The sequence below is a fragment of the Ovis aries genome, chromosome 6 (assembly GCF_016772045.2).
Source record: "Ovis aries strain OAR_USU_Benz2616 breed Rambouillet chromosome 6, ARS-UI_Ramb_v3.0, whole genome shotgun sequence".
In the NCBI taxonomy this organism is placed as follows: Eukaryota; Metazoa; Chordata; class Mammalia; order Artiodactyla; family Bovidae; genus Ovis; species Ovis aries.
In genome coordinates this window covers 55,728,523-55,800,611 of record NC_056059.1, presented here as the reverse complement: position 1 = coordinate 55,800,611, position 72,089 = coordinate 55,728,523, and the positions used below count along the sequence as shown (strand labels likewise).

Here is a 72,089-nt window from a genome sequence, read left to right as displayed (position 1 = left end):
GGACAGATCATTCAAGTGATATAAACGTGAAGGCAAAACTGCTTGTTAAAAAAAAAAATTAATAAATAGTTAGAAGGCCTACGAAGCATGAGAATAAAGAACCACTGGAAGAAGAATAGATTAGGGCAAAGAGTTCAGTAGGCAGCAAGTCATGGAGAAGTTTTTACCATGATGAAACATTTAGATTTTAATCCATTTGCAAAGGGAGAATTTAGGAAGATTCTAAGCAGAGATGTGGGGCTTCCCAGGTGGTGCAGTGGTAAAGAATCTGCCTGCCAATGTAGGAGATGCAAGAGACTCAGGTTTAACTTCTGGATCAGTAAGATCCCCTGGAGAAGGAAAATGAACCCACTCCAGTATTCTTGTCTGGAAAATTCCGTGGACAGAGTAGCCAGGTGGGCTATAGTCTATGGGGTTGCAAAGAGCTGGACGTGTCTGAATAACTGAACATGGAGGCATGCGACCAGAGATGTAACACTATCCAATTTATATTTTTCAAATGTCACTCTGGGCTTCTTTGGAATTCTATATAGAGGGTGCAGCAGTGTAAAGAGAGCAAGTAAAGAGATCTTTTATGAAGCTATTTCTGAAATCTACATAAAAAATGGTGATGTAAAGTAGAGACAAAAAAATATCCAACTAATGCCTTTTGGAGGTAAGGCCTATAGGACTTACGAATGGATCAGTTGCACTATATGAAGAAAAATAAGAAAATAAGAATGATTTTACATTTGGGTTTTGAATAAGCAAAACATCCCTCTATTTGTAGATAGTAGTAAGATTAAGAAAATAACAATTTGGACAGGGGTGGGAGAGAAGAGGAAGATTGTTCTATTCTTTATGTTAAATTTGAGATTTCCTTCTTGCATGTCTATCCACTGTAGATGTAAAGAAGCAAGCACAGTATATTAATTTAATCCTATAAGATGTACAATGTTGGAGTTATAAACTACATGGTACCAGTACTTTTAGTACTTAAAGCTCTCATAAAATAAGGTTATATGGAAAAAGAAGACCTAAGAATTACCTTGGAATAGTACAACACTTGAAATTAGAGTAGAAGAAGAGCGGTTACCTAAGTGGAAACCGAGGAGGATGTGTTGGCATGGAGGACAAGTGACAAAAGCATTTTAGGAATTAGGGAGTGATCAACTGTAGAATGCTCCTGAGAGGTAGGAGAGTAAGATATGGTGGTGGATGTAAGGATCTTTTATCCTTAATCTTCCAGATTCACTCTCTATCCTTCACTTGCCTGTGTTCTATCCCCAAAGGCTGAGATGTACAGAATAATCAAGTTTTCTTGATCTCTGAATTTTGTCAGTTCAGTTAATTGTGATATCTATCTAGCATGAGATCTGCTGGAGAGAGGAAAGTCAGGATGTCTATTCCTTACCTCATCTCTTGGAGGCTTGCTTTGGGCTTTGGGCTTTGGGCTGGCTATGTTCCTCTACTGGAAGACATAGCTCCTCTGCAGGGGACTCCCTCTTCATGGCTCTTTTTCTTCCTGATTAGCAAATGTATTCTTTTGTCATCGTTCCAAGACTGGGGTCAATAACAGCTCTGCTGTTGACCTTGGATGATATCTTATCTTCATGTAATTCTAGAATCTTCCTACACTATGTAAATAAACCCTGTCTTCAACCTTCCTTGAATTACACCAATTATATTATATAATTACACTAGTTATATTATATAATCTGTTTCCTGTTGCAATCCTAAGTGAAACGGTACATAAAAATAACATTGAATTGTCGTATGGATATTGTAGTGGTCCTTAACAAGAACAGTTTCAGCTTCCAAGGGGAGGTGGAGCCTAACTAGAGTAGTAGATAAGGGAAATGAGGTGAGGAATAAGCAATAGCAGCAGTAGAACAAATTTTCCAGATGTTTTTCTGTAAAGGGAACAGGGGATTGAGGTAGTTCTTAAAAAGGGGCCATTGGCAAAGAAAACATACTGAGAATTGAAGAAACTGAAATGAATTTCAAAACTATCCTTATAGTGAAATTTTTTTTCATATATAGTATCCAATCATGTTGCTTTCACATGGAAAACTAACTTTGACTCTGAAGGTCTAAGAAGGATCACGAGTATGTCCTACTTGGACACTGAGGAGAGGAAGCATAAACTCCATCCATTAGATCAACTCTGTTGCTTCAAAAGAAGAGGAAGGGACCTTTGAGACTGTAATTTTCCTAGATTGCTATGGTAAGAAAGAAAGCAGGGATTAAGAGGAGACGATCTGCTCACTGATTTCTTGTTTAGAAAGTAGTGTTTTGCTAAGCTGTTTAAATTTTATACATCTTTGGAACATGAACAAAAGGATAACATGCCTTTGAATAGTTCTGCACACATTTTATCAAGTATTTTCTAATGTCTTTTAGCTTTTAACAAAATTAATTATACTTGAAAATAACAGCTTATTTCAGACTTTAAAAGATCTCCATTTCTTAAATTCTATGCTTAACAACAATTTGGAGTTTGTCTCATAAGGAAAGGCATTGGTGTAAGATACATCTGTGGGGAAAATTACAAAAATGGCATGCTGTGACATCAACACTGCCCAGGAAAATAAGATCATGTAGGTATAATTGCTGAGACTCACTCCTAGGTCACATTTATTTCCCAAGGAAATATATAAGAACCTTTAGAGAAGAGAGAAAACACAGCTGAGAGCTGAGAAACTAAGCAGATCTAAAGTATACTTGATAAAAAAGAACAAACCCCTTAAACTTTTTCCTTGACCAACAGTGATCACAAATCTCCTGACCTTCACAGGTCCTTTGAGATTAGATCAGTTATGTGAGATGCCTCATTAGCTCATGAGAGCTGGAAATGGCAAGCTACTACATCTGTATTGCATTCATAGGTACCATGAATTTTCATTATGCACTTGATGGATTCATTTGAGTAATTAATTTGGTTTACTATAACGTAAAAATAAAGTTTAAACAGTATATTTACTTCACTAACCTATTAAATGATTTTTTCCTGTAAAAAATATATATAATAAAATAAAGTAACAAATGCAACCTATCTAGGTCAAATACTGGAGTTATAATGCTATCAAATTCTGAAGAGTGGCAGACAAAGTTTTTAATTATATATTAAGGAGGCTAGAATTTGAAAAAGTATTGGAAAACTTCTGAAATTATGTTCTGTTCTGCAACTATTAAGGTAATATTATTTATAAATATATGTTTAAGTTAACTTTAATTATTTGCCCAATGATTGTGCCCTCTTTTTGAACCTACAGTAACAAAAAATCAGAACAAAGAGTTCATAAGTTTAAGTTTTAAAAATGTGTCCATGGTCAATAATGTTGTGAACTCTGATGAGCTTGCTGATGATAATGAATATTCAACATCCATAATGTTTGTTTAAACGTAGAGTAGTGTTTAAGCTTTTCAGTTCAGTTCAGTTGCTCAGTCGTGTCTGACTCTTTGCTACCATGTGAACCGCACGCAGCACGCCAGGCCTCCCTGTCCATCACCAACTCCCGGAGTTCACCCAAACCCATGTTCATCGAGTCGGTGATGCCATCCAACCATCTCATCCACTGCCATCCCCTTCTCCTCCTGCCCTCAATCTTTCCCAGCCTCAGGGTCTTTTCCAATGAGTCAGCTCTTCGCATCAAGTGGCCAAAGTATTGGAGTTTCAGTTTCAACATCAGTCCTTCCAATGAACACTCAGGACTGATCTCCTTTAGGATGGACAGGTTGGATCTCCTTGCAGTCCTAGGGACTCTCAAGAGTCCTCTCCAACACCACAGTTCAAAAGCATCAATTCTTCGGCACTCACTTTCTTTTATAGTCCAACTTTCACATCCATACATGACCACTGGAAAAACCATAGGCTTGACTAGATGGACCTTTGTTGGCAAGGTAATGTCTCTGCTTTTGAATATGCTGTCTAGGTTGGTCATAACTTTCCTTCCAAGGAGTAAGCGTCTTTTAATTTCATGGCTGCAGTCACCATCTGCAGTGATTTTGGAGCCCAGAAAAATAAAATCTGACACTGTTTCCCCATCTATTTCCCATGAAGTGATGTGAGCAGATGCCATGATCTTCATTTTCTGAATGTTGAGGTTTAAGCCAACTTTTTCACTCTCCTCTTTCACTTTCATCAAGAGGCTTTTTAGTTCCTCTTCACTTTCTGCCATAAGGGTGGTGTCATCTGCATATTTGAGGTTATTGATATTTCTTCTGGCAATCTTGATACCAGCCTGTGCTTCCTCCAGCCCAGTGTTTCTTATAATGTACTCTGCATATAAGTTAAATAAGCAGGGTGACAATATACAGCCTTTACATACTCCTTTTCCTATTTGAAACCAATCTGTTGTTCCATGTCCAGTTCTAACTCTTGCTTCATGACCTGCATACAGGTTTGTAGGCTTATTTATTTCCTTCCAAAGGGGAAGGCACAATAATGATAAGACAGCAATAATTACCACACACAGAAAATTGCATTTTTATAACAAGTAGAAGCACAGAGATAAGCATAAAAGGCAAAATGCAATATATCAAAGGTAACTGATTAATATTAATTAATGTTAAAAACATCACTCTAAGCTCATCACTCTGTTAGAGTTTGAGGAAACCCAGTGGTTGTTATCTCTGCTTACTTCACTTAAGCTCAAAATCTGTTAAGAAAACAGAGGATTTTGGCAGATAAAAATCAAGGTGGAATCTTTATTATCAATGACAATGACACTAAAGAATGTAAATTAAGTGTACTCATCAATGTCTTAACACTGAACTTCAGTGTTAGACATGCCCATCCACTCAGTTGGAGGAAGCTCTGTGCTACCACATTTGTGTTCCTCCAGGACAGTTGAACAAACTTCATAGTCACATTCAGAAGCTCTTCAATGTACCTATTATAATTTTGTTTTGTTTTCCTCTGCCTAAGTTACATTACAGTCAATATCTATTCTTTCTTTCTTTTTGATGAAACACCTCAACATTTCCTTATGCTATGGTGTGTACATGTGCTTATGCAACGTATTTGGGTATGTGTAGGTGTGTGTGTGTAGCAAATTCCATCTTATCAGCAACAAAATATTTTTTAAAATTGTGGTTAGATTTGATAGGCAGTAGAAAATATTGAGGGTTTTTTTTTTTTGACAAGTATCAGTTTAAGATTATAAAATTATATGCTGAAATTTTGAAATTGATCATGTTTTAAAACGTCCCCATTTTCCTACAGCTAATGTAGCTCATGACATGACATTAAGAGAAAGCATTCATAAAAGTTAAAGCAAGTAACTCAAACACAGCCAACTCTCAAGTAGATGACAGTTCCCTTTCTCCTTTTCATTTCCTTACTCTGGACCCTTGGAGGGAAAGGATGTGATTCTGAATTTCTAGTCTGATTTAACAATCAAGCAGAGTTGATGGCTTCTGAAATTATTGTCATTGATTTCTTTGGGCATCATTTGAAAATAGAATTGTAAGGTTTTATAAGAAGAAATAGGCCTGTTATAATTTGGGAACAGGACAAGGAAAACAGTTTTCCAAAATTTCCTTGTGCCCTTCAGAATTCTCCAGTCAATATATTTGTTCTTGATGTTGTCACTACACTTTCAGTTTCACTTTTCAATTTTATGGTGATTTTGAAAGAAAGTCTGTAGCTTAAGGTTTATAAATATTTAAGCTGTTGCTAGAGAGAGTTGAGATCTGAAGCCAAGTGGAAAGAAGGAAGCGTACTCGAGGGGAAAAACAAAACAAAAGAAAACAAAACACGAAACATTAGGAAAGCCTCAAACATTGCCTGGAGAAGTTTTTAGGAAAACAAGTGTGTTGACAGATAGAATCATCTACTTTGGAGCTAATCTTAAAGTACTCAAAGCTGAAAAAGTACAGGAAAATTCTTATATCTTCCATTGAAGTAATTTATTTATAGTTCTGCTGCTGCTGTTTAGTTGCTAAGTTGGGTTCAACTCTTTGCAACCCCATGGGCTGTACCCCGCCAGGCTCCTTTGTCCATGGGATTTCCCAGGCAAGAATATTGGAGTGGCTTGCCATTTTCTTCCCTAGGGGATCTTCCCGACTCAGGGATCAAACCCAGCTCTTCTGCATTGCAGGCAGATTCTTTACCAGTGAGCCACCTGGGAAGCCCATTTATAGGTCTAGTATAATAAAATTCCCTTTTATAGGTTTGGGCTCAGAAATAGAATCTTAGTAAGAATAGACAGCATCAAATAGATAGTATTTATATATATATCTGTTTATTCCATTTATTCTAAAAGTAAAGATTACTCAGAAAGCACACATTTAACATTTGTAGCAATAATAAAAAGTTCAAAACACTTCTAAGTGGTGTGTATGATAGTAAGTGCTGCAGAATTATCTTCTCATGTAGTCAATGTCATGAAGTAGGTCTCATTACCTATACTTTAAGTATGAAAGAATTGATATTTATAGAAGAGCAGACAACTTCATAAAGCTAACAATAGACAGCATTCTAACCCTAGTCTGCCCTACTCAATGTCCATGATTCTATCCACACAAAACACAATCATTATTATCACCTTAGAGTGGGCCCCCTGACTCCCGCCCTTGGTGTTCATGCCTGGTAAAATCTCTTCCCCCCGTTTGTGGTAGGACCTCTGACCTGTTTTTTAGACAATGGAATGCAGGAAAAGTGAAGAGCTTAAAACCCCAAATCAGACTTTCTGTAGGCTTAAAGAAATTATTGGTCATGTTGGAAAAGCCCATGTGGCAAGAAACTGTGGGCAAGCTCAAGAAATGAAAGGCATCCGAACTGGAAAAGTAAAGCTGTAACTATTTGTGAATGACATCATTTTATATAATGAAAACACTAAAGACTCCACCAAAAACTGATAGAAATAATATAATACATTAAAATTGCAAGATACTATACAGTAATCTGTTGCATTTCTATACACTAACAATGAGCTAGCAGAAAGAGAAATTAAGAAAACAATTCTATTTGTCCTCTGCTGCTGCTGCTAAGTCACTTCAGTTGTGCCCAACTCTGTGTGACCCCATAGATGGCAGCCCACCAGGCTCCCCCATCCCTGGGATTCTCCAGGCAAGAACACTGGAGTGGGTTGCCATTGCCTTCTCCACTGCATGAAAGTGAAAAGTGAAAGTGAAGTCCCTCAGTTGTGTCTGACCCTCAGCGACCCCATGGACTGCAGCCTACCAGGTTCCTCCGTCCATAGGATTTTCCAGGCAAGAGTATTGGAGTGGGGTGCCATTGCCTTCTCCCCATTTATACTCACAGCAAGAATAAAAATCTACCTCGGAATAAATTTAACCGAGGAAGAGAAAGACCTATATGCTGAAAACTATAATAGCACCTTGGAATACTGTGAATTGACAGTAGATTGGATAAGATTCTCTATACCTTCAAAGTATTGAAGATAAAATTCAAAAGTCATAGTCTATGGAAATAATTTGCAAGTCTTAAAAAAAGGCTAGTTGACCAAAACAAGATCAAATAAAGCACTATAAAGATGCAAATGTGATACAAAATACTTTATGTAAATGGAAAAAATTTACCTGTAGCAATTTTAAATCTATCTCCAAGGTCATGTAATTACGTGGAATGCATTTATTTTTATGTGTGTATATACACGTATATGAGTATATACATCACATTTTGTCCAAAGGTTTTGAAAGGGTTCACATGACAAGCTAAAATATAAAATTTGATTTTCTCAGTTCCTTGAGGACTGTCAAACACAAATCTGTGAAAAAACATTTTCTTTCCAGTGTATTTTACATGCAGTATATATTTGTTTTGAGTGTTTATCTTCAGGAAACTGTCAGAGATTTTTCATAATTTCAGGATATAATTTTATGAGGAAGAACCATCACTTTTATGATATTTTAAGAAACCTTTATGAAAGATAGATATCACTGATTTGATAGCACTTATTGAAGTTGTAAAGTATAAAGTGACTTCATAAGATTGATCTTTTACTCTTGGAAACACGCTCCAGATACTTCCTGAACTTAGGACAATGTTATTTATTATTTTTTATATATTTTGATATGATCTTTAATCTAAAAACTTAAGACTGAAGTTCTGTGAAACTTAAAGAGTAATGAAAATGCAAAAAAAAAAAAAAAACTGGCATCAGGAATTTTTATAAACTGAATTGTGTGCCCCTAAAATTCAAACAATGAAGCACTAAACCCAATGTGACTGCATTTTGAGATTGATAATTTAATGAGGTAAATAAGATTAAGTTAAATCCTAAGCTTTAAGGCTCTCATCAGATAGGACTAGTGCACTTATAAGAAGATTAAAAGACACCAAAGATCTCTCTGTTCCTTTTCACAGGGTCACAGAGAAAAGGTCATGTGAAGCCACAGTGAGAAGGTGGCTGTCTGCAAGTCAGGAAGAGAGGAAGAAAGCAAACCTCTTGGCACTTTCACCTTGGATTCCTATCCTCCATAACTGTAAGAAAATATATTTCTGCTGTTTAACTTACCCAATCTCTAGTATATTATGGCAGCCCAAGTTGACTAGTACAGGGATAAAAATGATGGAGGGAAGTGGAGAAGAAATGCTGTGGAAAAAAATCTATGAAGATAACATTACAGTCTTAAAGTGGTAAATAAGATGTTTCTAAAATGAAGAAAATAATATCTAGAAAAATTGGAAGATTAATTTGAGTTTAATAAATATAAAAATTATGTCATAATATAAAAATCTTTAATTGGTCCTTCTATAACATATATACAAAAACAGTTAGGGGTATAACAAAAGCATACATAATTGCCACAAATGAAGGCATTTCAACTCAGTGGACTATATTTCTGTAGAGTTTGTTTCACACACCCTAACGTGAAAATTCTAAATGAGTGACTCTACTTCAAGAAGTCTCTGTGCATGTGAGTGTGGTATGTTCTATAATTTTATATCCAGGACAATATTTTAAGTTTATAATTCATTTTTTTAATTTTTATTTTTACTTTATTTTACTTTACAATACTGTATTGGTTTTGCCATACATTGACATGAATAATATTTGACACATTCAAAAAAGACCTTTCCTCTTTGACCACATTTATTCAAACTTCTTTTCTTCCGCCTTCCTTTGCTACTCATCCCCATGGTCTCTTTCTCTTTGTCTACACCTTATTTCTTCATTTCCAGTCATTTTCTCACTGCATTTTCCTCTTAGAACTATGGTGCTGGAGACGACTCCTGAAAGTTCCCTGGACAGCAAGGAGATCAAATCAGTCAATCTTAAGGGAAATCAACCCTGAATACTCGTTGGAAAGACTGATGCTGAAGCTGAAGCTTCTGTATTTTTGTCATCTGATGCAAAGAGCCAACTCAGTGGAAAAGTCCCTGATGCTGGGAAAGATTGAAGGCAGAAGTGAAGAAGGCATCAGAGGATGAGATGGCTGGATGGCATTACTGATGTAATAGACATGAACGTGAGCAAACTTTGGGAGATGGTGAGGGACAGAAGCCTGGCGTGCTGTAGTCTGTGGGGTCATAAAGAGTTGGAAATGACTGGGCAACTGAACAACAACACCAACACCGCCTTGTCTCTTCATTTCCAGTCATTTTCTCACTATGTTTTTCTTTGTTCTTCTCTTCTACATATTATTTTCACTGTTAAAACTAAATTTATTCTTTTATTTAACTTTAATCTCTTTTTTAGTTACTTCATTCAATTATTTTAAGTGGAAGTAGATTTGAATTTGATACTAAAACAGAAGTACATATTTCCTAAACCCAAGCAGCAATAGTATCTTGTCTTTTTGCTATATACTGCAGGGAAAGACAAAATAATGTACACATCAACATTTAATGTCACTGAACTTTTAAAGAAGATTTAATGCTAATAAAATGTATTTTGTACTTTTTTCCTAAGGTGGAAAAATAAAAACTACTCATATTTCATTTTTAAAGTGCTCAAATAAAAATTTTATGTTTGTAGTATATAGCGATTCTGACCCTGATGACTCATATTTGGAAAATTCATTGTTTACCTTTAAAATGGTATATCATCTTATTTGCTCTAGTTTATAATACTTGCTAACTGTTAATTTTTTTGAACTGTCAGAGCTTTATGTCTCTTTTAATATGATGAAAGAAAAGAAAGAAAGTTAATTGCACAGTCGTGTTCGACTCTTTGCAATCCCATGGACTGTGGCCCGTCTAGCTCCTTTCTGCATGGAATTCTTCAGGCAAGAGTACTGGAGTAGGTGCCATTTCCTTCTCCAAGGGGTCTTCCCAACACAGGGATAGAACGTAGGTTTCCTGCATTACAGGCAGATTCTTTACCAACTGAGCCACTAGGGAAGCCCTTTAATATGATAATAATCCAATGCTATAGCTTGGCTAAATATCGAAAGTGAAGACATGTTGTCTCTTTGAATATTAATCATATCTAATAAAGTTCAAGTAACAAGAGAAATCAGTTTATATAATATTTTATATAATCCTACAGTTCAAAAGGATATTAGGCATGTAAATAATACATTTTAAAAGAATTGTGCTTCATTAAATAGTTATTTAACTTTCTCCTTTATTTTAGATATGTAGAAACTGATATCCAGGGAGATTAGGGACTCCTATGAATCACTCTGATAGGGATGCCAGTGATAGGACCAGAACTCAGCTGTGCTGAATCCTTTTTTAGTAGCCTTTGAAATTTCATTCTGCTGCAAACAAGCAACAAACAAATGCATAAAAATAAAGACAAAAATTCAAAATTTCTGTCAGTATGGTAATCCAAGTTAGTGTGCTAATCAGCAGTTCTCACTTTTATATCCTCCAATAATTGAATACTATAGGGGATTCAAACTGTAAGGTTTTTCTAGGTTTTGATAGCTGCATGATGCTCATGAACATGTTCTCAAGATAAACAATTATGGAATTATCCTAATGTACTGTAAGAATGTTTGATATATTTGTCTGTCTTTATGGGATTTGAATATGGCTTAGAGTCAGAAAAAAATATGTCAGCATTTTAAACTTAATTACAGCTGTGATAAATAAAATTCTTTAAGAAACTTCACTAAGTCTTCAAAATGCCCATTAGCCTCCAACCATTTTGACCTAGGTTCTATTCCTAGGTTGGGAAGATCCCCGAGAGAAGGGAACAGATACCCACTCCAGTATTCTGGCCTGGAGAATTTCATGGATTGCAAAGAGTTAGACAACAACTACTGAGCGACTTTCACTTTCACTTTGATTTAGCTGGAATATTTTAAGTTTTCCTTATAAACTGTCTTTAAGTGGAAAGCATCTTGAAACTATTCCAACTCATAAGTTCATAATTAGTTTTACTTACAATTTAGTACCTGCACCTCATTTGCATAACTAGCTGCTACATTTGCATTAACACAGCACAGGATCTATAACTTACTTACTGAAAGTACCTCACAGCGTTTATAAAGAGCTGCTCCACTCCGAAGCCGCTTATATTTGCATGTGGCTGTATTCGAATTATCACAGCTGTGATTTACTTCCAGCCTCCAACTCAGTAATTTCAGTATAGTAGATTTTTTAAAATTTATTAATTTTTCTTAGCATCTATTACACCTTTGCCACAAGTTCAATTTCCAGCTGGAGATATAGCCATTTATATTCTGAGTCTAGAGTCACTGTCGCCCGAGAGTGATTACCTATTACCAGCAATTTGATTTAGGACATGTGAAAAATGAGACACCTCTTTGACATCCTTGTGGAGGTGTCAAGTAAACATTTAATCATTTAACTGTGAAACTGTAGGGAGAGATGTGATAGAGATATATATTTGGTATATTTGGTAGATGGCGTTTAAGACGTGAAATTATCTGACGAATGTTAGAGAAACTGGAACTGTACATTTAGATGTTAATGTTTAGAGATCATAGGGAGAGTAGAGGAAAATGAGAAGATGCACTCAAAGTATGGGAAGAAAATAATATGACTTTGGATCCCTAAAGCCTCAGCGAAGAAATTATACCAAGGAAGAGAGAATGGTAACCTGGGTCAGATGCTGCTGCTCAGTCAAAGTGAGTAACATTGGTTGTATGTATAGGAGTAATTTTATTGGAATGGTGAGGCAAACCTCCCATTGGTATGAGCTTAAGAAGCAGTAGGAGAAGAAAATCAGGAGAAACAAAGTACAGAGACTCTACATGAAAGTTTGCTATAATAATAAAAAAAAAAGCAATGGGATGATCGCAGAGCCTGAGGTATACTTGAGAGTAGGTTTTTAATTAAGATGGGCAAAGAAAAGTGGAAGAATGGAGTAGGAAAATATGATTTTTCCAGGAAATATTAAAGATTACTTAAAGTTTTTGTTATTACTTTTTTGATTAATTAATTTCTTTATTGTATTTATTTATGGTTGTGCTGTGTCTTTGTGGCTACATATAGGCTTCCTCTAATTGCGGCGAGTGGGGCTACCCTCTTGTTATAGACCACAGGTTCTAAGTTGCTTGGGCTTCAATAGTTGTGACACATGGGCCTACTTGCCCCATGGCATGTAGGATCTTAGTTACTAGACCAGAGATTGAACCCATGTCCCCTGCAATGGCAGGTAGATTCTTAGCCACTGGACTACCAGGAAAGTCTAGAAGTTTTCTGACACTGATATTAAAGTAAGAATAGTTAGCATTGTTTTGTTTTCTTTTTTTTTTTCTCAGATATTTTCAGTTCTGAGACAATAGCCTACAATAAGTTTACTCTTGGCTTTAACTAGGGTGTTTTAATCAAGTGAGTATGTCAGTGAGAGGGGCAAATATATTGATGGTGTATACAAAAGGTTATAATTGATTAAGGAAATAAGTGAGGTCATATGGAACTTAAAGAATACTAAAAGTTGATAGAATCAGGTTGTCTAGGTTCCAGTGGAGTCAAAGATTTGTAACAATATGGAACTACAATGACTGATCTTAAAAAAAAAAAAAAAAAAGTGGTATTTGGATAGTTGAAGGTACAGAAATAGGTTATGAGGGGCTACAGTTATTATGTGCAAGAGTAGCTTAAAGAGAAGAGGATACAGCTCTGGAGAATAGGAGATTTAGCGAGGGAGACTGAAGAACTAAAATGTTAGGGTACTGGAAGAATTGTGATGATTTGAGTAATGTTAAAGAGCGTAACAATAATCCAGGAAATAAAATTTGGAAAATGAAGAGAAGAGCCTTGGGATGTAGATGAATGCAACAAGGAGGAGGAGAAAGTAGAAGAGTCTGAAGACAGGAGACTCAAATTTAAACGTACAGTTCTTACTTGTTCTATAGTTTGCCACTCTCTTCTACTAACAGGAAAAGTGCATGAGGATACAAACTTTAGATTTTTAACTGCTCTATCTCCAGTGTCTAGAAGAGTGTCTGACATACATTTGTTATTTTTCAGTCACTTAATCATATCTGACTCTGCAATCCCACAGACGGCAGCATGCCATACTCCTCTGTCCACTACTATCACCAGGAGTTTGCTCAAATTTATGTCCTTTGAGTAAGTAATGCCTCACAACCATTTCATCCTCTGCCACCCCATTTTTCCTTTTGCCTTCAATTTTTCCCAGCATCAGGGTTTTTTCCAATGCTTTGGCTCTTTGCATCAGGTGACCAACATTTTGGAGTTTCAACTTCAGCATCAGTTCTTCCAATGGATATTCAGAGTTGATCTCCTATGATCTCCTTGTTGTCCAAGGAACTCTCAAAAGTCTTTTCTAGCACCACAATTTGAAAGCATCAGTTCTTTGGTGCTCAGTCTTCCTTGTGGTCTAACTCTCACATCTGTACATGACTACTGGAGAAAACATAGCTTTGAGTATATGGAACTTCGTTGGCAAAGTAGTGTCTCTGCTTTTTAATACACTATCTAGCTTTGTCATATCAATTGTTTGACATATTCTAGCCATGCATTTGTTGAATAAATAAATCATCACACAAAGAAGAATATATAAGACAGAAATACCTTAAACACACACACACGTGTGTGTGTATGTATATATATATATATATAATTTTGTATATGATATGTTTTGTTCAGGGTTCAATGGTGACTCATACAGAGTAGTAAGCAATTCTACTTGAAAAGGATGAATCATAAAAAACTTCTGAGAAAAGGTAAGTCAAAAATCTGAATTCCTGGAATATGGTTATGTGTTGTGAAGTTGAAGAGAGAAGGAAGTGTGGTTGCTATACCAGTAACAGAAAATTGTCAAGGAAGAGCTTTGTAAGAACAGGTGTGAAATAATGTATACTTCTAAAATGTGTTTTTGTATTATTTTACATACAACAGAGTCATTGAAAATAACTCAAAATGAACTGATGAGACTAAAGGCAGTAAGAGTTACCTCTACTTATTCAGAGATAATCATTGTTATCAAGTTGATATTTATTATATGCCGTGTCGGGCCACCCAAGATAGATGGGTCATGGTGGAGAGTTCTGAGAAAATGTGGTCCACTGGAGAAGGGAATGGTAAACCACTTCAGTATTCTTGCCTTGAGAACCCTTTGAACAGTATGAAAAGGCAAAAAGATAGGACACTGAAAGGTGCCCAATATGCTACTGGAGAATAGTGGAGAAATAACTCCAGAAAAAATGAAGAGACAGAGCCAAAGAAAAAACAATGCCCAGTTGTGGATGTGACTGGTGACAGAAGTAAAGTCTGATGCTGCAAAAGCAATATTGAATAGGAGCCTGGAATGGTAGGTAGGTCCATGAATCAAGGTAAATTAGAAGTGGTTAAACATGAGATGGCATGAGTGAACATTGAAATTTTAGCAATCAGTGAACTAAAATAGGTTGGAATGGGAAAATTTAATTCAGATGATCATTAATCTACTATTACTGTGGGTAAGAATTCCTTAGAAGAAATAGAGTAGCCTCATAGTCAACAATAGAGTCTGAGATGCAGTACTGGGGTGCAGTCTCAAAAATGACAGAATGAACTCCATCTGTTTCCAAGACAAACCACTCAATATCAGGGTAATCCAATTCTATGCCCCAAACAGTAGTGCTGAAGAAGCTGAAGTTGAGTGGTTCAGTGAAGACCTACAAGACCTTCTAGAACTAACACCCAGAAAAGATGTCCTTTTCATTATGGGGGACTGGAATGCAAAAGTAGGAAGTCAAGAAATACCTGGAATAACAAACGATTTGGCCTTGGAGTACAAAATGAAAAGGGCAAAGACTAACAGTTTTGCCAAGAGAACATACTGGTCATAGCAAACACACTCTTCCAACAGCACAAGAGAAGACTTTACACATGAACATCACCTGATGGTCAAAACCAAAATCAGATTGATTATAATCTTTGCAGCCCAAATGGAAAAGCTCTATAGAGTCAGCAAAAACAAGACTGGGAGCTTACTTTTTACTTGGTTACTTACTATGGTTCAGATCATGAACTTCTTATTGTCAAATTCAGACCGAAATTGAAGAAAGTAGGTAAAACCACAAGATCATTCAGGTATGACCTAAATAAAATCCCTTACAATTATACAGTGGAAGTGAGAAATAGGTTCAAGGGGTTAGATCTGGTAGACAGAGTGCCTGATGAACTATGAACAGAGGTTTGTGACATTGTACAGGAGGCTCTGATTAAGACCATTCCCCAAAAAAATAAATGCAAAAAAGCAAAATGGTTGTCTAAGGAGGACTTACAAATAGCTGAGAAAAGAAGAGAAGCTAAAGGCAAAGGAGGAAAGGAAAGATATACCCATTTGAACGGAGAGTTCCAAAGAACAACAAGGAGAGATAAGAAAGCATTCCTCAGTGATCAATGCAAAGAAATAGAGGAAAACAATAGAATGGGAAAGACTAGAGATCTCTTCAAGGAAATTAGACATACCAAGGGAACATTTCATGCAAAGTCGAACACAACAAAGGACAGAAATGGTATGGACCTAACAGAAGCAAAGGATATTAAGAAGAGGTGGCAAGAATACACAGAAGAACTGTACAAAAGAGATGTTCATGATACAGATAACCATAATGGTGTGATCACTCACCTAGAGCCAGACATCCTGGAATGTGAAGTCAAGTAGGCCTTAGGAAGCATTACTACGAACAAAGCTCATAGAGGTGATGGAATTTCAGTTGAGCTATTTCAAATCTTAAAAGATGATGCTATGAAAGTTCTGCACTCAATATGCCAGCGAATTTGGAAAACTCAGCAGTGGCCACAGGGCTGGAAAAGGTCAGTTTTCATTCCAATCCCAAAGAAGGACAATGCCAAACAATGTTCAAACTACTGCACAACTGCACTCATCTCACAAGCTAACAAAGTAATGCTCAAAATTGTCTAAGCTGGGCTTGAACACTAAATGAACCGTGAACTTCCAAATGGTCATGTTGGATTTAGAAAAGACAATTTAGTTCAGTTCAGTTCAGTCACTCAGTCGTGTCTGACTCTTTGCGACCCCATGAATCACAGCACGCCAGGCCTCCCTGTCCATTACCATCTCCCGGAGTTCACTCAGACTCACATCAGTTGAGTCTGTGATGCCATCCAGCCATCTCATCCTCGGTCGTCCCCTTCTCCTCCTGCCCACAATCCCTCCCAGCATCAGAGTCTTTTCCAATGAGTCAACTCCTCGCATGAGGTGGCCAAAGTACTGGAGCTTTAGCTTTAGCATCATTCAAAAGACAGAGGAACTGGAAACCACATTGCTAACACCTGTTGGAACATAGAAAAAGCAAGAGAATTCCAGAAAACCATCTACTTTCGCTTTGCTGATTATACCAAAGCCTTTGACTGTGTAGATCACAACCATCTGTGGAAAATTCTTCAAGAGATGGAAGTACCAGACCACCTGACCTGCCTTCTGAGAAATCTATGTGCAGGTCAAGTTGCAACAGTTAGAACTGGACATGGAACAATAGACTGGTTCCAAATTGGGAAAAGAGTACATCAAGCCTGTGTACTGTTACTCTGCCTATTTAATTTATGCACAGTGTAGGTCATGCAAAATGCTAGGCTGAATGAATCACCAGCTGGGATCAAGACTGCTGGGAGTGATAACAATAATCTCAGATATACAGATTAAACCACATTTAACGCAGAAAGTTAAGAGTAAATAAAGAGCCTCTTGATGAAAGTGAAAGAGGATTGTGAAAAAGTTGACTTAATTCTCAACATTCAAAAAACAAAGCTCGTGGCATCTGGTCCCATCACTCCATGGCAAATATCTAGGGAAACAATAGAAACAGTGACAGATTTTATTTTCCTGGGGTCCAAAATCACTGCAGATGATAACTGCAGCCATGAAATTAAAAAACTCTTGCTCCTTGGAAGAAAAGCTATGACCAACCTAGACAGTGTATTAAAAAGCAGAGATATTACTTTGCTGACAAAAATCTGTCTAGTCAAAACTATGGGTTTTCAAGTAATCACGTATGGATGTGAGAGTTGGACCATAAAGAAAGCCCGAAGAATTGATGCTATTGAACTTTGGTGTTGGAGAAGACTTTTGAGAGTCTCTTGGACTGCAAGGAGATCCAACCAGTCAATCCTAAAGGAAATCAGTCCTGAAGAGTCTTTGGAAGGACTGATGCTGAAACTGAAACTTCAGTACTTTTCCGCCTGATGTGAAGAACTTATCTTTGGATAAGACCCTGATGCTGAGAAATATTGAAGGTGGGAGGAGAAGGGGAGGACAGAAGATGAATTGAGTGGATGGCACCCCCGACCTGATGGACATGAGTTTGAGCAAGCTCCAGGAGCTGGTGATGGGCATAGAAGCCTGGCGTGCTACTCTCCATGGGGTCACAAAAATGGACACAACTGAGGGACTGAACTGAACTGACTGATTTATTATATACCTACACATATACATGAATGGATTTTAAAAATATCAGTTGTACTAAGCAACAGAAAGTTCTTCATGACTTGTTTTCTGTCTTAATATGTAAAGAACTGCCTTATAAGTTGCAGGATATAAAATTAACACACAGAAATCCCTTGCATTCCTATACACTAACAATGAGAAAGTAGAAAAAGAAATTAAGGAAACAATTGCATTCACCATTGCAACGAAAAGACTAAAATGCTTAGGAATATATCTACCTAAAGAAACTAAAGACCTATATAGAGAAAACTATAAAACACTGATGAAAGAAATCAAAGAGGACACTAATAGATGGAGAAATATACCATGCTCATGGATTGGAAGAATCAATATAGTGAACATGAGTATACAACCCAAAGCAATCTACAGATTCAATGCAATCCTTATCAAGCTACCAGCGGTATTTTTCACAGAGCTAGAAGAAATAATTTCACAATTTGTATGGAAATACAAAAAACCTCGAATAGCCAAAGCAATCTTGAGAAAGAAGAATGGAACTGGAGGAATCAACCTGCCTGACTTCAGGGTCTACTACAAAGCCACAGTCATCAAGACAGTATGGTACTGGAAAAAAGACAGAAATATAGATCAATGGAACAAAATAGAAAGCCCAGAGATAAATCCACACACCTATGGACACCTTATCTTTGACAAAGGAAGCAAGAACATACAGTGGATTAAAGACAATCTCTTTAGCAAGTGGTGCTGGGAAAACTGGTCAACCACTTGTAAAAGAATGAAACTAGATCACTTTCTAACACCAGACACAAAAATAAACTCAAAATGGATTAAAGATCTAAATGTAAGACCAGAAACTATACAACTCCTAGAGGAGAACATAGGCAAAACACTCTCAGACATAAATCACAGCAGGATCCTCTATGATCCACCTCCCAGAATTCTGGAAATAAAAGCAAAAATAAACAAATGGGATCTAATTAAAATTAAAAGCTTCTGCACAACAAAGGAAAATATAAGCAAGGTGAAAAGACAGCCTTCGGAATGGGAGAAAATAATAGCAAATGAAGCAACTGACAAACAACTAATCTCAAAAATATACAAGCAACTCATGCAGCTCAATTCCAGAAAAATAAACGACCCAATCAAAAAATGGGCCAAAGAACTAAATAGACATTTCTCCAAAGAAGACATACGGATGGGTAACAAACACATGAAAAGATGCTCAACATCACTCATTATCAGAGAAATGCAAATCAAAACCACAATGAGGTACCACTTCACACTAGTCAGAATGGCTGTGATCCAAAAGTCTACAAGCAATAAATGCTGGAGAGGGTGTGGAGAAAGGAAACCCTCTTACACTGTTCGTGGGAATGCAAACTAGTACAGCCACTATGGAGAACAGTGTGGAGATTCCTTAAAAAAATGACCCAGCAATCCCACTGCTGGGCATACACACCAAGGAAACCAGAATTGAAAGAGACACGTGTGCCCTAATGTTCATCGCAGTGCTATTTATAATAGCCAGGACATGGAAACAACCTAGATGTCCATCAGCAGATGAATGGATAAGAAAGCTGTGGTACATATACACAATGGAGTATTACTCAACCATTAAAAAGAATACATTTGAATCAGTTCTAATGAGGTGGATGAAACTGGAGCCTATTATACAGAGTGAAGTAAGCCAGAAAGAAAAACACCAACACAGTATACTAACACATATATATGGAATTTAGAAAGATGGTAATGATAACCCTGTATGCGAGAGAGCAAAAGAGACACAGATATATAGAATGGACTTTTGGACTCTGAGGGAGAGGGAGAGGGTAGGATGATTTGGGAGAATGGCATTGTAACATGTATACTATCATGTAAGAAATGAATCGCCAGTCTATGTTTGATACAGGATACTGGAGGCTTGGTGCTGGTGCACGGGGATGATCCAGAGAGATGATATGGGTGGGAAGTGGAAGGGGGGTTCAGGATTGGGAACTCATGTACACCCGTGGCTGATTCATGTCAATGTATGGCAAAACCAATACAGTATTGTAAAGCAAAATAAAGTAAAAATAAAAATTAAAAAAAATCCTGTGATAAACCATAATGGAAAAGAATATAAGAAAGAATATATGTATATAAATACAAATAAAAATACATATGTATAAAAAAATAAAAAAATCCACAGTTAAAAAAAAAAAAAAGAACTGCCTTATTATTTTTTGATGAAAACATACAGATGTTAAGGGGTTTGGGTAGGAAATATATGATAAATTCCCCAAAGATTTCCTTGTTTATTTTCCTTTCGCATTAGTTAATGTTTCCCTGAAACAAAACCAATAGGGTTTGTGTATGTTTACATGTTTATGTGTCTATATCTATCCATATTTCCACATCTCTATCTATCTATCTAGAGAGACAGATGTGGAAATAGAGACAGAAGAAAGAAAGTAGAGGAAAGCATTTTATTCTAAGAAATTGCTTCATAGGATTTTAAGGACTGGTACATCTAAAAGCTCCAGGGTGTATCTGAAGGCTGGAGATCCAGTAAGAGGTGATATTTCAGTGCAATCTTGAGTGATGGTTATTTGAAAATTTCTTCTTTTTCTATGCATTTTCTCTTGAGAAAATGAGACCTACTCACGTTACAGAGGTAATACACTTAAAGACTACTGATATAAATGTTCATTTAAGTTCAGTTCAGTCACTCAGTCATGTCCGACTCTTTGTGACCCCATGCATCGCAGCATGCCAGGCCTCCCTGTCCATCACCATCTCCTGGAGTTCACTCAAACTCATGTCCATCGAGTCAGTGATGCCATCCAGCCATCTCATCCTGGGTCGTCCCCTTCTTCTCCTGCCCCCAATCCCTCCCAGCATCAAAGTCTTTTCCAATGAGTCAACTCTTCGCATGAGGTGGCCAAAGTATTGGAGTTTCAGCTTTAGCATCATTCCTTCCAAAGAAATCCCAGGGCTGATCTCCTTCAGAATGGACTGGCTGGATCTCCTTACAGTCCAAGGGACTATAAAGAGTCTTTTCCAACACCACAGTTCAAAAGCATCAATTCTTCGGTGCTCATCCTTCTTCAAAGTCCAACTCTCATATCCATACATGACCACAGGAGAAACCATAGCCTTGACTAGATGGACCTTAGTTGGCAGAGTAATGTCACTGCTTTTGAATATGCTATCTAGGTTGGTCATAACTTTTCTTCCAAGGAGTAAGCGTCTTTTAATTTCATGGCTGCAGTCACCATCTGCAGTGATTTTGGAGCCCCAAAAAATACAGTCTGACACTGTTTCTACTGTTTCCCCATCTATTTCCCATGAAGTGATGGGACCAGGTGCTATGATCTTTGTTTTCTGAATGTTGAGCTGTAAGCCAACTTTTTCACTCTCCTCTTTCACTTTCATCAAAAGGCTCTTTAGTTCCTGTTCACTTTCTGCCATAAGGGTGGTGTCATCTGCATATCTGAGGTTATTGATATTTCTCCTGGCAATCTTGATTCCAGCTTGTGTTTCTTCCAGTCCAGCGTTTCTCATGATGTACTCTGCATATAAGTTAAATAAGCAGGGTGACAATATACAGCCTTGATGTACTCCTTTTCCTATTTGGAACCAGTCTGTTGTTCCATGTCCAGTTCTACCTGTTGCTTCCTGACCTGCATACAGATTTCTCAAGAGGTAGGGTAGGTGGTCTGGTATTCCCATCTCTTTCAGAATTTTCCACAGTGTATTGTGATCCACACAGTCAAAGGCTTTGGCATAGTCAAGAAAGCAGAAATAGATGTTTCTCTGGAACTCTCTTGCTTTTTCCATGATCCAGCCGATGTTGGCAATTTGATCTCTGGTTCCTCTGCCTTTTCTAGAACCAGCTTGAACATCAGGAAGTTCATGGTTCATGTATTGCTGAAGCCTGGCTTGGAGAATTTTGAGCATTACTTTACTAGCATGTGAGGTGAGTGCAATTGTGCGGTAGTTTGAGCATTCTTTGACATTGCCTTTCTTTGGGATTGGAATGAAAACTGACCTTTTCCAGTCCTGTGGCCACTGCTGAGTTTTCCAAATTTGCTGGCATATTGAGTGCATCACTTTCACAGTATCATCTTTCAGGATTTGAAATAGCTCAACTGGAATTCCATCACCTCCACTAGCTTTGTTCATAGTGATGCTTTCTAAGGCCCACTTGACTTCACATTCCAGGATGTCTGGCTCTAGATGAGTGATCACACCATCGTGATTATCTGGGTATGAAGATCTTTTTTGTACAGTTCTTCTGTGTATTCTTGCCACCTCTTCTTAATATCTTCTGCTTCTGTTAGGCGCATACCATTTCTGCCCTTTATTGAGCCCATCTTTGCCTGAAATGTTCCCTTGGTATCTCTAATTTTCTTGAAGATATCTCTGGTGTTTCCCATTATGTTGTTTTCCTCTATTTCTTTGCATTGATTGCTGAAGAAGGCTTTCTTATCTCTTCTTGCTATTCTTTGGAACTCTGCATTCAGATGCTTGTATCTTTCCTTTTCTCCTTTGCTTTTTGCCTCTCTTCTTTTCGCAGCTATTTGTAAGGCCTCCTCAGACAGCCATTTTGCTTTTTTGCATTTCTTTCCCATGGGGATGGTCCTGATCCCTGTCTCCTGTAGAATGTCACGAACCTCATTCCATAGTTCATCAGAAACTCTATCAGATCTAGGGTCTTAAATCTATTTCTCACTTCTACTGTATAATCATAAGGGATTTGATTTAGTCATACCCGAATGGTCTATCAGTTTTCCCTTCTTTCTTCAATTTAAGTCTGAATTTGATAATAAGGAGTTCATGATCTGAGCCACAGTCAGCTCCCGGTCTTGTTTTTGCTGACTGAATAGAGCTTATTTTTAGGACTTTCTTTTCAAAATGGAATTGCTGGAAAAAAGCATTGTTATGTGTTAAATACGAAATGTATTGTCTTTCAAAAATGCTATATTTAATGTACATTCAGAGTATATGAAATTGCAAGGTATATTTAAGATTTTTCAGTAATCCTTCATGACTACCAACCATAAAAGATATGATTTAGTTTAGATACTGTCCAATCCATTATATAATCATTGAGTTCCTTCTATTCTTCAGGCATTAGGGAAATAATCATATGATTAAGTAACTTCCCTCAAGGAGCTTAAATCTAGTGAGGAAAATACAGACAACCAGATAATTATAAATAATATGAAAAGTACTATGATAGATGTCGGCACAGTATACTCAGCAGCAAGCAGTAAGTGTCTTCTCACTTCTCTTGGAATTTGGGAGGGAGCAACATCTGCCTATATACCTGCTAGATCTCTTCAGGTGTGTCCAACTCTTTATGACCCTATGGACCATGGCCCGCCAGGCTTCCTGTCCATGGGATTCTCCAGGCAAGAATACTGGAGTGAGTTGTCATGCCCTCCTCCTGGGGATCTTCCCGACCCAGCAATCAAACTGGCCTCTCTTGCATCTCTTGCATTGGCAAGTGGATGGTTCTTTACAACCAGTGTCACCTGGGAAGCCCAAGGAACACCTGGATTAAGACTTAAAAGTTAGGAGAGAGACATAAACAACAAAGGGATAACATTAAAAAAAAACAGAATCTGGTATGAGCAAAGACTCAGAGAGTAGGAATCATATTGTGTCTCTGGGGACTCTGTACAGTTTCATGTTGTTTGAGCATGAAGTGTGAAGTCAGGCATGATAGAAAATGGGGCTGCGGAGTGAGGCTATAAACAGATCGTGGATGACCTTGAAAGCTGTTTTAATGAGCTTGCATTTTATGTGCTAGATGATGAGGAGATTTTACATAGTGTTGAGCAGAACATAGAAATGGTCATATTCACATTGCAAATGCATTGTGTGGAGAAAGGCCTTAAGCAGTGCAAGGGTGATGACAGAGTAACCAGGGAAAATGAAATAAGATGTAGGCTGAAATGACTGGCAATGGCTAGACAAGTGAGAACCTTATTTTGATGAGGAATTTCAGCTTTATCTTACTTAAAAGGATTTCAATCAGAAGATTAATATAATTAAATTTAAATTTTAGAAAGATCATTTTCAAAATATAAAGGATGGAAGGGAGTAATGGGAATACTAGTTTGATAAAATGTTAGTTAATATTTGCCAGATAAAACATTACTCTTTGTAAAATTTTAAGATATTTTATTAATTAGTGAGGAAAAGCTAAGTATTTGATAATTCAAAATGAAAAGAACATTGTCTACTTTCCCATGTCTTACCAATTTTCTAGAATCATTGTATTTTCCTTTTTTTAATGTGATGGGTTTTGATTAAGTCCAAAAAATAGTACTCATCGTTCAGGTTATGAACCAATTGGGTATCACAAGAGTCAGTAGTGAAAGAATAATGTGTTAACTTCATTGTTTATGAAGATAAAAGTATTTAGGGAAGGTGATAGTTAACCCTGGTCTCTGCATTAGAAGAAGGCCCATTAGGAGGAGAGAGAAGTAGATAACTGACCTTATACCTTAATTCCTGGGCCATGTCAATTCTTCGGAAGGTTAAAGGAAAGAGAAGGGGAGGCACAAGTTATTTCCACCTTTCCCCCCAATAACAGGTCAATGAATGACCATCAGGATGATAAGCCTCTAACCTCATGAGGCAATTCTCCAAGTAACAATGCTATGATTGCTCATTTGGTTCTCTTCCTTAGACCATTCATCAGCAGAGTAGTTTAAACTTGCACTCTCAGAAGTCTCATAAATGGGTCAGATTTGTCTTTAGTAAGTTTCTTTCAGGATTATTTTATTCACAGGGCTGAAAATTCACTTTTCATTTTGTTTCCTGCTACAAATTTTGTTCATCCACATTATCTAATATAAACTATTAGAGATTCTGTAATGAGGGAAAATTTGTACGGAAATTCTATTATTAAAATACTAGCCACCCCAGTGATAAAATGTCAGCCACATTGAGCTGTCCCTTGTTTCAAAAAGACCTTTTTCTATTTTCAAATGTCAAAGATAAATGGAACACAAAGGGTTTAAATTCTCTTGAACAATTTAGATTCAGAAGCAAAGTCAGAAAGAAATTTGAAAGTCCAATTTTATTAGTTTAAAATTAAAAGTCTGAAATCCAAAATCATTGTTACGTATTTTTTCCCAAATCTCCCATTATTTTAAAAAATTATTGACAAACTTATTAAGAGCATTCTCAATGTTACTGTGAGGTTTGGATTTTTTAAAAGCCAAGATCTCTTTTACTGAAATGAGTGTGATAATTTCTGGGTCTCAGAAGTTGTATTAATATCAAATTTTATTTTAGCTTTATTTTGAAAGAATTGAATAAGTTAAGACTATTCCAGCACTGAGTTCATGTTTTCCAAACTAGGGAAACACATATTCTAAGCCTTCAATCTAAGTATTTCAATTTTAATTTACATTTATATTCCCAGAACTCTAGTCATAGTTTTATAAGCACACACACACACACACACACACACACACACACACACACCATTGTAAAACAACTGGTACCCAAGTGAAGGTGGAAAGGTGAAGAGACCTTTGTTTTTACCTTAGTAGGATGCTAGCTGGCCTTTGCCAGCTATCAGAAATTTGTCCCTTGTGAATCTAAACCGCTCTGGGTACTATACCTTCTTAGGGGGTAACAAACCATACATCTGTTCTCTCAGAGTAAAAACTGACACATCTGAGAAGCTGCTGACTTCTCACAGAGTTCTGAAATTTATAGTGACTGCATTCATATTCCATGCTTTACTTCCCTATCCATGATATCCAATTATGCTGCACTATCCCATCAATAATGAATTCTGTGTAAACTCTAAATATTAAAAAAAAAAAAGAAAAACTTCTTTCTTTAATGTGATAGCATCCCTGGGTTGCATGTTAATGTTTCTATTGACTGTTTTTACAGAATTGTTAAGGTTTGAGAAACTTGCCTCTTATCAAAGAAACTTTCCTCATATGCAAAGGGTCCCTCTGAAGATAAATGGTCCTTGTGGTACCAGTGCCTCTGGGGCATATGTTTAAGCCACAGGAATCCTATGTTAGTCAGCTCTTTTGCAATTCCATTTGGGAACAAAACAAGTGCTAATTGCATTACTAGGTTATAATAAATGACATCTTTCATTCTTTCCTACATCTACTCATCTATTTATTTAGTTTCTTGCTATGAATGTATGTGATTCCCTCATTTATTCTTCCTTATTCCTTTTCTCCCAAAGAAGATCCGAGGGCTAGAGCAGTTTTTCTCAGATACCAGTAACTGATGGAATGCATGAGAAGTTAAGAAGAGAGAAAAATTTCTAGGATCCTAATGAACTATAAGAGAATTAGATTCATTAGTTACTTCACTAGGTAAAAGAGTAGGTGAGCAGATGTCATCCCATTTGGGAAAGTGTATTAAGATGGGTTAGAGTTATTCATGGTGCAAGATGGCATAGGGGTCTGTGGATATTTAATTAGATTGCTTTTTGGGAGCTCCATGTTTCTATTTCCTCCTCCCAAACTGGCTTTGGCTCTAGAAGTATAGAGTAATAACTTGGTAGCTTTATCTAGGAATGTTTGAGAACTTTTAATAGCTTTAAATAGCTAAGAAAAATAGGATGCTTCTTCATTTCCACTATCCTTAATAACTAATCAGAGAATCCTACCTGGTCAGTCAGCCTGCTCACTCACCTCATGGATTTCTACCACTCTCTAACGTGAAAAGTCAACTTGGTACTCAGGCTTGGTATGCTATACCTGCAGTGCTTTTTTCTTTACCTCTTTTTTTTTTATTATTCCTAATTTTAAGCAAACTCCCATAGTTAATGATTCTAAACAATAGAGTCATGGCAATGATAGAGATAACCCACTCAACAAAAGTGGGACCCTATACAAATTTTCAATATAAATTTTTTGTGGCCTAAAAACATATATTTTTCTCATAAAATAAAGCTCATATATACATAATCATCATACATGTATTACTTAATCAGTTATTGTAAGGCTAGCCCCCATATTATTTATTTATACCCACATCAAAACATGTAATGTTGCCACTCAACCCTGAAGCACCTCATATGTCCCACCCCAATTTCAAATTCTGTTTCCCTCAAAAGCAGCAAATATCCTTATTTTTATGGTAACCTCTTTCTTAAATTTCTTTACCATTTTATAACAAAAACTACATTCTTAGATACTATAGTCTTGCTTATTATTTTTTAAAGTTGTGGTCTATTTTGAAATTATTTTTATAGGTACCCTCTCATTACTTTGATTTTTTTTTTTAACTTTGATTTTTTTAAGAATCAATTTACTGTTGGTCTTTAACAACCTGGATTTTGCTGACTGCACAAAGGTAGTTGGATCCAGAGGCTTGATCAGTCTTGTCTAATCTCTTTGTCAGGAATGTAGACAGAGGTATATTATTGCAGTAGAAGGTACACAATGTCTAATTGTTTTTGTTAGAGATGCTGTTGATGTTCAATGCCTAGTATAGCCAACAATTCATTACATTTTGCAGTTCACCATTGCAAAATTGATGACACTAAATCAATTACTTATTTATTATTAGTTGAAATACTTTATACAGATAGATAAAGAACCTCTTTATATCATCTACTATTTGATTATGAAGTGGCACAGTTAAAATAGAAAAGATGGGCTAAGTTGTTGTAATTTCCTCATAGTTACTGGTTTTCAGAATAATGAATTGATCCCCTATCATCCTCCAAAGTGGACCAATTAACTTTTTCTTTTTTTTTTTAACTTTCAATTCATAAATTCAAATGAACGTAAAGAATTTCAAATAAGAGAAATTATTTTTCTGTTTGAAACATTATTTCAAGTTAGTGGAAGATTCCTTGAGTTGGTACCTTTGGCTTGTTGCTTGCTGTTTTATTTCTTTGACATTACCATCATTGATGGATAAGACCTTGCTTCACTTTGATAGCCTCTTCAGTATTTGGTACAATTAAGATATTTCAGGGTCATTTTATCCATTTTTCTGTCCCAGGCATGGATCAACATTTATTCAAGGGATGTTTTTTCCTTTTCATGGGTAATGTAATTTCAAACTACAATCTCAGCTCCTAGCAGCTTCCTAAGGTTGCCATTGTTTCCCGGCCTGATCATACTAATACTTCAGATTCATATTTAGGCCTACCTTTAAAATTTAACCTTTTGTAATTAACCTACTTTTAATTTTTTTTCCCATTCTGAGAATCCTTGTACTAAAGGACATAATGGATGTGAGAATTAAAATAATCCCATAATTTCTCATTAACTTTCAGTCCAGTTCAGTTCAGTTCAATCACTTAGTCATGTCCTACTTGTTGTGACCACATGGACTGCATGCAGCATGCCAAGCTTCCCTGTCCATCACAACTCAAACTCATATCCATTGAGATGGTGATGCCATCCAACCATCTCATCCTTTGTTGTCCCCTTCTCTTCCTGCCTTTAATCTTTCCCAGCATCACAGTCTTTTCAAATTAGTCAGTTCTTTGCATCTGGTGGCCAAATTACTGGAGTTTCAGCTTCAGCAGCATCAGTCTTTCCAACGAATATTCAGGACTGATCTCCTTTAGGGTGGACTGGTTGGATCTCCTTGCAGTCCAAGAGACTCTCAAGTGTCTTCTCCAACACCACAGTTCAAAAGCATCAATTTTTCAGTGCTCAGCTTTCTTTATAGTCCAACTCTCACATCCATACATGACTACCGGAAAAACCATAGCCTTGACTAGATGGACCTTTGTTGGCCAAGTAATGTCTCTGCTTTTCAATATGTTGTCTAGGCTGGTCATAACTTTTCTTCCAAGGAGCATGAGTCTTTTAATTTCATGGCTGCAATCACTATCTGCAGTGATTTTGGAGCTCAAAGGAATAAAGTTTGTCAGTTGCCACTGTTTCCCCATCTATTTGCCATGAAGTGATGGGACCAGATCTTAGTTTTCTGAGCTTTAAGCCAACTTTTTCACTCTCCTCTTGCACTTTCATCAAGAGGCTCTTTAGTTCTTCTTCACTTTCTTCCATAAGGGTGATATCATCTGCATATCTGAGGTTATTGATATTTCTCCCAGTAATCTTGATTCCAGCTTGTGCTTCTTCCAGCCCAGCGTACTATGCATATATTTGCATATGCCTTGATGTACTCTTTTCCCTATTTGGAACCAATCTGTTGTTCCATGTCCAGTTCTAACTGTTGCTTCCTGACCTGCATACAGATTTCTCAAGAGGCAAGTCAGGTGGTCTGGTATTCATATCTCTTGAAGAATTTTCCAGAATTTGTTGTGATCCACACAATCAAAGGCTTTGACATAGTCAATAAAGCAGAAGTAGTTGTTTCTCTGGAATGTTCTTACTTTTTTGATCATCCAGCAGATGTTGGCAGTTTGGTCTCTGGTTCCTCTGCCTTCTCTAAAACCAGCTTGAACATCTGGAAGTTCACGGTTCATGTACTGTTGAAACCTGGCTTGGAGAATTTTGAGCATTACTTTGCTAGCCTGTGAGATGAGTCCAATTGTGTGGTAGTTTGAGCATTCTTTGGCATTACCTTTCTTTGGGCTTGGAATGAAAGCTGATCTTTTTCAGTTCTGTGGCCACTGCTGAGTTTTTCAAATTTTCTGGCATATTGAGTGCAGCACTTTCATAGCATTACCTTTCAGGATTTTATCACCTCCACTAGCTTTGTTTGTAATGATACTTCCTAAGGCCCACTTATACACACAACATTATCCCATATTATATACACAACAATCTTAGGTTGCTGCTGCTGGTGGTGCTAAGGCGCTTCAGTCGTGTCTGACTCTGTACGACCTTACAGACTGCAGCCCACCAGGCTTCTCTGCCCTGGGATTCTCCAGGCAAGAATACTGGAGTGGGTTGCCATTTCCTTCTCCAATCTCAGACTAGCTTTATAAATACTACTACTTGTGGTATCATAAATGAATCTTCACATGGCATCTCTTTTGTGTGTGTGTCTGTCTCCAGCTTTCTTCCTTTTATCAGGACACTAGTTATACTGGATTAGAGCCTGCCCTTATGACCTCATTTTAATTTGTTATTTATTACCTCTCTGAATGTCCTATCCCCAAATAAGATCACATTCTGAAGCAATGGGAATTAGTACTTCAACCTATGAAATCTGAGAAACAATTCAATCCATTATAATCTTTTTGATACAAGGATAGTGGATTAAAAATATTATATTAGTTTCAGGTCTATAGCATAGTGATTCAGTATTTTTATAGTTTATACTCTTAAAATTCTTTGCAAGGTAATAGCTATAATTCCTTGGCTGCTACTTTTCTATTGTTTAATTATATTTTAATTGGTTTTCCTAAACTTTTAAAAGAAAGTGTGGTTCAGGATACTTTTTGTACCTTCACAGACCTTCTGTTTTCGCTTGTGTAATAATCAAATGTGTGGTAACCTAGCTGTATCATCTTCTTCACTTTCTTTTTTTTCTCTCTCCTTCACTTTCATGTGGGTTTTTATATTCTAATATCACTTTTCTACTAAGTTTTGGTTCAACTCTGAGCACTTTTTCCTCAATGCGAGTCTTATCAAAAGAAGTTATGAATGTTAAGTTTCAAGAGTTTATAGATGGCTACTCTGGTCCCTTATAGATCTTGCCCTGGACTCCTTGTACTCATCCTTCTGGATTAGGCACAACCTCTCCATTTCAACTGGTGTTCTGTAGTTGTCTCATCGTAATCACTACTAAGTGTGTGTTAGTTGCTTAGTTGTGTCTGACTCTGTGTGACCCCATGGACTGTAGCTTGCCAGGCTCCTCTGTCTATGGAATTCTCCAGGCAAGAATACTTGAATGGGTTGCCATGCATTTCTGCAGGGCATCTTCCCATCCCAGGGGTCGAACCTGGGTCTACTGAGTACCTGCTGATTATTCTGGAGCTCTTGCTTCTCAGGTCCATCCAATACTTTATTCTTACCCTTTGCTTTCTCCTGCACAGATGGTGATACCATGCAGGTATTGTTTTACTGTGACTTAGAACTTTGGGTTAATAAAGATCTTTTCACTTGGCTTAGTATTAGGAGTGGTTCATGAATTGGTTTTGTTTTCCTTTCTTGTATCTCCCCTACTTGTTTGTATGTAGGGATTTGCAAAGCCTCAAAAATTATGACACCATTGCTCTTTCCCTAGAATCGAACCTTCAGGGAAATTGCTTTATTTAATCTAATGTAATTACCAATTCCAATAATTTTTCTCCTTTTTTTCTCCTTTCTTATTGTAACCATCCAGTCATTTTCCATTTTGACCACCTGAAGCTATTTGGGAAATTTGGCTTGAGGAACACTGAAACATAAAGGAGTGAATTATCACCTCTTGAATTCTGAAATAGTGTTTCAAAATTTCTAAAAAATAATAATAATTTGAAAAAAAAGTTTTTCTTTTTTTTTTGCTTTCCCAGAGTATATTTACATTCCAAATGCCAAAGATATTCAAAAACAAAAACTAGATTTTAGACAAATATTTCCTAATCTACAGGTCAGATTTTCTTTTTTTTAAATGAAAAAAAAATTTATTTTTACTTAATTTTACTTTACAATACTGTATTGGTTTTGCCATACATTGACATGAATCCATCACAGGTGTACATGCGTTCCCAAACATTAACCTCTCTCCTACCTCCCTCTCCATAACATCTCTCTGGGTCATCCCCATGCACCAGCCCCAAGCATCCTGTATCCTGCATCGGACATAGACTGGCGATTCGTTTCTTCATGATAGTATACATGTTTCAGTGCCATTCTCCCAAATCATCCCACCCTCTCCCTCTCCCTCTGAGTCCAAAAGTCTGCTCTGCACATCTGTATCTCTTTTGCTGTCTTGCATACAGGGTCATCATTGCCATCTTTCTAAATTCCATATATATGTGTTAGTATACTGTATTGGTACTTTTCTTTCTGGCTTACTTCACTCTGTAAAATCAGCTCCAGTTTCATCCATCTCATTAGAACTGATTCAAATGTATTCTTTTTAATGGCTGAATAATACTCCATTGTGTATATGTACCACAGCTTTCTTATCCATTCATCTGCTGATGGACATCTAGGTTGTTTCCATGTCCTGGCTATTATAAACAGTGCTGCGATGAACATTGGGGTACATGTGTCTCTTTCAATTCTGGTTTCCTCGGTGTGTATGCCCAGCACTGGGATTGCTGGGTCATAAGGCAGTTCTATTTGCAATTTTTTAAGGAATCTCCACACTGTTCTCCATAGTGGCTGTACTAGTTTGCATTCCCACCAACAGTGTAGGAGTGGTGCTGGGAAAACTGGTCAACCACTTGTAAAAGAATGAAACTAGATCACTTTCTAACACCACACACAAAAATAAACTCAAAATGGATTAAAGATCTAAATGTAAGACCAGAAACTATAAAACTCCTAGAGGAGAACATAGGCAAAACACTCTCTGACATACATCACAGTAGGATCCTCTATGATCCACCCCCCAGAATTCTGGAAATAAAAGCAAAAATAAACAAATGGGATCTAATTAAAATTAAAAGCTTCTGCACAACAAAGGAAAATATAAGCAAGGTGAAAAGACAGCCTTCTGAATGGGAGAAAATAATAGCAAATGAAACAACTGACAAACAACTAATCTCAAAAAGATACAAGCAACTTATGCAGCTCAATTCCAGAAAAATAAACGACCCAATCAAAAAATGGGCCAAAGAACTAAATAGACATTTCTCCAAAGAAGACATGCGGATGGGTAACAAACACATGAAAAGATGCTCAACATCACTCATTATTAGAGAAATGCAAATCAAAACCACAATGAGGTACCAGATCAGATTTTCTATTCTAGGTTTGGTTTTGGATTTGGGCTGAAAGATTTTATGACTGGGCTGGAAGTGTCATCAGAATAAGTAATAGAATCTAGTAGTGAAATCTGCAAGCAATAAATGCTGGAGAGGGTGTGGAGAAAAGGGAACCCTCCTACACTGTTGGTGGGAATGCAAACTAGTACAGCCACTATGGAGAACAGTGTGGAGATTCCTTAAAAAATTGCAAATAGAACTACCTTATGACCCAGCAATCCCACTTCTGGGCATACACACCGAGGAAACCAGAATTGAAAGAGACACATGTACCCCAATGTTCATCGCAGCACTGTTTATAATAGCCAGGACATGGAAACAACCTAGATGTCCATCAGCAGATGAATGGATAAGAAAGCTGTGGTACATATACACAATGGAGTATTACTCAGCCGTTAAAAAGAATTCATTTGAATCAGTTCTGATGAGATGGATGAAACTGGAGCCGATTATACAGAGAGAAGTAAGCCAGAAAGAAAAACACCAATACAGTATACTAACACATATATATGGAATTTAGGAAGATGGCAATGACGACCCTGTATGCAAGACAGGGAAAGAGACACAGATGTGTATAACGGACTTTTGGACTCAGAGGGAGAGGGAGAGGGTGGGATGATTTGGGAGAATGACATTCTAACATGTATACAATCATGTGAATTGAATCGCCAGTCTATGTCTGACGCAGGATGCAGCATGCTTGGGGCTGGTGCATGGGGATGACCCAGAAAGTTGTTATGGGGAGGGAGGTGGGAGGGGGGTTCATGTTTGGGAATGCATGTAAGAATTAAAGATTTTAAAATTTAAAAAATAAAAAACTAAAATTTAAAAAAATAAATAAATAAATAAAATAAAATAAAATAAAATAGCCCTTTGACTCACAAAAAAAAAAAAAAATCTCTGTGAAGGGACTTTTGTCTAGAGTGTATATTTTAGAAAATAAATGTATAGAGATAACTTCTGTCCTAATTCTTTCACTGAACTCCAATAGAGTATAGCTGAACAGAGGTATCCTTGTGAACATGGAGCAATAGTAGAAAAGAACTGGTTTTTCTTGGTGCCACGGGCATTGAGAGAGAATGGTTAAGCATTTTATGTGAAATGAACTGGAAGAGCAGCAGCTTTCCTGTGATTGGAGAGGGCATATAAGTTTTTCAAGACAGAGCAAGCTCCCAGAAATCTATTAGAAGTGATAAGAGGCCACAAAAGCAATTACTAACTTGTCCTGTGCCAGCAGAGATAAGGTAGGTTTTACCCTTTGTGGAAGATGGCAGGGAAGAGGAAGAAAACTCCAGGAGTCATGTAGTATCAGAATATGTCAGACCTCTGCAGATGTCTGTGGGCCACCAAAGATAGACCCTTAAGTTTATTTATCCATGAAGAAGGACGGCAGAGGATGAGGTCTAGAATGATTTTGAAAACACTGAGATGAGCATCTATTTTGTTACTATTACATAGACTAAATGCTTAATGTAATACCCGAGTTATTGATAAAACAAGAATTAAAAAAAAAATACTTCCAAGATGATATCTGATGCTTTTATTCTCTGATGTTCTGCTGAGGCCAGTTTTTCCAAATAGTTATATGTGGTTAAAATGGCAGGTGCACAGTGGGAAAAGTTAAAAAAAGGAAAATTATAAAGAACTTTTGAGGTGAATAAAAATATTAGTTCAAATCCATGTTTGTGACTTGAAAATGCCACCTCTCTATATCAAATACTTTAGATAATAACTTCTAAATAATTGATACAGAGTTCTGTCACTTAGCATTTGCCTTCAACGTATGGACAATGAAATCTTAAGTATCTGAAACCAACAAAGAGTGAATATTGTAAAACATTTACATTTTTCTAATAACTTAGTTTTACTTCTTAAACACCAAGAGTCTGACAACATTAGGAATTTCTACCTTGGACTCCTTTCAATATGTATTACAGATTTTATACATTACAGAAAATACTATACTATTAATATACTATTAGTATACTAGTATAGTATATCTTATACTATAGTATAGGATAGTGTCGGAATGAACAGAAAGTTTTCTTTAAGGCATGCATGCATGCTCAGTCGCTTAGTCATGTCTGACTCTTTGTAACTCCATGGATTACAGCCCACCAGTCTCCTTTGTCCATGGAACTCTCCAGGCAAAAATACTGTAGCGGGTTGCCATTTCCTCCTCCAGGGGATCTTCCCAACACAGGGATCAAACCCACATCTCCTGTGTCTCCTGCCTTAGCAGGTGGATTCTTTACCACTGAGCCACCAGGGAATCCCCTTTCTTTAAAGCATATGATCTCAAATAGCCAAAGTAATTATTCTGTAACCCTTATTTTTCTGACCCCAAGCAGTAATATCCATAACTTAGGGAGCCCTGTGATAGACAACTCAGGGTCCCTAGTATCATTTTTGCTTGCATGCGTGCCAAGTCATGTCAGTAGTGTCTGACTCTTTGTGATGCTATGGACTGTAGCCCTCCAGGTTCCTTTGTCCATGCAATTCTCCAGGCAATAATACTGGAGTGGGTTGCCACCCTCCTCCAGGGGATCTTCCTGACCCAGGGATTGAACCTGGGTCTCTTACATCTCCTATATTAGCAAGCAGGATTATGTTTTTACCACTAGGGCCACCTGGGAGGCCCTAGTGTCTCTTCTGCTCCACAGTAATTTAGCCTCTGTGAAGAGAGCTCTAAGGGAGCTGTTTTGTAGGAGGCAGGAGATGACTGGAATAAGAGTAAGTATTTACCTAACACAAAAAGATAAATTTGGCAAATCAGATGCACAAGAATCAGAACTCTTATCCAGTAACAAGCATTACTAATATGCAAGATATCAAAAGGCATAGAGACACAGAGAATGGACAGGCATGTCTATGGTCTCTTCTCAGATTCTTTCTTTCTTACATTGGATAAGCACTCTGGCACAGAATGGATGAGTATCTAAGTGAAAAACATAAAATATTACCCAATACATCTTGGAACATTTAATTTATGAAACCTTTCCATTTTATACACCAGCCTATGTGACATTTTCCATAAATTCTGAGTTTATTTACCAAGAAAGAGCATTACATAGATAAGAATCTTTCTCTTAGTAAATATCATTAGTCTACAACCAGGAAGGTCATTTATTAGTGTATTTACAAGGAGATTAGACTATGTCATATGACTTTCCCCAGAAGCCTTCACCTCCCAATAAGGAAAGAAAATGGATTATATGAAAATTACGTTAATTCTGCCACTCCAGTGACCCATGGAGAAAAATAGCCCCTTACACAGACTTTTACTTATACCTAACATTTAATAGCAAGTATATACCCGTGTCTCTGTAGAAAGGAACTTCATACTGGGAAAAATATTTAAGACAACTTCAACACACACACACACACACACACACACACACACTACCACTAATACCACCACCACATAGCATTATTTCATAGAACTCCAGACTCTCCATTCTATTTAGATTTTATCTTTTATCTCTTTTTAACAATTCCATTTGTCCTGAAAGCCTCAGAAATAGTTCTATGTAATCCCTTTTTAGATTATTAAAATGCCTCCGGGTTCAGTTCTGGCTTTCTTCATTGAAAAGAAATTTGGTTTTTCATCCAGCCTGTTGCCTGGGTTAATGTGAATTAATTGTATTAAATTAATTTATTATTACATTAAATTAATGTGTTATTACTTTAATTTAATTAGGGCTTCCCTGATAGCTCAATTGGTAAAGAATCTACCTGCAATGCGGGAGACCCCGGTTCTATTCTTGGGTCCGGAAGATCCACTGGAGAAGGGATAGGCTACCCACTCCAGTATTCTGGCCTGGATAATTGCATGGACTGTATCGTCCTTGGGGTTGCAAACAGTCGGACATGACTATGCAACTTTCACTTTCACTCACATTAACGTAACTGAAACACCCATTTATGTAACTCTCTTTTGAACTTCAGACTGGTAAATCAAGTATGACCACTTAAGGATCTGATGTATCAAACTTAACACCACATTTCCTCCTGTACCCCAAATACGTTCTTTGTTTTTTTGCCAATATTTCCCATTTTAGTTAGTACCATCATTCATCTCTTTTGTTGTTAACATTCAGTTCAGTTCAGTTCAGTCACTCAGTCATGTCTGACTCTTTGCAACCCCATGAATCGCAGCTCTCCAGGCCTCCTTGTCCATTAAAAGTGCCAAAATTATAACTGATATAGTCTTTATTTATTCTTCAATTTATAGGAAAGTCTGGTCCATTTATCTCCAACAGTATCATCTGTCATTGTTCACTGCTAATAACTTAGAACAAGACACAAATTCACCCTTACCTGAACTATGGCAATGAGTTCCTAACTGGTCCCCTCTCACTCTTGTCCTTTCAAATCCCTTTTGCTATAGAAAGGCAGAAATTATCTCTTATCTATGTCATTAAAGGTAAAATTGTGTCCGCAAACAATACCTCAAAGTCCTAGCTTCTAGTACCTCAGAATGTGACCTTATTTGGAAACAGGGGAATTGCAAACATAATCAGTTAAGATGACTTGAGTCCTCATACGCAGATGGCCTGGTTAAGATGACACACAGGAAAGGGGCCTTGGGAAGATCAAAGCAGAGACGGGAGTTGTACTGTCACAAGCCATGCAAAGGCAGGGGATATCCAGAAATTCCTGGAGGAAGCGAGGAAGTATCTCCCATAAAGGCTTTGGTGAGAGCTTTGCATGGCTGACACCTCGATTCAGACTTCTGCTAAGTCATTTCAGTCGTGTCCCACCCTGTGCAACCCCATAAACAGCAGCCCACCAGGCTTCCCTGTCCCTGGGACTCTCCAGGCAAGAACACTGGAGTGGGTTGCCATTTCCTTCTCCAATGCATGAGAGTGAAAAGTGAAAGTGAAGTCGCTCAGTTGTGTCTGACTCCTAGCCACCCCATGGACTGCAGCCCACCAGGCTCCTCCATCCATGGGACTCCCCAGGCAAGAGCACTGCCTCTCAAACTTTTAGGGAATACATTTCTGTTTATTATTATTATTTGTTTGTTTATCTATGGCCGTGCTGAGGTGTTCATTGCTGCCAATGGACTTTCTCTAGTTGCAGTGAGCAGAGGCCACTCTCTAGCTGTGGTGCACAGGCTTCTCTTTGCAGTGGCTTCTCTTGTTATAGAGCACACGCTCTAGGGCTCAAGGACTCAGTAGTTACAGCACAGGCTGAGTAGTTGTGGTGCAGGCTTAGTTGCTCCGCAGCATATAGGATTTTCCTGGATAAGGGATCAAACCCGTGTCTCCTGCATTGGCAGGCAGATCTTTTCACTGAGCCACCATGAAGGCCCAATATCTGCTGTTTAAGCCATGCAGTTTGTGGTACTTTGTTGCAGTAGCTCTAGGAGGCTAATACATATCTAGATCAGATCAGGTTAGTCCTCTGCTTAACACCCTCCACTGGCTTCATAGCAACCTTATCATGGTCTCATGGTCCACAAGATCTCATCTTTATCCACACCTCAGGCTTCTATCTCTCTAATCACTACACCCCAAGAGACCACTGTACTACGTAGCACTCTCTTCTCTTTTCCTCTTCTTCAGGCCAGTCCTAGGCCTTGCCTTTCTCTGGACTGGGAGGCTCCTTGGGCTCAAGGCAGGTTGCTTTTTATCATTTAAATCTCAACTCAAGGGACATATCTCTAGAGGCACCCAACATGACCATCTGGTGCCCTCCAAGTCATTCTTTGTCAAATTACCTTATTTCTTCTATGCACTTTTCACTATTCAATATTATTTTGTTTATTAATATTTTTGTCATTTTCATGTGGAATGAACAGGGACATTATCTCTCTTGTTTATTATTGTATTCCTAGGATATGTTAGGCACCCAATAAATGTTTATTAGAAGAATACAGTGGAAACAGTGACAGACTTTATTTTTGGTGGCTCCAAAATCACTGCAGATGGTGACTGTAGCCATGAAATTAAAAGACGCTTGCTCCTTGGATGGAGTGTTATGATCAACCTAGACAGCATATTAAAAAGCAGAAACATTACTTTGCCAACAAAGGTCCATCTAGTCAAGGCTATGGTTTTTCCAGTAGTCATGGATGGATATGAGAGTTAGACTATAAAGAGAGCTGAGTGCCAAAGAATTGATGCTTTTGAACTGTGGTGTTGGAGAAGACTCTTGAGAGTCCCTTGGACTGCAAGGAGATCCAACCTGTCCATCCTAAAGGAGATCAGTCCTGAGTTTTCATTGGAAGGACTGATGTTGAAGCTGAAACTCCAATACTTTGGCCATCTGATGTGAAGAGCTGACTCATCTGAAAATACCCTGATGCTAGGAAAGATTGAAGGCAGGAGGAGAAATGAACGACAGAGGATGAGATGGTTGGATGGCATCACCGACTCAACAGACATGACTTTTAATAAACTCTGGGAGTTGATAACGGACAGGGAGGCCTGGCGTGCCACAGTCCATGGGGTTGCAAAGAGTCCGACACAGCTGAGCTACTGAACTGAACTGAACTGAGAATAATACACAAATCCCTCTGTAATGATACTACAGGAAATGGTGAACATAATACTGCATATTGTCAAATGTCTGCATTTCCTTTTGCTATGCCTTGAGGCAGGAAGACAGCCTTGTCTTTGCTCTACTTGTTTGTTCAATAAATGATATTAGATTTGCTTATGTTTGCTCATGTTTCTACATTCTTCTCAGCTGCAGGCTCATACTTTAAATTGTATGAATGAAGTCGACCTACTGTTTCATCCTTAATTTTAAATATTTTTGTGAGAGCCTTGAGCTCTGTACCATTGTTTGAACATTACTGTCATTTAGAAAGTACCAGACATTCAATCCTGAGTGTGAATGTCAATAGCACCTTTTTCTTCATCTTATGATTTTGCTTCTATTCTGCTATTAGTTTGCAAAGTCAATAACAAACCTTAGTAGAATTGTTTGGGGGAATAATTGTTGGATTGAGACTGACTGCTTCTTATATGAGTAAACCACAAGAACTCTACTCATGAAAGTTAGCATCTGTTTTGCTTTTTAAGAATCTTTTTTTTCTCTGCAATCTTTGGGATTTTTGTTTGTTTTGGTTTCTATTTATTTATTTTTTCGACTGCCCTGGGCCTTCATTGCTGTGTGCCAGCTTTCTCTAGTTGCAGTGAATGAGGACTACTCTCTAATTGCAGTGCACTGGCTTATTGTCATTTTCATGGGACAATAAGCCTTGTTGTAGCCGACAGGCTTAGCTGCCCCTTGGCATGTGGAATCTTCCTAGAGAAGGGATTAAACTCATTGCCCTGCATTGACAGGGAGATTCTCAACCAGAGAAGTCCCCTCCATGATCTTTGATAGTATTGGTTGTTGAGATTCTAAGACAGTTAAGTTTTTGATAGCTGATGTAATCACTGTGTATCACTAGTTAGTTAGGGATTTATCTATCTTTTTATCCAGAGTTTAAAATACTTACTAGCATTCCCAGAAGTATGAAGATACATACATGTAATGTATATTTATTTGTGTGAGTACCATAGGGTGACCAATTGTCCTGACTTGGGACAGAGGGATTTCATTGGCAAAACTAAGGTGATCTGGAGCAAATCGGGGTGGTTGGTCACCTGGTATGCTGAATATGTTGTATTTATCCCTGACATGAAGTTATTTTTTATATTATCATGCTTAATATGTACTCATATGTAATTGTATGAGATGAATTTTATTGTTATCTCCGTAATACAAATGAGAATTCAAGAGCAGTAGCTACATGTCTAGATTACACAACTGAATTCTGCCAAAGCTTAAATTCAAACCTAGTTTTGTCTGTCTTTAGAGTCTGAGATGTTTAGAATGTATGGAAATGGATGGATTCCAGCCAGACATAATTATCACTCAATAAAAGTGACCTAAGGAAGAAAATTGCAGAAAACAGTGTTTTCTGTGGCCTGAGTATTTTTATGACTTGCGCTGATATAATGAATTATTTATAATGATCTCATTTATTCAAAACTGAGAAATGTAACATTTATAAAATCTGTCTACAATTGAAGTATTTTTTCAGAATTATTCTTTCTATGAAATCTGTGTACATCTTTTTAAACTGCCACTAGAGTGTTAATATTTTATGAAAAGATCATAATTGCATGTATAATTGAACTATGACTTATCTGGATTTCATCATGTAAGCTGCTTGGCTTCTTAGAGTGAAAAAAATTACACTCATATATTTCTACCCAAAGTATTACATAGACTCTGACTGTGTTGAAGTGAGTTGATTAAAAAAATAATATTTAGGTTGGCCAAAAGCTTCATTTTAATTTTTTTTATATATAAGATGGCTCTAGTAGCGCTTAGTTGCCTTTAGCATCGTTCTGAACAATTTTGTTAGACTGTTTTGTGACAGCTGTATTGTGACAGCTGTTGTATCAGCAACAATTAAAAACAACTTTATCAAAATTGGTAAATTTTTGAATAGCCAATTTAATACTGAAAATGGAAGGAAAAAAACATTTTCAGAATAGTATGCTTTATTATTTCAAGAAAGTAAAAAATGCAACTGAAATGCAAAATAAAAGATTTGTGCACTGTGCGGTGAAGGTGCTGTGACTGACCAAATGTGTCAAAAAGTGGTTTGTAAAGTTTGGTGCTGGAGATTTCTTACTGAGCAATGAACCACAGTCAGGTAGGCCAGTTGAATTTGATGGCAATCAAATCAAGATATCATGAAGAGGATAGCTGCCATTCTCCAAATATCCAAATCAAGCATTGAAAATCACTTGCACTAGCTTGGTTATGTTAATTACTTTGATGTTTGGGTTCCACATAAGTGAAAAAAAAAAACAAAACCTTCCTGACCATATTTCCACACGTGACTCTTAATTTAAATTTAATGAAAATGCTCCATTTTTAAAACAAATTCTGATGGGTGGTGAAAAGTGGCTACTGATCAATAATGTGGAATGGAAGATATTGTGGGGCAAGCAAAATAAACCAACCACCAACTACATCAAAGACTGATCTTCATCCAAAGAAAGTGATACTGTGTATATGGTGAGATTGGAAAGGAATCCTCCATTATGAGCTTCTTCAGGAAAGTCATAAATTAATTCCAACAAGCATTGCTCCCGATTAGACCAACTGAAGGCATCATACAACAAAAAGTACTTGGAATTATTCAACAGAAAATTCTCAATCTTCCACTGGGAGAACACAACACAGCACATTTCTTTGATGACCAAGAGGAAAAACCGTTACAGCTTGGCTAGGGAGTTCTGATTCATTTGCCATATTCACTAGACATTGTACCATCAGATTTCCATTTACTTTGGCTTTTACAAAATTTTCCAAAAGGAAAAAAATTTCCATTTCCTGGAAAACTGTAAAAGGCACTTTGAATAGTTCTTTACTCAAAAAAAGATAAAAATATTTCGGGAAGATGGAATTAAGAAGTTGTCTGAAAAGTGGCAGAAAGCAGTGGAACAAAATGATGACTACATTTTCAATAAAGTTCTTGGTGAAAATAAAAAATTCATCTTTTATTTTTATTTAAAAACTAAAGAATATTCACAGATTGAACAATTCAGACTACCACTAGACAGTATACACCATGCACACATCACAACAGCTTGAATCTGAAAAATGGAGAGTAATAATAGGCAAATTGTCATTTTCATATTGCACAGTCATAAATTTCTTGAGCACTTAATATGGTTTGAGAAATGTGCTATATTGTTAATATATTTAAACATGTTATAAATGTTTTTTTTACTTGACACAATAAAATACAAAAGCAAATTCAATACAATAGTTAATATGTAAAGATCTGGATTATACATTTTAAACAATATGACTTTCCTAGTATTTATGTATATTTCAGTATATGTTTGTTTGAAGGAAATGTTTCCAGTGAATGTGCATCTCCTGGCAGCATTATGTTCTTATCAAGAACATGACCCCTGTATTCAGATGACACATGTTTGAATCCCAGCTCCGTCAGTTCAGTTCAGTTTCAGTCACTCAGTCATGTCCGACTCTTTGTGACCCCACGGACTACAGTATGCCAGGCCTCCATGTCCATCACCAACTCCCAGAGTTTACTCAGACTCATGTCCCTTGAGTCGATGATGCCATCCAACCGTCTCATCCTCTATTGTTCCCTTCTTCTCTGGCTTTCAATCTTTCCTAGCATCACGGTCTTTTCAGATGAGTCAGCTCTTCACATCAGATGGCCAAAGTATTGGAGTTTCAGCTTCAACATCAGTCCTTTCAATGAATACTAAATCTCTTTTAGGATAGATTGGTTGGATCTCCTTGCAGTCCAAGGGACTCTCAAGAGTCTTCTTCAATATCACAGTTCAAAAGCATCAATTCTTCAGTGCTCAGCTTTTTTTTATAGTCCAATTCTTACATCCATACATGATTACTGGAAATAAATAGCTTTGACTAGACAGACCTTTGTTTGCAAAGTAATGTCTCTGCTTTTTAACATGCTATCTAGATTGGTCATAACTTTCCTGCCAAGGAGTAAGCATCTTTTAATTTCCTGTTTGCAGTCACCATCTGCAGTGATTTTGGAGTCCAAAAAAATAAAGTCTGACACTGTTTCCACTATTTTCCCATCTATTTTCCATGAACTGATGGGATCAGATGCCATGATCTTTCTTTTCTGAACGTTGAACTTTAAGCCAACTTTTTCACTCTCCTCTTGCACTTGCAGCAAGAAGCTCTTTAGTTCTTCATTTTCTGCCATAAGGGTGATGTCATATGCATATCTGAGGATAATGATACTTCTCTTGGCAATCTTGATTCCAGCTTGTGCTTTTCATCCAGCCCAAAGTTTCTCATGATGTACTCTGCATATAAGTTAAATAAGCAGGATGACAATATACAGCCTTGATGACAATATACTCCTTTCCCAATTTGGAACCAGTCTGTTGTTCCATGTCCAGTTTAAACTGATGCTTCCTGATCTGCATACAGATTTCGCAAGAAGCAATTCAGTGGTCTGGTATTCCCTTTTTTTTACAGAATTTTCCACTGTTTATTGTGATTCACACAGTTAAAGGCTTTGGTATAGTAAATAAAGACTGAATAGATGTTTTTCTGGAATTCTCTTGCTTTTTTGATGATTCAGCCAATGTTGGCAATTTGATCTCTGGTTCCTCTGCCTTTTTTAAAACCAGCTTGAACATCTGAAATTTTAGGGTTCACAAATTGTTGAAACCTGGCTTGGAGAATTTTGAGCATTACTTTACTAGTGTGTGAGATGAGGGCAATTGTGCAGTAGTTTGAGCATTCTTTGGCATTGGCTTTCTTTGGGATTAGAATGAAAATTAACCTGTTCCAGTCCTGTGGCCACTACTGAGTTTTCCAAATCTGCTGACATATTGAGTGCAGCACTTTCATGACATCATCTTTTAAGATTTGAAAGAGCTCAACTCAACTCTATCACCTCCACTAGCTTTGTTTGTAGTGATGCTTTCTAAGGCCCACTTGACTTCACATTCCAGGATGTCTGGCTCTAGGTGAGTGATCACACCATTGTGATTATCTTGGTCATGAAGCTCTTTTTTGTACAGCTCTTCTGTGTATTCTTGCCACCTCTTCTTAATATCTTTTGCTTCTGTTAGGTCCAGACCATTTCTGTCCTTTACTGAGCCCATCTTTAACCATGGGATTTCTTTGGAAGGAATGATGCTAAATCTGAAACTCCAGTACTTTGGCCACCTCATGTGAAGAGTTGACTCATTGGAAAAGACTTTGATGCCGGGAAGGATTGGGGGCAGGTGGAGAAGGGGACAACAGAGGATGAGATGGCTGGATGGCATCACGGACTCGATGGACGTGAGTCTGAGTGAACTCCGGGAGTTGGTGATGAACAGGGAGGCCTGGCATGCTGCGATTCATGGGGTCACAAAGAGTCGGGCACGACTGAGTGACTGAACTGAACTGAACTTGCATGAAATATTCCCTTGGTATCTCTAATTTTCTAGAAGAGATCTCTAGTCTTTCCCATTCTATCATTTTCCTCTATTTCCTTGCACTAATCACTGAGGAGGACTTTCTTATCTCTCTTTGCTCTTCTTTGGAACTCTGCATTCAAATGGGTATGTTTTTCCTTTACTCCTTTGTTTTTTGCTTCTCTTCTTTCTCAGCTATTTGTAAGGACTCCTAAGACAGCCATTTTGCCTTTTTTTGCATTTCTTTTTCTTGGTGATGGTCTTGATCCCTGCCTCCTGTACAGTCTCATGAACCTCCATCCATAGTTCATCAGGCACTCTGTCTATCAGATCTAATCCCTTAAATCTATTTCTCACTTCCACCATGTAATCATAAGGGATTTGATTTAGGTCATACCTGAACGGTGTGGTGGTTTTCCCTACTTTCTTCAATTTTAGTCTGAATTTGGCAATAAGGAATTCATGATCTGAGCCACAATCTGTTCCTGGTCTTGTTTTTGTTGACTGTATAGAGCTTCTCCATCTTTGGCTGCAAAAATTATAATCAACCTGATTTTGGTGTTGACCATCTGGTGATGTCCATATGTAGAGTCTTTTCTTGTGTTGTTTGAAGAAAGTGTTTGCTATGACCAGTGTTTTCTTTTGGCATAACTCTATTAGCCTTTGCCCTGCTTCATTCTGTACTCCAAAGCCAAATTTGCCTGTTACTACAGGTATTTCTTGACTTCCTACTTTTGCATTCCAAGTCCCCTATAATGAAAAGGGCATCTTTTTTGGGATGTTAGTTCTAAAAGTTTTTCTAGATCTTCATAGAACCATTCAACTTCAGCGTCTTCAGCATTACTAGTCAGGGCATAGACTTGGATTACTGTGATATTGAATGGTTTGTTGTGGAAACGAACAGAGGTCATTCTGTCATTTTTGAAACTATATCCAAGTACTGCATTTTGGAGTCTTTTGTTGACTATGATGACTACTCCATTTCTGCTAAGGGATTCCTGCCCACAGTAGTAGATATAATGGTCATCTGAGTTAAATTTACACATTCCAGTCCATTTTAGTTCACTGATTCCTAAAATGTCACTGTTCACTCTTGCCATCTCCTATTTGACCACTTCCAATTTGCCTTAATTCATGAACTTACCATTCCAGGTTCCTATGCAATATTGCTCTTTACAGCATTGGACCTTGCTTCCATCACCAGTCTCATCAACAACTGCTTTTTGTTTTTGCTTTGGGTCCGTCTCTTCATTCTTTCTGTGTCCTCCCCCCCCCCCGCCCCCCGCTGATCTCCAGTAGCGTATTGGGCACCTACCGACCTGGGGAGTTCATCTTTCAGTGTCCTATCTTTTTGCCTTTTCATACTGTTCATGGGGTTCTCAAGGCAAGAATACTGAAGTGGTTTGCCATTCCTTTATCCAGTGGACCACATTTTGCCAGAACTCTCCATCATGACCCATCTGTCTTGTGTGGCCCTACACGGGATGGCTCATTGTTTCATTGTGTTAGACATGGCTGTGGTCCATGTGATTACATTTGTTAGTTTTCTCTGATTGTGGTTTTCAGTCTGTCTGCCCTTTGATGGAGAAGGATAAGAGGCTTATGGGGGCTTCCTGATGTGAGAGACTGACTGATGGGGAAACACCTTGTTCTGATGGGCAGGGCCATGCTCAGTAAATATTTAATCCAATTTTCTATTAATGGGTTCTGTAGGTTGTGAATCATATAGTTATAGATAAATTACCTAATTTCTCAGTGTCTCAGTTCCCTGGGCTTTAGGGCTCCAACTTCTTCCAATGTTTGATTAGTTGAGCTGATACCTGTATATCCCTTAGAACTGTGGCTGACACAATGAGCTTACCTACGTGCCACTGTCATTCTGTATCTAAAGGGCATGACTTTATTGGTCAGTCATTTCCAGCTCCTTGCAACTCCATGGACTGTAGCCCACCAGACTCCTCTGTCCATGGAGCCTTCCAGACAAAACTGGTCATTGTGTATACACCCTTCAATTATTAAATTAAATTTTAGACCACATTGTGGCATGCATTAAGTATCAGTTTTATATTAGTTAGTATCATTGCTAGCACACTTTAACATATCTGAAGTATCGTGTTGGTGAAATTAAATTTAGACAATAAATGGGTTTGTATTCCTTGAGACTGACCATTAATTCACTTCTTTACATCAAAATGGAAATAAAAGGCACTGTGTTTCTATGCTGTGTTAGTGTACAGCTGACATATTCCAAATGCTTGTGTGAAGAACTGTTACTGAGCATGTCCCAGAGGTACAGAGTCAGCAAAAATTTTCATAGTCCTTGTGGCCTGAGGAATGCATGTCTCTAACAGATTGCCAGGAAAGATTAACTGCTGCAGGTTAAACAGCTGCTAGTTCAAACAGTTTTGATCTTTTGATATCTCATGTTCATTCCATTTCCAGATGGAATTGGCCCACTTGTTAAGGAGAACCACAGGTAGCCCAGCTGCTGGTTCAAAAATCCCAGTCATCGTGTACATTGTGATCATTGTGTTTTGACACAGAATTGACTCAGTTGTTTTTAGAAAGCCCCCAAGGGAATATTTTACAAAATAGTGTTTTAACCTTTTCAAGGAGATAAATATACCTCCCATTTTTCCTTCCTGTGGCAAGTAATATAGCACATCCAGGAAACCCATTTGTAAAACTACTGCCCTAAAATGTATGGTAGAGAATAGTACAGAGTTCAATAAATTAATCAGGAAATTGATAAATAGCCAGACTTTCATGCTCAGCTTTTTCATTTTTTTAAAAAAGGGATATTTGGCTATTACAAAGGAGAGTCTGGCATTTGTGTGTAGGAAGGTATTTGTGTGCTTAAAACATCAAAAGGAAATTGTTCTGCTGAACCATGCTTTACAGAATGTAAATCACCCTTTACTACAGGACTTTGCCCACTCAGAGTACAGTAGGAGGGTTTTGAGGTTGTGGCCATCACAGCCTTTTAAACATTTAGAATTAGACAAAATAATGTATATTTTATATATGTATATCTGTATGTACATGTTTACAAAAATAATAATATTCAAATGCCATATATATTAATAGATGTATGCTATTAAGGTGAATTTCCTTCTTCTCTAGGTTTTTGATTCCAGATATTTTGAAATCCAGTTTTGAGTCTCATGATGTTACATTCCCCCATCTCCAATGAAACAAAGTCACATGCAAAATTATTAACATATGATAATTGTTAATGGCCAATAAAGAACTCTCTATACAAATCTCTTTCTATTTTAATTAAAATCCTTAGCTGACTGTAATATCATTTATATGTTGTTAGCATACTGTGTGGCTCAGTGGATTAAAAAATCTGCCTGCAATGGAGGAGATACAGGAGACACAGGCTTGATCCCTGGATCAAGAAGATCCTCTGGAGGAGGAAAATGGCAACCCACTCCGATATTCTTGCCTGAAAAATCCCATGAACAGAGGAGCCTAGCAGGCTATAATCAAAAGGGTTGTAAAGAGTCTGAAAGGACTGAGTAAAAGCAAAGCAGCAACATACTCTGTATCTTTGTGCTTATTGAACGCAGCTCCTGTGCCTCCTGCACTGCAGGCAGATTCTTTACCACTTGAATCTTTGGGAAAGCCCTGTTAGAAGCAACTCTCTCTTAAGTCCCTCCTAAAGAGCTAAACAATGAAATAATTAACTCAAATAATGAAGGCATAATTTCAAGTAAATACTAATAGCATGGATCATTGTTAAAGAGAAGAAACACAGGTCTTAACTTTAGCACACAGGTGCTAAAGTCTGTGATACCAAATCTAGATTTAATACTTAACCTAACTGTAGTTTCAAACTTTCTCAGAAATGTAATCTTTCTAATCAACCAGAAGTTTTCTGGTCAGTAGCAATGAGGTAAGGGGCTTCCCTGGTGGCTCAGTGGTAAAGAATCTGCCTACCAAGTAGGAGTTGCAGGTTCAATCCCTGGTACCAGAAGATCCCCAGAGAAGGAAATGGCAACCCACTCCAGTATTCTTGCCTGGGAAATCCCATGGTGGGTTACAGTCCATAGGGTCACAAGAGAATCAGACATGACTTAGTGACTAAACACTAAACAACAGCAACCACCAATGAGGTAATCTGTCCTATGGGCCCTTTCCCTACCACTCTCCACACCCCCCCCCTTCCCCCGCTGTTATTTCCTTCTTCAGAGAAAGAAGCAATCTGCATGATAAAACACCAAGTATACTCTTTCTAGGGAAAAGACCTTGTTGTTCCTCAGTCTCTAAGTCATGTACCACTCTTTGTTACCTCGTGGACTGTAGCATCCCAGGCTTCCTTGTCCTTCACTACCTCCTGGAGTTTGCTCAAACACATGTCCATTGAGTCAGTGATGGTATCCAACCATCTCATCATCTGTCACTCTCTTCTCCTCCTGACTTCAATATTTCCCATTATCAGAGTCTTTTCCAGTGAGTTGGCTCCTCATGTCAGGTAGCAAAATTATTGGAGCTTCAGCTTCAGCAACAATCCTTCCAGACTAATTTGATCTTGCAGTGCAAGGGACTTTCAAGTCTTCTCCAGCACCACAATTTGAAAGCATCTGTTCTTCAGTGCTCAATCTTCTTTATGGTCCAACTATAATATCTGTACATGACTACTGGAAAAACCAGAGCTTTGACTATATGGACCTTTGTCAGCAAAGTGATATTTTTGATTTTTAATATGCTGTCTGCAGAAAACATGGGTTCAATCTCTGGGTCAGGAAGAACCAATGGAGAGGGCATGGTAATCTACTCCAGAATTCTAGACTGGGGAATCCCAAGGACAGAGGAGCCTGGGAGGCTACAGTCCATAGGATTGCAAAGAGTTGAACATGACTGAAGTGAATGAGCAAGCAGGTTTGTCATAGCTTTCCTTCCAAGGAGTAAGCATCTTTTAATTCTATGGCTAGTCACCACCCACAGTGATTTCAGAGCCCAAGAAAGTAAACCCTGTCACATTTTCCAAATTTTCCCTTTCTGTTTGCCATGAAGTGATGGGACTGGATGCCATGATCTTAGTTTTTTGAATGTTGAGTTTCAAGCCAGCATTTTCACTCTCCTCTTTCACATTCACCAAGAGGATTTTTAGTTCTTCACTTTCTGCCATTGGAATGGTATTACCTGCATATTTGAGAAACCTGTATGCCATTTAAGTTCACTGATTCCTAAGAGGTCAACATTCACTCTTGCCATCTCCTGTTTGACTACATCCAATTTACCTTGGCCATGTGATGCAAAGAGCCAACTCAGTGGAAAAGATCCTGATGTTGAGAAATATCGAGGTCAGGAAAAGAAGGGGATGACACAGAATGAGATGGTTGGATGGCATCACTGACTCAGTGGACATGAGTTTGAGCAAACTCCAGGAGATAGCGAAGCACAGGGAAGCCTGGCATGCTGCAGTCCATGCGGTTGCAAAGAGTCAGACACAACTTTGCAAATGAACAAAAACAAATTTACCTTGTTTTGGTGGATGACCCACTAACATTCCAGTTTTCTGTGGAATATTGTTCTTTATCACATCAGACTTTACTTTCATCACCAGACACATGCACAACTGAGCATTGTTTCTGCTTTAGCCTAGCTGCTTCATTCTTTCTGGAGCTATTTCTCCACTCTTCCCTAATAGCATATTGGACACCTGACCTGTGGAAGGATCATCTTCTGGTCTCATATCTTTGTACCTTTTTGTACTGTTCATGGGGTTTTTGAGGCAAGAACACTGGAGTAGTTTGCCATGTCCTCCTCTGGTAATGGCGATTCTAATACTCATGGAAATAACAATAGCAAACACTGTACAAAGTATAAACAAATTCTTCAAAGGTAGTGAGGAATGGCCCTAGCAAGCAGATTTGTTTTCCGATGCTCACTAAGAAACCATCTTTTTTTAATTGGATTATAATTGCTTTACAGTGTTCTGTTAGGTTCTGCTGTACAAGGAAGTAAATCAGCTATATGTATACATATATCCACTCCCTCTTAGAGCTTCCTCCCACCTCACCTCCCCATCCCACTCATCTAGGTTATCACAGAGCACCAAATTGAGCTTCCTGTGCTCTATGCATCATGCCAAACCTAATTTCCCTATTCATCCCACTCTCTCCTTCCTTCTCTGTATCCACGTATCCATTCTCTGTATCTGTGTCTCTATTCCTGTCCTGGAGCTGTTACACAGTCAGACATAAGCAGCAAGGAAGTTACATGAGTAGAAAAGAAAAAAAAAGGGGGGGGGAGATTACTTAAGCTAAGCCCCAACCATCTGGGGGCCCTACTCTGACATTAGCAGCAAAGAGGTGATGTTGGGCAAAGTCAAGAGGGGAATAGTCTAGTTAGGCCCCAACTATCAGGAAACCCTCCCCTGACCTCACCCAGAATGGGTGAAACTATGGTCAGGTGGTGGGCAATTTATCCCGATAAAGAGTGAGAATGGTAACATGAGAGAACTTCCCTGGCCTGCGCATACCGGGATAGACAGACATATGGATGTGCAATTCTGCAACACCGTGGACTGTAGTCCTCCAGGCTCCTATGTCCATGGGGTTTCCCAGGCAAGAATACTGGAGTGGGTAGGATTCCCTTCTCCAGGGCATCTTCCCAACCCAGGGATTGAACCCATGTTGCCTGAATTGCAAGTGGATTCTTTTTCATCTGAGCCACCAGAGAAGCCCAGACAGACTTATAAACTCTAGTAAACTAAAACTCATTAAACCAACATTATAATAAAATCTACATGTGTCTTTGATCTCCCCCAGATGGATTTTTGTTAGTGAATAAAGGGTAGGGGCATATGCAATAATGAACTTTTTATAAAACTCAGGATAGTCAATCAAATAGCAAACCTCTGTCACTCACCCATGATTGCACCCGCCTCCTCACAGAACAACTCCTTATAAATACCCTTAAGCACGTACAGCAGTGCTGGTTTCACTGCATAGAATGCAGGTTTCACTTCACAGAGGCCCACTCTCCCTCTGAGAGTGTCTCTGTACTTTAATAAACTTTGCTTTGCACTTAATCCCAAAGTGGCAGTTTGTGAATGTTTGTGTGCTATCAAAAGGTTCAAGATTGCTGACCCAGGTCCCCTGTTGACCTCTTTGATTCAAGCCATCTGACAACAATGCACTCAAACCAGGTATCAGAACTAGGTTCATCTGTTCCACTTTTCTAGATTCCACATGCATGCATTAATGTACGGTATTCATTTTCCTCTTTCAGATTTACTTTGCACTGTATGACAGACTCTAGGTCCATCCACATCTCTACAAATAACCTAATCTTTTCCTTTCTATGGCTGAGTAATATTCCATTATATACATGGACCGTATCTTCTTTATCAATCAATCCTTGAAAGAAGAAAAACAAATTCACTGAGTGACATTCACAATTATGTTACATTTCCCCAAAGTCACATCCCTGTTAGTGTGATATGAGGCTGGTTGAAATATAAGCACAAAAGCACAATTTTATTGATGTAAAATGTCCAAGGAGAGAGTTTAGGGCTGTCAGAGAATTCAAGGGCCAGGTGGGGAGCAGAAAGGAAAGGAAAGGAAAGGAAAGGAAAGGAAAGGAAAGGAAAGGAAAGAAACCTAAAATCTGTGAGTACATCCTCCTGAAATGTTTGCCCAAATCTAAACTTTATGTGTTTGGAGTTCCTGCTAAAAACAACATTTGGAAAATTAAAGGAATTGGGCAAATATTTTAGCTAGTATCTATTGCAATAGAAACAGGGTTTCCTGTTTGACTTTTGCTGAGTTTGATAAACAATTCAGGCTTTACACAAGTTGGCACTATCCAATAGTAAAGTAATGCTCGAAATTCTCCAAGCCAGGCTTCAGCAATATGTGAACTGTGAACTTTCAGATGTTCAAGCTGGTTTTAGAAGAGGCAGAGGAGCCAGAGATCAAATTGCCCACATCCGCTGGATCATCGATAAAGCAAGAGAGTTCCAGAAAAATATCTATTTCTGTTTTATTGACTATGCCAAAGCCTTTGACTGTGTGGATCACAATCAACTGCGGAAAATTCTTCAAGAGATGGAAATACCAGACCACCTGACCTGCCTCTTCAGAAAACTATATGCATGTCAGGTGGGAACAGTTAGAACTGGACATGGAACAACAGACTGGTTCCAAATAGGAAAAGGAGTATGTCAAGGCTGTATATTGTCACCTTACTTATTTAACTTATATATAGAGTACATCATGAGAAACACTGGGCTGGAAGAAGCACAAGCTGGAATCAAGATTACCAGGAGAAATATTAATAACCTCAAATATGAAGATGACATCACCCTTATGGAAGAAAGTGAAGAGGATCTAAAAAGCCTCTTGCTGCAACTGAAAGAGGAGAGTGAAAAAGTTGGCTTAAAGCTCAACATTCAGAAAATGAAGATCATGGCATCCGGTCCCATCACTTCATGGGAAATAGATGAGGAAACAGTGAAAACAGTGTCAGACTTTATTTTGGGGGGGCTCCAAAATCACTGCAGATGGTGATTGCAGCCATGAAATTAAAAGACGATTACTACTTGGAAGGAAAGTTATGACCAACCTAGATAGCGTGTTCAAAAGCAGAGACATTACTTTGCCAACAAAGGTCCGTCTAGTCAAGGCTATGGTTTTCCCAGTGGTCATGAATGGATGTGAGAGTTGGACTGTGAAGAAAGCTGAGTGCCGACGAATTGATACTTTTGAATTGTCGTGTTGGAGAAGACTTCTGAGAGTCCCTTGGACTGCAAGGAGATCCAACCAGTCCATTCTAAAGGAGATCAGCCCTGGGTGTTCTTTGCAAGGAATGATGCTAAAGCTGAAACTCCAGTACTTTGGCCACCTCATGAGAAGAGTTGACTCATTGGAAAAGACTGTGATGCTGGGATGCATTGGGGGCAGGAGGAAAAGGGGACGACAGAGGATGAGATGGCTGGATGGCATCACCGACTAGATGGATGTGAGTTTGAGTGAACTTTGGGAGTTGTTGATGGACAGGGACGCCTGGTGTGCTGCGATTCATGGAATCACAAAGAGTTGGACACGACTGAGTGACTGAACTTAACTGAACTGAATATTAACATTGCTGCTTCTGCTGCTGCTAAGTCACTTCAGTTGTGTCCGACTCTGTGTGACTCCATAGACAGCAGCCCACCAGGCTCGCCCATCCCTGGGATTCTCCAGGCAAGAACACTGGAGTGGGTTTCCATTTGCTTCTCCAATGCATGAAAGTGAAAAGTGAAAGGGAAGTTGCTCAGTCGTGTCCGACTCTTGCGACCTCATGGACTGCAGCCTACCAGGCTCCTCTGCATGGGATTTTCCAGGCAAGAGTAGTTGAGTGGAGTGCCATTGCCTTCTCCAATATTAACATTAAGCCCCAACAGATTCTTGGTAATCACCTATTAATTTGTTTGCCTGCTACAAAAATAATGAAGCATCCTTAAATGACAAAATTGAACCAGGGAAAATGTCCTCAACAAATAGAAAGTCACTAGGCATGTGTAGGAAGAGAAAATGCCTATAATAATAATTAAAAAAAAAAAATCCCTCAAAGGAACAGACTTGAAGGTGACTAAGATGGGAATTAACAGAATGACACTTTAAAAGAACTATTATGAAATCTCAAAAATTTGAAGAAAAAGATGACCATAATAAGTTAATAGATGGGAAGTCTCACTAGCAAAACTGGACGATAGAGAAAAAAGTCAAATTTAAATTCTAAAATTGAAAAATACAGTGTCTAAATTTCTTTTTTTAATTACTGGATGAGTCTCACAGTAAGTTGGTGATGACAAAAAAAGAATCAGTAGAGTTGAAGACAGATGAATAGAAATTGTCCAATCCAGGCAACAGGGAGAAAAGGATTAAAAAAACAATCAGTGAAAAACATCATAGACCTGCATGGTAATAACAGCAGTACAAGATACGCTTAATAAATTTCAGAACTTTAATGTGTTTATCTATACTTTCTATCATTTCCTTTCCTATTTGTTTCCTTCCTAGCTTTAGCCACATCTCATCTCATATAATAATATTTAAAATTTTCATGATCTTAACCTTTGTAATACATAGTTGAAATTGGCTCTCGATAGCTTAGTTTTGTTGGTTGTTGTTCACTCACTCAGTCATGTTGGACTATTTGCAACCCCATGGACTGTAGCATGCCAAGCTTCTCTGTCCTTTACCATCTCCCAGAGTTTGCTCAGACTCGTGTCTGTTGAGTCAGTGATGCCATTCAGCCATCTCATTCTCTGACATTCCCTTCTCTTGCTTTCAATCTTTCTGAACATCAGGGTCTTTCCCAATAAGTCAGCTCTTTGTATCAGGTGGCCAAAGTATTGGAGCTTCAGCTTCCACATTAGTCCTTCCAATCAATATTCACGGTTGATTTCTTTTAGGATTGGCTGGTTTGATCTCCTTGCAGTCCAAGGGACTCTTAAGAGTCTTCTCTAGAACAACAGTTTGAAAGCATCAATTCTTCAACACTCAGGCTTCACTACGGTCCAACAGTTTTGTTGGGGCCACCTGCATTTGCTGGACTAAAGGATACCACAGTCTGCCTTTCTGGTGATATTAAGACTTAAATCTAATGTAGAGAGAGAGGAGGAACCACTGTAAATTCCAGGATTTGGATCACACTTCATTTTCCTTAAATATTTGCTTCTCAGAATTTTATACATCAAGAAACACATATAAAAAGATGCTGATTTACATAATGCTAAAGAAAATGAAAAATCCTCTTTGTGGTTAAAAAGGAAATGTATCAGGGCCCATTCTGTATACCTCCAACTAGAAAACACATATACACACACATCGCACCAAAGGCCTCATCACTGGACATTCTAATACAAAAGTGAAGTTGGCTCTGACAGCTAACATTTCTGCTGGAGCTACTGGATTTTGTTGTGCTAAGAGTTTTTAAGTGGAGAATGAATTCAAATGAATTTAAATTAAAAATGCTCTTATATCCTGATATGAGAGTAATTAAGCACATTCATGTTACTAAAGCACAGATCAAAGTGCAAATCAAAGTTCTGAACTTTTTATATATATATGTATTTATATATATATGTATATGTATATGTATATGTATATATATATATATATATATATATATATATATATATATATATATATGGAGAAGGCAATAGCAACCCACTCCAATATTCTTGCCTAGAGAATCCCAGGGACAGAGGAGCCTGGTGGGCTGTCGTCTATGGGGTTGCACAGAGTCAGACACGACTGAAGTGATTTAGCAGCAGCAGTAGCATATACATATCAAGGTGGAAAATAACTAAGCCTCCCTAAACTTGCTTCCCTCTCTGTAAAGTGGAAAAAATTATGGTCTTGTCTCATAGATTTTAGAAAAGTTAAATGAGAATGCATGTAAAGAGCCACCACAGTTTCTGTCACAGAGTAGGTATTGAATACACACTAGCTATCATCTCTATGGTAATCATCAGTATAGTTCTTTACATTAAGATCATTAGTAGTAGTATGTGTGGAATTCTTATCATGTAGGGAAAAGCAGCATCATGGATTTCTATCTGTTTCTCTCAATTAAGACAATTTAGTTTTAAATAAGTATATATATAAGAAGAAAATGGACATAATTTAAATAGTTATATAAAGACATGCAAATCTACCAAATCAAGTTTAAAATAAAGCATATTTTTATTTTAATTTATTTTTTTTATTAAATTTTTATTTTTACTTTATTTTACTTTACAATACTGTATTGGTTTTGCCATACATTGACATGAATCCACCACGGGTGTACATGCGTTCCCAAACATGAACCCCCCTTCCACCTCCCTCCCCACAACATCCCTCTGGGTCATCCCCGTGCACCAGCCCCAAGCATGCTGTATCCTGCATTGGACATAGACTGGTGATTCGATTCTTACATGATAGTATACATGTTTCAATGTCATTCTCCCAAATCATCCCACCCTCTCCATCTCCCTCTGAGTCCGAGTCCGCTATACACATCTGTGTCTTTTTTGCTGTTAAAGCATATTTTTAAATGAAGATTTTATCTTGTTTATTTAATATCAGGGTATGCTTTCTTCAGTACATAACTTGTACACTTGACTTCAACATGCTTAGTTGAACAGGAACAAAAAATACATATTCATATTCTTTTTGTCAAAGAAGTAGACACACAAAGCAATTTACTTTTAGATAGCAGGATGGAAAAGATTTAAGATATGTATGTATCTTTCTCATCCTGAGATCCAAAATGGAGATAATTACAGTCTCTGATTCATAAGACTGAGAAAAATTGTTAGTGCATGTAAAGATTAAATATAATGGATATATTTATATGTACGTATATGGGATTCCCAGGTGGTGCTAGTGGTAAAGAATCCACCTGCCAATGTAGGAGACACTAGAGATGCAGGTTTGATCCCTGGGTCATGAAGAGTCCCTGGAGAAGGAAATGACACCCCACTCTAATATTCTTGCCCAGAAAGTTCCATAGGCAGAGAAGACTGGCAGACTATAGTTCTTGGGGCTGCAAAGAGTCAGATGCAACTGAGTGACTGAGCACAAACACACATACAAGTATATGTATATATAATGTATTAATGATAAACAGAGGATCACTTTTACCATGGGAAATTTTTTATAGTTTATACTGTACAGAGTGATAAATTTTTATTATTTATGTGGACTAAATAATTGTTTTAGAAAATATCCAATAGGATAAATATGTACTGTATTTTTTGTTTGTTTACAAACCACTTTTATTTATTTAAAAAATTAATTAGTTTATTTAAATTGGAGGCTAATTACTTTACAATATTGTGTTGGTTTTGCCATACATTGACATGAATCTTCCATGGGTGTACATGTGTTCCCCATCCTGAAACCCCTTCTGTCCTCCCTCCCCATCCCATCCCTCACTGTCATCCCTGTGCACCAGCCCTAAGCACCCTGTCTCATGCATCAAACCTGGACTAGCGATCTGTTTCACATATGATAATATTAAAAATATACTGTATTTTAACTGTGCATCATTTACAGATGGTAGACTATGATGAAGTGCAGTCAGGCTGCACTTCAGATACATATAGTTTTGGTAGGATTTTTCAACCAAATAAAAGACCTAATAATAGAATTTTATAATATAGTAGTTTTTAAAAATAATCTCTTAGTTAATAGATGATTTACTAACTTAAAATCTGTCTAAAATAATTCTGTATTATCCAACATATTAAGTAATTTACTACAAAATTATATAAATAATTTACTTCTAAACCTTCTCCTATTTTCAATATTTGTAGGGGTGTTTACATGCATTTATACATTTTTTTTTACTAAATTATTTTTATCCCTGATAGCTTTTGCTGAGAAAGGGCAGTTATGAATTTCTGACAAGTTAGTATGTGTTGTTGAAAAAGTGTGAACCAAACAATTAAATCCTATTTGAAAAAGAAAATAGATTTAGCCACTGCTCACATCTCTTCAACTCCTCTTATCAAGCTTTAGTAGTTGCTTTTCTGAAACAATACTGCAATTTCCGTTAATCTCAATAGACAGTTTTAGGCAAAATATATAATTTGGTTTCCTACACTATTGATAGGTTTATGGAATATTTATTTTTTTTTTGTTTGGAGGGTAAAAATCAACCCAAATAGAAATTTAATATACAGACGCTTTGTCTTTACAGATAACATATTGAAAATGTACCAGAAATGTTTCGATAGGCATTTTCATCACAAGGACTGCCTATGTTTGTTCTTTTTGATAATTTTATGTGACATTTGATTAATAAAGCATTTAAGTGATGAATTCAATTGCAGTAGGGGCATGCTGGCTCTCAGTTAGATCCTGAAACATGAAGATTTAATTACCTTTAGTTTATCTAGATAGCTACAAGCAACATAATTGGTCATAAAGTTACATAGTGCTTTTTTTTCAAAACTCAGACATAATATTTGACTCAAGAGCATTTTGCATCAGTGAATTCTATTAGCAGATACAATTTGTTGGAAACAGTCTAATTCTTTTGGATAATTGCATCTTTCTTATTTGTATATGCTACACTTTTATTGGAATAGATAAATTTTGCAACAAAATAAAAAATAAATAAATCATATTTTTGTTATAGAGTAATCCTATTTGTTAATAAAAATAATGTATGTAATCCATTAATTGAAGAACAGAAATGTTAATCCGAGTTATTTTGCATGAGTACTAAATCGCTTCAGTCAGGTATGACTCTTTACAACCCTATAGACTGTAGCCCCTGCAGGCTCCTTTGTCCTCCACTGGGATTCTCCAGACAACAATACTGGAGTGGGTTGTCATGCCCTCCTCCAGTGAATTCTCCATCCAGAGATTGAACCTGCATCTCCTGTGGCTCCTGCATTGCAGGGAGATTCTTTACTGCTGAGCCACCAGGAAAAGCCCCCCAGTTAATGTATAGAATGGCTAATTCATACCTTTTCTATTTTACTATTTTTGACACTTCTTTGTTCTCAATCCCTTTTGTAGAGAATTGTCTCCTCAATTCACTCAAATCTGGGTTTGCTTTCATCACTTCATCAAGATCATCCTCATTTATTCAAATACTGCCTTTATTTTTCTATATCCAAAATATATTTTTCAATGCCCTTTATTATTTATCTCACTGTTTTTTTTTTTTTTTTTTCCACGAAGCTTTCTGGATTCTTCCATCACTTGAGACAGTACTTTCCTTTTTCACCCTCTATCATTCTGGCTACTATTTTTCACATGCTCAATCTCCTTTACATTCAATGTTATAATAATCTCTCTAGAACTGATCCTAGATTTTCCTTAAGCAATATAGATTTTCCTTAAGCAATATTGTAACATCATGAATTAATTTCATCTATCGAAAGAGATCCAAACATTATTATATGCCCTAAGATTATCAGATCAGAAATAAGTATTTATAAGTGCATAATTTAGAGTTGGAATTCTCATTCCAAGTAACAGCACTGTGAACTTTAAAATGATTTTTAAAATTAAAACTAATGAGTTGAATTTATTGGGATACAGCCAATTATTTTTTTCCTGGGAAAATAATAAAAAAGGTCACCTAGAGAATTTAATCTCCAACTCTTAAAACAATTTAACTCCCCTAAACAAAATATTTATTTTTATTTTCCACTGAACACATGGATAGCCAACATAATATAGGGTGCATATAATTAGACAGCCTATCAGCTGAGATGCTCTACTCCAAGGAGATTTTTAATGTTCATACCCAGGAAGTAAATTGCCCATCCCTGGTTCAGGCTTGTGTGAGGCTCAAAATTCAGTTGAAACTCCAATTTAGTCAACAAAGAAAAATTTAAAGTACCACCTCTACTCCTCTTGAAAACAAGAAAGCAGAAGTCTATTCAGAGAACAGCAGTTATGGTTTAAAAAGAAAATGCAACAACACATAAGCTTAGAGATAACCAAGTCTTTGGCATAATTAGTAAAATTGAACCTTATTGGATCTGTGTGTTCTTACATATGAATATAGAATAATATGACTTATTTGCAAGCTTTTTTTATGATAGATTTTTTGAATCAGAAAAACTTGGGCTTGAGTTTCATCTTTGATTCGTAAAAAGCTAGGATTTGTGTGACAGCACTTTTGCCCCTGATTTTTGAGTTGAGATCAGTTTGCTTATTGGTAATGTGGAACCAAACTTTGAAACCATGAGGTTATTCTTCAAGTTATTTTAGGAATATGTCAATGACTTACATTAAACTACTAGGTTATGCTTGCTTCATGCTGTGCTGTGCCTAGTTGCTCAGTTGTGTCTGACTCTGAGAGTCCATGGACTGTATCCGGCCAGGCTCCTCCATCCATGGGGATTCTCCAGGCAAGAACACTGGAGTGGATTGCCATGCCCTCCTCCAGGCGATCTTCCCAATCTAGGGGTTGAACCAGGTCTCCTGCATTGCATGTGGATTCTTTGCTTGCTGAGCTACTATAGAAGCCTGCGCTTATCTCATATTAGGAACTTATTAAACATTTGTTATTTTTCTTGGTTGTTCCATCTCAGTGTTCTCTTTCTCCTCTTTTCTAAGATGCCACACAATGTAAGTCATTGTTATCTATAGCTGCCTTTCTAATCCATATATATTTTGTGTTGTGCTTAGTTGCTCAGTCGTGTCTGACTCTTTGCGACCCCATGGATTATAGCCCACCAAGCTCCTCTGTCCATGGGGATTCTCCAGGCAAGAATACTGAAGTGGGTTGCCATGTCCTCCTCCAGGGATCTTCCCAGTCCAGGAGGAAACCCAGGCCTCCTGCATTGCAGGCAGACTCTTTACTATCTGAGCCACCTCTTTTTAATCCATACATATTTTACAGAGATGATACTATATTGTATTATCCACTAAAATATAAAACATCAACATAGTAAATTTTTTGTGACCTCATCAGAGAAGATAAATTAGGGTGAGTATCTTTTCTAAACTATTAGCTAAAGAACACAAAATATGGTATCAGAAGTCTGTGGCTATTAGTTGCTCAGTCCTGTCTGACTCTTTAAGACCCCATGTATTTTAGCCCACCAGGCTCCTCTGTCCATGGAATTTTCCAGGCAAGGACACTGGAATGCATTGCTATTCCCTTCTTCAATGATATCAGAAGGAAGTGAGTTTGAATCCTACCTTGATCTTTATAACAGGAAAGCTACATTATCTCTCTAAGACTCTGTAGAAGAAATTAAAATGACATTTGTGTACTGCTTGTGATGTTCACAATATCTGCATATATATGTATATATATAAAATAAAGGAGTCAATAATTTATACATGTTATTTAATTATCACCACTGAAACTACAAATATATCTGAGTATTCTTTATTTTGTTTACTTATAAGGGTGGGTCTTAATACAAATATGAATCACTGGGTGCCCACAGATATTTGTATAATTTTAACACCAGGCCCATAATTAGTGTTTTTAAAATCTGTTAAGAAAACTTAGTTTCTATAATACCTAAGTAAAGACTTTTTATTTCCCTAGACTTACTGATTTAAGAAATGAAACTCTGAAAGTAAAAGAGGATTTAAGAAAGGTCTGCTTAAGTTCATACCAGTTCTCTCATTTATTTGTGATTTATCACAGTCTAGGTTTTTATACCACTCTACTTTCAAAATTAAATTAAAATGCTTAGCTTGTACTTACTTACTGTCTTGTCCCAGGTTCCCTGCTCTGTGGGCTTGTAATATTATTATTTCTTAGAATCAAACTCACTAAAAACAAACAAAAAAACTTAATGTTTAAAGAAGTAAGGAGTTTATACAATATGCATATTGTATTGATTTATATATTTCCCAGTTTCAGCGTTAAAAGACATTTTCAGGAATGTTTCATACTAACAGCAATAAGTTCAGTTCAGTCGCTCAGTCATGTCCGACTTTTTGCGACCCCATAACTGCAGCACGCCAGGCCTCCCTGTCCATCGTCAACTCACGGAGTAAACTCAGCTCATGTCCATTCAGTCAGTGATGCTATACAACCATCTCATCCTGTCATCACCTTCTCCTCCCGCCTTCAATCTTTCCCCAGCATCAGGGTCTTTTCAAGTGAGTCAGCATTTTGCATCAGGTGGCCAAAGTATTGGAATTTCAGCTTCCACATCAGTCCTTCCAATGAACACTCAGGACTGATTTCCTTCAGAATTGACTCATTGGATCTCCTTGCAGTCCAAGGGACTCTCAAGAGTCTTTTCCAACACCACAGTTCAAAAGCATCAATTCTTCGGCACTAAACTTTCTTTATAGTCCAACTCTCACATCCATAAATGACTACTGGAAAAACCATAGCCTTGACTAGACAGACCTTTGCTGGCAAAGTAATGTCTCTGCTTTTGAATATGCTGTCTAACTTGATCCTAACTTTCCTTCCAAGGAGGAAGCTTCTTTTAATTTCATGGCTGTGGTCACCATCTGCAGTGATTTTGGAGCCCCCAAAAATAAAGTCAGCCACTCTTTCCACTGTTTCCCCATCTATTTCCCATGAAGTGATGGGACCGGATGCCTTAGTTTTCTGAATGTTGAGCTTTAAGCCAACTTTTTCACTCTCCTCTTTCACTTTCACCAGGAGGATTTTAGTTCCTCTTCACTTTCTGCCATAAGGGTGGTGTCATCTGCATATCTGAGGTTATTGATATTTCTCCTGGCAATCTTGATTCCAGCTTGTGTTTCTTCCAGTCCAGCATTTCTCATGATGTACTCTGCATACAAGTTAAATAAGCAGGGTGACAATATACAGCCTTGACGTACTCCTTTTCCTATTTGGAACCAGTCTGTTGTTCCATGTCCAGTTCTAACTGTTGCTTCCTGACCTGCATATAGGTTTCTCAAGAGGCAGGTTAGGTGGTTTGGTATTCCCATCTCTTCCAGAATTGTCCACAGTTTATTGTGATCCACACAGTCAAAGGCTTTGGCATAGTCAATAAAGCAGAAATAGATGTTTTTCTGGAACTCTCTTGCTTTTTCCATGATCCAGCCGATGTTGGCAATTTGATCTCTGGTTCCTCTGCTTTTTCTAAAACCAGCTTGAACATCAGGGAGTTCACGGTTCAAGTATTTCTGAAGCCTGGCTTGGAGAATTTTGAGCATTACTTTACTAGCATGTGAGATGAGTGCAATTCTGTTGTAGCTTGAGCATTCTTTGGCATTGCCTTTCTTTGGGAGTGGAATGAAAACTGACCTTTTCCAGTTCTGTGGCCACTGCTGAGTTTTCCAAATTTGCTGGCATATTGAGTGCAGCACTTTCACAGCATCATCTTTCAGGATTTGTAATAGCTCCACTGGAATTCCATCACCTCCATTAGCTTTGCTCATAGTGATGCTTTCTAAGGCCCACTTAACTTCACTTTCCAAGATGTCTGGCTCTAGATTAGTGATCACATCATCATGATTATCTGGGTCGTGAAGATCTTTTTTGTACAGTTCTTCTGTGTGTTCTGGCATCCTTTTCTTAATATCTTCTACTTCTGTTAAGTCCATACCATTTCTGTCCTTTATCAAGCCCATCTTTGCATGAAATGTTCCCTTGGTATCTCTAATTTTCTTGAAGAGATCTCTGGTCTTTCCCATTCTGTTGTTTTCCTCTATTTAGTATGTTTTTAATTACTTCAAGAGTTCAATTAAAAAGTAGCATGATTAGTATAACCATGCTGCATGCAATTTTAAATATTACAGATCCCAAATTATTTAACATATACTATTTACCAGGGCAATTTTATTTTTATTCAAAAATTTCTCTTGTGTATGTGCCTATTTCCTAATTTTTACACATACTGATGTAAAAGATTAAAATTCCACTATATTTATATATCCAGGCTGGCATTAGTCCTTAGTGTATAACAATACCAAGTCTCTATACTTCTTCTTGAGCATATTAAAAATGTTAGTGAATGAATTAAAACATACAAACCAAAATCTCACAGGCAATTAGGGCATATGTTATTGAGGTACTCTTCTCTGCTTTGTTTTGTATTACTTCAATAATACTCAATAATGGTTTGGACTATATCAATTGAGGAAATTAAGACATAGAAATATTTAGAGTTACCCCAGGACACAGAGCTCGGAAGAAAGTTTCAGGACTACAACTCAGATTATGGGACCCCAAGGCTCTTATAATCATTACACTAAATAGGCTTATAGCATATTCCTTGCTATACATATCTGAGCTATCTTACATAAGTTCTATGTTTTAGCTTTAATTATAAAATAATACAAATTGTTAGTGACTGAACATTGAACCTTAAACTTTGTCACAGTAGGTGAGAATTGTGTCTGCATCCCCAAAATAATAAAGGAATCATGACAAGAATTATACTGCAAATTTGAAATTTGCCTGGAATAGGCATTTTAATGCCTACAATAAAATTGCTAATGCTTGAATATGATTTTAAAGTCTGTGGTTCATTTTAATTTATCATCTAGACATGGAGGAAGAGTTCCAACAAAACTCATCTAAAAGCTGGAGAGGAAAGAATGAGATTGTTTCCTACTTTGCACACCATCAAGCCAGATCCTTCAATAAATATGTGAAGGAGGTAATAAATTTAAATAAGACAGCAGAAGTCTTCCATGAAGGTATGCACCATTAAATTTCAAAGACTACTAAGTTTAAGTCTATTTCCCAGCATGAGTTTGTTCTACCTTGTTTTCACTGGCTTAATTTTCCTAATCAAATACAGTCTCTGTGTAAGGTGAAATAAGGCTCTGATATCTCATTGGGAAGCTTAGAGGGTAGGCAGAATAATGGCTCCCCAAAGACGTCCATGTTCTAATTCCTGATGTTAAACCTGTGAATATGTTAACATTACATGACAGAAGGGAATTATAGTTGCACATGGAATTAATGTTGCTGATTAGTTGACTTTAAAATATGGAGATGGCTTCCCTGGTGGCTCAGCAGTAAAGAATCTGCTTGCCAATGCAGGAGACACGGGTTCCATCCCTGAGTTGGGAGAAAGAAATGACAACACACTCAAGTATTCTTGCCTGGGGAATATCATGGACAGAAGAGACTGGTGAGCTTCAGTCCATGGGATTGCAAGTGAGTGGGATATGACTTAACAAATAAACAACATCATCAACATCAACAACAACAAAACATGAAAAATATTCTAGATTATCCAGGTGGGTTTGGTGTAGTAGTCACATGGGTCCTTAAAAGTGCAGCAGAAAGCAACAAGAATGAGTCAGAGGGATATGACAATGGAAGAAGACAAGACTGATGGCAGCACGTGAAGGATTTCATACCCATTGCTAGTTCTTAAAAGAAGGGAGGTTTGAGCAAGGATGAGAAAGATGTCTCTAATTGCTAAGGGAAGCCTCCAGATTACAGTGAGCAAGGGAATGGAGACCTCAAGACAACTGCATGGAACTAACTGAATTATGCTGAAGCTCCAATACTTTGGCCACTTGATGCAAAGAGCATTAGAAAAGAACCCGTTGCTGGGAAAGATCGAAGGCAAAAGAAGAGGAAGGCAGAGGATGAGATGGTAAAATAGCATCATGGACATGAATTTCAGCAAACTCAGGGAGATAATGAATGACAGAGAAGCCTGGTGCACTGCAGTTCATGGCGTCACAAAGAGTTGGACATGGTTTTGCAACTGAATAACAACAAACTGAATTCTGCCTATAACCAAAGACCATGGAAATGAATTTTCTGCTGGAGTCCATTGAAAGGAAGGCAGTATGCTGACATGTTGATTTAGCCAGTGAGACAATGTTGAAATTCTGATTTCCAGAAGTGTAATGATAATTCTGTGTTGTTTCAAACCACTAATAGAGTTTATAGCAATTTATTATTTTATTATTGTAATAAAAGGCTAATGCACTCAAAACCCACAAATCTCTGCTCAAAATATTCTATTTTTCTATCAACACTCATTACTTTATACCTTGAACATTTTAGTGACTCTATCCTTTCTTTGATTAGTAATCAAATGTGTAAACTGCAAGTAATTACTCTTTTAAATTAACAGCTAATAATTCTATTTTGAACTATCCGTTCAATTCAGTTGCTCAGTTGTGTCTGATTCTTTGCAACCCCATGGACTGCAGCACATCAGGCTTCCTTGTCCATCACCAACTCCCAGAGCTTGCTCAACCTCATGTCCATTGAGTTGGTGATGCCATCCAACCATCTCATCCTCTGTCACCCCCTTCTCCTCCTGCCTTCAATCTTTCCCAGAATCAGGATCTTTTCAAATGAATCAGTTCTTCACATCAGGCGGCCAAAGTATTGGAGCTTCAGCTTTAGCATCAGTCCTTCCAATGACCATTCAGGACTGATCTCCTTTAGGATGGACTGGTTGGATCTCCTTGCAGTCCAAAGGACTCTCAAGAGTGTTCTCCAACACCACAGTTCAATAGCATCAATTCTTTGGTCTGTAGTCTTTTTTTTTTTTTTTTTGTGGTCCAGCTCTCGCATCCATGCATGACTACTGGGAAAATAATAACTTTGACTAGACAGACCTTTGTTATCTAAGTAATGTCTCTGTTTTTTAATATGCTGTCTATGTTGGTCATAGCTTTTCTTCCAAGAAGCAAGTGTCTTTTAATTTCATGGCTGCAGTCACTATCTGTAGTGATTTTGAAGCCAGAGAAAATAAAGTCTGTCACTGTTTCCATTATTTCTCCATCTATTTGCCATGAAGTGATGAGACCCGATGACATGATCTTCGTTTTTTGAATGCTGAGTTTTAAGCCAACTTTTTCACTCTCCTCTTTCACTTTCATCAAGAGGCTCTTTGGTTCCTCTTTACTTTCTGCCATAAGGGTGGTATCATCTGTATAGCTCAGAAAAATACTATTTCAGGTAAATTAAAAGTACATATTTATTAATATATGCTGCTATATCTATGCATAGAAATAACTAAATGTTTTTTTACTTCTTCACAGAGCTTTGAGGTTGTTTGATATTTTATAGATAAACTACTTTATATCTGGGTTTCATTTTAGAAAAGAAATGATCTTGGAATGTTACTGATTATTGATTCAATTTCTTTGTAAGCTATAGGCCTATTCCAGTGCTTATTTCTCTTTATGTGAATTTTGGTAGTTTGTCGCTTTCAAGGTACTTATCCATTCCATATAATTTATCAAATCTGTGGACAGAGATTCATTCATTGTGTTCTTTGTTAATCTTTAATTGTCACATGATCAGTGGCAATGACTGCTCTTTAATTTAATGTATTTTTTAAAATTTATTTTAATTGGAGGCTATTACTTTACAATATTGTAGTGGTTTTGTCATACATTGACATGAATCAGCCATGGGTGTACCTGTGTTCCCCATCCTGAACCCCCCTACCACTCCCTTCCCCATGAGACAGGGTGCTCAGGGCTGCTCTTTAATTTTAATTTTAATACTGATCATTTGTGTCTTTTCTCTTTTACTTTTCTAAGACTTTCCACTGAAGGCAATATTTCCCTCAGTTTCTTTTGATTCCTTCTTAGAGTCTCCATCTCTCTGGTTACATTACCCTTCTATTCTAGCATCTTGTTAATTTTTTTTATTAGTGTCCTTAGCATATGAATCATAGGTAATTTATATTTCCTGTCTAAAAATTACAACTTCTGTGTCCTAGCTGAGTCTGATTCTGAATCTTTCTTTTCATCTTCAGATTGTATTTTAGCTCATTTTTGGAAAGCCTTGCAAATTTTTGTTGAAACCAAAAATGTTGTAGTGGGTAATAGGAACTGAGGTGAGTAGACTTTAGTATGAAGTTTAATACTGACCTGGCTAGGAGCTGGACTGTGTTTAACATTTACTTGGCTGGATTGAGAGCTTTTCAATTAATTTACTGGACTTATTTTTGTCTCTCCTGTTGACTTTGTTCTTCTAGGTGTATTTCTCCTCAGTGACAATCTATGTCTTGCAGCTCTTTCATTTGTAAACCATAAAATTGGAAAAAAACAAGTTTCTTATTTGTATCTTCACATTTTTAAGAATAACCTGAATTTGATGGTTTGCACCTTGGAAAATTCAAGGCAGATTGAAGGATACCAGAGTATTATTTGGAATTCCTACTGGTTAAAATTATTCAGATTTTTTTTTCACTAGTTGAATTAAATATTCTTAGATGTTTAACAATTTCTTTTACAAAAAAGTCAGAAGCTTATGACCCAGAAATATTTAGCATTTGAATGATATTCTGTGAACCATAAGTTGCTCACAAAAATCATTTTTTACCTCAAGGAATTGAGTATTCTGAACTATTTGGCAATTATACTGCCATTTATTGTATAGTATGACATATGACCTGCAGTCTTTTGAGTGTCCAATAGCTTTATATTGTGCAATATTTTTAAGACAATTGAGGATCCATATTGAATTCAGATCAGTTCAGTTCAGTCACTCAGTCATGTATGACTCTTTGCAACCCCATGAACCGCAGCATGCCAGGCCTCCCTGTCCATTACCAACTTCCCGAGTTCACTCAAACTCATGTCCATCAGGTTAGTGATGCCATCCAGCTATCTCATCCTCTGTCATCCCCTTCTCCTCCTGCCTGTGGTTCAAAAATCATAAGTGAGATGACAATCTGATGAGAAATATATTATTCAGGGTTCCTGGTTCATATCTATTTTAAACAGAAAGAGGACAGATAAAATAACACTAAGTAACTTACAGGCTCTCTAAGAGAACCTGGAAACAAGTCACGAGAACTACAGAAACTGAATAGATCTACTGAAATCTCCATCACCCTCAGACTTTGGACCATTGAGCCTGGGGAAATGACATATATAATTATATTGCTGGGGAATAGATACAGACTGTATTCCTGCTATTGCTGCTAAGACAGAAACATTAATTGGCACACAAATAATCAATACTGTTCATTCATTCTTGCTTCCTCATCTAACATATTTCTTCATGTCATTCATTTCCAAAATTATCAAGCATAAATATTCCTAATGGTGGGAGCCTAGGTTACATGCCTAGGGAAAGACTAGATATCTCTTTACAAAAATTGAAATTATCAAGGAAAAATTTTGACCAAGATGGACACAATAAAGGACAGAAATGGTCTCTACAGACCTAGGAGACGCTGAAGAGATCAGGAAAAGATGGAAAGAATACATAGAAGAAGTGTACAAAAAAGATCTTTATGAATGGGATTACTATGGTGCTGTTGTCAGTCCCCCAGAGCCAGATATTCTGGAGTATGAAGTCAAGTGGGCCTTAGGAAAAACTGCTATGCATAAAGCTAGTGGATGCAATGGAATTTCAGTAGAACTATTCAAATCCCTAAAGGATGATGTCATCCAGGTGTTGCATTCAATATGTCAGCAAATCTGCAAGGCTCAACAGTGGCCACAGGACTGGAAAAGATCAATCCTCATCTCAATTCTTAAGAAAGGTACTAGTAATGAATATACTAACCATTGGACAATTGCACTCATCTCCCATGCTAGTAAGGTCATGCTTAAAATTGTGCATGCTAGGCTTCAGCATTATGTGAACCAAGAAATTCCAGATGTCCAAGCTGGGTTTATAAAAGGAAGAGGAATTAGAGATCACACTGTCAACATTCACTGAATCATAAAGAAAGCTAGGAAATTTCAGAAAAACATCTAGCACTGTTTCATACACTACACTAAAACCTTTGACTGTGTGGATCATAACAAACTGTGGGAAACTCTTAAAGACATGGTAATACCAGACCATATTACCTGTCTCTTGAGAAACCTGTATGTGGGTCAAGAAGCAACAGTTAGAACCCTGTATGGGACAATTGATTGGTTCAAGATTGAGAAAGGAGTACAACAGGGCTGTCTGCTGCCACCCTGTTTGCTTAACATATACACTGAGCACATCATGTGAGAATCAATATAGATGTGAGAAATATCAACAACCTCAGATATGCAGAAGATAACACTCTAATGGCAAAAAATGAAGAGGAACTAAAGAGCCTCTTGATGCAGGTGAAGGAGGAGAGCGAAAGAGCTGGCTTAAAACTAAATATATAAAAAAACTCAGATCATGGTATCTGGCCCTATTCAGTTCAGTTCAGTCACTCAGTCGTGTCTGACTCTTTGCGACACCATGAATCGTAGCACGCCAGGCCTCCCTGTCCATCACCCACTCCCGGAGTTCACTCAGACTCACGTCCATCGAGTCAGTGATGCCATCCAGCCATCTCATCCTCTGTTGTCCCCTTCTCCTCCTGCCCCCAATCCCTTCCAGGATCAGAGTCTTTTCCAATGAGTTGAATCTTCACATGAGGTGACCAAAGTACTGGAGTTTCAGCTTTAGCATCATTCCTTCCAAAGAAATCTCAGGGCTGATCTCCTTCAGAATGGACTGGTTGGATCTCCTTGCAGTCCAAGGGACTCTCAAGAGTCTTCTCCAACACCACAGTTCAAAAGCATCAATTCTTCAGTGCTCAGCTCTCTTCACAGTCCAACTCTCATATCCATTATGACCACTGGGAAAACCATAGCCTTGGCTAGACGGACCTGAGTCGGCAAAGTAATATCTCTGATTTTGAATATGCTATCTAGGTTGGTCATAACCTTCCTTCCAAGGAGTAAGCATCTTTTAATTTCATGGCTACCATCTGGCTACCATTCATGGCTACTGCAGTCACCATCTGCAGTGATTTTGGAGCCCCCCAAAAATAAAGTCTGACACTGTTTCCACATCTATTTCCCATGAAGTGATGGGACCGGATGCCATGATCTTCGTTTTCTGAATGTTCAGCTTTAAGCCATCTCTTTCACTCTCCTCTTTCACATTCACCAAGAGGCTTTTTAGTTCCTCTTCACTTTCTGCCAAAAGGGTGGTATCATCTGCATATGAGGTTATTGATATTTCTCCCGGGCTTCCCTGGTGGCTCAGAGGTTAAAGCATCTGCCTGGAATGTGGGAGACCCAGGTTCGATCCCTGGGTTGGGAAGATCCCCTGGAGAAGGAAATGGCAACCCACTCCAGTACTCTTGCCTGGAGAATCCCATGGAGGGAGGAGCCTGGTAGGCTACAGTCCATGGAGTCACAAAGAGTCGGACACGACTGAGCGATTTCAATTCAATTAATTCAATTCAATCTTGATTCCAGGCTGTGTTTCTTTCAGTCCAGCATTTCTCATGATGTACTGCCTTGACGTACTCCTTTTCCTATTTGGAACCAGTCTGTTGTTCCATGTCCAGTTCCAACTGCTGCTTCCTGACTGGCATACAGATTTCTCAAGAGGCAGGTCAGGTGGTCTGGTATTCCCATCTCTTCCAGAATTTTACACAGTGTATTGTGATCCACACAGTCAAAGGCTTTGGCATAGTCAATAAAGAAGAAATAGATGTTTTCCTGGAACTCTCTTACTTTTTCCATGATCCAGTGCATCCTGGCAGTTTGATCTCTGGTTCTTCTGCCTTTCCTAAAACCAGCTTGAACATCAGGGAGTTCATGGTTCATATATTGCTGAAGCCTGGCTTGGAGAATTTTGAGCATTACTTTACTAGCATGTGAGATTAGTGTAATTGTGCAATAGTTTGAGCATTCTTTGGCATTGCCTTTCTTTGGGATTGGAATGAAAACTGACCTTTTCCAGTCCTGTGGCCACTGCTGAGTTTTCCAAATTTGCTGGCATATTGAGTGCAGCACTTTCACAGCATCATATTTCAGGATTTGAAATAGTTCCACTGGAATTCCATCACCTCCACTAGCTTTGCTCATAGTGATACTTTCTAAGGCCCACTTGACTTCACATTCCAGGATGTCTGGCTCTAGATGAGTGATCACACCATCGTGATTATCTGGGTCGTGAAGATCTGTTTTGTACAGTTCTGTGTATTCTTGCCATCTCTTAATATCTTCTGCTTCTGTTAGGTCCATACCATTTCTGTCCTTTATTGAGCCCATCTTTGCATGAAATGTTCCCTTGGTTTCTCTAATTTTCTTGAAGAAATCTCTGGTCTTTCCCATTATGTTGTTTTCCTCTATTTTTTGCATTGAACGCTGAAGAAGGCTTTCTTATCTCTTCTTGCTATTCTTTGGAACTCTGCATTCAGATGCTTATATCTTTCCTTTTCTC

At 37.6% G+C, this 72,089-nt stretch overlaps 1 non-coding gene across 1 annotated transcript; it reads left to right on the top strand.

Annotated features, from left to right (window-relative positions):
- Window positions 1-70,886: 70,886 nt before the first annotated feature.
- Window positions 70,887-70,958, top strand: TRNAS-GGA (transfer RNA serine (anticodon GGA)). Its single transcript has one exon. It is a non-coding gene; the product is annotated as a tRNA-Ser (tRNA).
- The last annotated feature ends 1,131 nt before the right edge of the window (window positions 70,959-72,089 follow it).